Here is a 68,627-nt window from a genome sequence, read left to right on the forward strand (position 1 = left end):
CTGCCTCTTCCACCTCCAGGGAGTTCAATGAGGGATGGATGGTCTAAGCACTCATCCCACATACCACCTCACATGGTTGCATCTTCTACATCTAGATTAATCTCAGCCTGCTAATTACCAGTGACTGCCTCAGTTATCCCTCTCCCATGCTGGAGGGAGAGGTATTTCCTCGTTTCCAAGCAGTCCAAAGCCTCTGTGTTTGTGAGAACACCCCTGAGGATCTGCGTTTTTTGTGGTGAAGTCCACATCTCCTTCTGCTCTGCAGAGGCTCTCAGAGTCAGAGCTGGTGCCATATCCCCAGCACATCTCTGCACACACATTCCTCAGCCATGGCACCCTTGCCACCCTTTACTTTTTTTAAACCACCTCTGTGGTGGGATTCAGTGTTCAGACTGAGTAGCACCAGTTTGGCACTTGAGGGGAAATGTCAAAGTCTTTGCCCAAAAATGCCTTTATTTACTGCTGGGCATGAGTGAAAACTCATTTTTATATCCCTCTGCAAAGGGGGTTGGAAGCTCAGCTCTCCAGGGCACCGAGCCAGCCCATCCACAGGGATGCAGAAAGAAAATCCAGGGGATGGCTGTAACTGTGCCAGTTTTGGAGACAAGTCCCCAAACATGGATCAGGAAAGTGTTTCTGCCACACTGGTCCTTCTTGGCACCAATGCAACCTGCTGCAGCCAACCAAACTGCCACAGAACAAGAGCAAACCCCAAAAGCTTGAATTTCCACGATCTCCACACTGTGGCCAAGTTAGTAACTTGAGCATCTTCTGCATAACAAGGCTGGGATCACCTCTAGACCTGTGGGTCTCTGATGATCCCCCTTGCCAGTCACTGTCACCTTGCCCAGGGATTGACAGGTCAACCAGGACCTTCCCAAGAAATTTGTCCCGGTGGATGGAGTCAGGAGCAGGGTCAAGCAGGAGGCTGTGCAGCCACAAGCTGTGCCAGGTGATCTCAGCTGGAATGTTTCACCGGGCAGTGCAGCTGAGGGCTTTGAGCCCTCTGCTCTCTCGCAGCAGGCTCCCGAGGAGCCTGGGAGCCCCAGGGTCTTCGTGCCATAAGGAACAGCTGAACTTTTCACCGCTCTGCAGGAAAAGTAAAGGAAAAGATGGCAAACCTCTCCCAGTACTGTGCCAGCCTTGCCTACCCTGGGCTCAGCAGGAGCGCCGGAGGGGGCCGATCCGCTGTGGGCAAGGCTGGATAATCCAGCCGCCTTTGGAGGCGGGCACTCTAAAAACACCGGGAGAAACACAGCCGTGATTCCACGCCGGGCGGGGAGGCAGCATCCCGAGGCAACATCCCGGAGCACAGCGGAGCTCTGCACAGCACCCATCCCTCGGGATCGGCCGCGGTAGAGGTAGGTTCGGCATGGGGAAAGGGGTGTGGGTGTTCCTGCAGCCACTGCTGGAATGGTCCCCATTCCCGAGGGATGCTGAGCAGCCCTTTCCTAACGGGAAAGTGAGTTGGTCAAGGGCCGTGGCAAAAAAATCTGGCTTCCCAAGCAGCATCTCTCTGCCCACCGTTCCCTCCAGCTGGCTCCTGGGACAGGCACCTTGCTGCTAGGGACGGGCAGCTTCTCTGTCCCTTCCGGGTTATTCCTGTTCCCTTGGATGATGAGGAGTTAAGTCCGTCGGGGCTCAGCGAGGAGCAGCTCGATGAGGCGCAGCCCGTGTTTGTGCTGTGATTCACCAGAGCCCGGAGCACAGCAACCTCGAACGGGAGCCAGGCTGCAGGATAAAGGACTGAACTAGGGAGGGAGGAGCATGGGGAAGACTGCAGGGACGGAGAACTGGCAGAAGAGAGGAGTGAGTGGCCCAGTGGTGTTTGCATGTCTTGCTGTCCCACACTGGGGACAACCTGAGGATTGCAGCAGACACCCTGGTGCATCATGACTCCAACCCAGCTTTGCTCTGGGATGTACCCCGAGGAGATGGAGGGCTCCTGTGGGAGATGCCTGAGTATGGCCTGTGTGGGGCTGCAGTATCCCAGGCATTGGGGATGCACACACAGCCATGCCTGGGACAAGAAGAGCACTGGCAGGGGGGCAGGAGATGGTTCTGTGGAGAAGGTTGGGTGTGGTGGAACTGTGGAGGTGATTTTTGCTCTGCTGTCTCTCTGGTGTCAATTTCCAGCCCTCCCAGGCAGGAGGATGACACTGTGGAATGGCTCCTACCCCTTCTACCCCGGTGCCAATGCCCGTTTCCCCTTTGACACCACCCGGGCTGTCATCATCACCATCTTCCTCTCCATGTTGGCCACTTTCATCATCATCCTGCCAGGAATCAGAGGCAGGGGGGTAAGTGGAGAAGCACGGGAAGTACAGACCTCTGATCTCTGAACTATATATCCAACATTCCTCCTCCTTCTCAGCCTTGAAAAGAGCTTTGGGGAGCAAACCTGCCCACAGTTCATGGGCAAGGCTCTGGGATTTCTAGCAAGCCAGAGGGGTGAGCACCAGCCCATCCCAGCATGGCCCCCATGCTACAGACACCACTCCACCACCCAAATTTCTGAGGCAGCTAGATTTGAGCTTGGCTTGATTTCTCTATGAGCAAGGCCAAGTGATTTCACAGGAGTAGAAAAGCAGGGTGAGGCTCAAAAATCTCACTCCACCTTCCCTGAAACCTCAATAAAAGAAAGAGGTGTGCACTGGGCATGTCCCAGCACTGCTCACTGGGCTCTGTGTGGCCTACAGACCCCACTGCAATCCACGTGCTTGTTGTGTGCTTGGCTTTACAGTAGGACTGGCTGAGGGTCTTCTGTCCCACAGGGGACACACTACAAATGCCCAATCACTATTTCCTCATCCAGCTGTGGCCAGCTGCCAACACATCCACAAGTGTGGAAATTCCAGCTCAAGACTATTTAAGGGAGTGCCTCCATGCTCCTTCCCAGAAAAGGGATGTCACAGCTTTCCCCAAAGGACTATTTTGACCTTCGTGGCTCTGTCTGGATCTCCCTGCTGCCTCCCCGCCATCACAACAGGGTTGTGGTGGGTGCCACCAGCCACATGTGCCCCACATGCCACCTGCCTACAAAGCACATGATGTGACTCCCCAGGGGAGGGATGGTCCTGTTCCTCACCATCTGGTGTTTCTAAATTACATGCTTGGTGCTGAGGTCCCCATGGCAAAATCTGACTGAGATCTGTCCCCTTGCTCTGCTCACCCCTGGCAGCGACTCTTCTGGCTCCTGCGGCTGGTGACGGGACTCTTCGTGGGAGCAGTGGTCCTCAGTGAGTACTGGGGTTCTGGGGGGGAAGATCAAGGATGCCCAAGGCATGGAGGAGAAAAGTGAGGGAGCATGAACAGAGCAGCCAAGCACCAAGTCTAGCCTGTAGGATGAGTTCATGGGGAAGACCCACACCCATCTTGTGTCTGGGACCTGGCTCCAGCACCTGGGAGAAGGTGCAAGTCTCCTCTCTGAAGGCTGGTGGTCATATCCAAGGCAGTCACCAAAATCTCACCACCAAGTTCCAGGCAGACAAATTGGAAGGTGCTTAGATGAGGACCAGTGCCCAGACAGTGCTGACACATGAGCCTGAAGGGTTAGGGACTGCACTGGGGCTGGGGAGAAACCAACCCAATATGAGTCAGGGTTGATACTGGGGAAGGACACACAGGACTTTTCCTCCTTGTGGCTCACAACCCAGTCCTTGCCCTTGGGATGAGGCAGGTGATGCCCAGGCCATGGTGACCAGGCAGGTGCTTCCAGTACTAGATGTCTTGCTGCCAGGCCATAACTAACCTCTGAAGTCTTCACAGCCACACAGTTCACCAGGGACTGGGAGACTGGCTGCGTGCAGGCAAACACCTCCTACAAGTCCTTCAGCCGTGCCGTGGTGAATGTGGACATTGGGCTGCACATCGGCCTGGAGGGGGTGAACATCACACTCAAGGGTGAGTGCACATCACAGCAGGAGGGGACTGGGGGCAAGTTTGGCAGCCATATACAGAGATACTGGGGCTGTGGGCCCTGCAGCCCCCACAACAGCAAGTCTTGGAGCTGCCTCCAAGGCTTCTTGGTCTTCATCACCTGGCAGGAAACCCAGTGAAGCAGATCAATGAGACCATCAACTACAATGAGTACTTTCCCTGGAGCTTCGATTCAAACTATGACCGCAGCTACAGTAAGGGGCTGGAGAAGGGGCTGCCCAGCCCCATCCTCTACGTGGCAGAGAAGTTCACCTCGCAGAGCCCCTGCGCCGTGCACAGGCAGTACCGCATCTCCGGCCACTACGCCTCGGCCACGCTCTGGTGAGTTAGAGACAGAGAAGTCAGCCCTGTCTCTGCTCTGGAAAGAACCAGGCAGAGCAAAGGGAATCTGATGGAGCCACCCTCTTCCTTGTAAGGCCATGCCAAATCCTTGGCTTTCAGCAGGATCAGGGATGCTCATGCTTCCTGGCCTGCCATAGAATCATAGAACAATAGAATCATAGAATCACAGAAATGTTGGGCTGGAAGGGATCCTAAAGCTCATTTCATTCCACCTCCTGCCATGGACAGGGACACCTTCCACTAGACCAGGTTGCTCCAAGCCTCATCCAACCTGGCCTTCAACACTTCCAGGGACAAGGAAGTCACAGCTTCTCTGGACAATCTCTGCCAGGGCTTCACCACCCTCACATCCAACAATTGCCTCCCAATATCTCATCTAACCCTGCCCTCTGACAGTGGGAAGCCATTCCTACTTGTCCTGTCCCTCCATCCCTTGTCCAAATTCCCTCTCCAGCTCTCTTGGAGCCCCTTTAGACACTGGAAGGGATTCTAAGGTCTCCCTAGAGCCTTGTCTTCTCCAGCTGAATACCCCCATCTCTCCCATCCCGGTTCCAGAGCAGAGGGGCAGCTTTTACCCATCTGTCTGGAGTCCTTCTCTGTGTCCTCTGTCCTGATGTACAAAATTATGGCCAGAGAAAAATTATTCTTCATTTAAGGGAAAACAGATGCAGCTGTGAGGCTTATAGTTCAGGATCCTCTCCCAAGGACTAAGATAAGGAGCCCCAGTAAGACCAGCTGTGAAGGGCTTCCTCTTGCATGCCCAAGAGGGCACGAGACCCACCTGTGGGAAGCAGGAGGGACCATCATGAGGGTGCTCAGAGGCTGTCTTGTGGTGCAAAGCTGAGAGCCCTTGTGTGTTTTGTGATTGTGGAGTCTCGGAGCACCCCCATGTGTCTCAGAGGTGGTGGGAAAGAGTGAGCCTTGCAATTCTCCCTATGGGGAAGGGCTCCAGGTCTCTGTCTTTATTTTCAGGAAGAATAAATATCCCTGCCCAAACATTCCTGTTATTGAGGAGGAGTATTTCAAGGAAGGAATGCTGATGAAAATTTGTTTTTCATTATTATTCTTGGAATAAGAAAAACTGAGCTGTTAGGCTCAGCTCCCCAGTGGGTTAAACCCAAACCTCACACACAGGGCAGAGGTGGCAGCTGGGTTCACTCCAGGTGCTGAATCAGCTGTGGGTATGGCTTAAGGTGCAGTTCTCCAAACAAAGATGTCCTTTGGTGCCACTGTCCCTCTGAACAGGTAAGAACTGCCTGGGGGTGGCCAGTTGTGGATGATCACAAGAATCAGAAAAAAAAGTTAATTTGGAGGGACGTCCAGAGATTTCTGCTCCAGTCCCACACCCAGAGCAGAGCTGATGTCAAAGCCATATCAAGGTGCTTGGGGCTTTGCGAAATTCAACACTGAATGTTCCCAGGTGTAGAGATCCCACTCCACCACTGCTGGACCTGTCCCACAGCTCCACCACTCATGTAGTTACAGAATTGCTTAGGTTGTAAGGGATGTCCTCTGATCAGCCTGTCCAGCCCACCTGCCGAAGCAAGGCCAGCTAGAGCAGGTTGCCCGGGGCTGTGTCCCTCCATTGGGAAGTGGAGACCCTGAGTGGATTCTCCAGACATTTATCCCAGGATGCTTCCTACTTGTTTTTATGGTCCTTTCACAGGTTGGCCTTCTGCACGTGGCTCATTTCCATCTTGCTATTCTCCATGTCCATCCTTCTCCATGGTGGTTACATGCTTTTGCTCACTGCCGCACTGATCCTCTTCTCACTGCTCTTCTTCTTCACTGCGAGGAACACCTGCAAGTGCCCCATCCAGTTTGGCCCAGTTTCCTTGAAAACAGACTATGGTGAATCCTTCTGGCTGACATTAGTGACAGGTGAGTGCTCAGCTTGCTCCAGGGGCTTTTCTTCTCCATCCCTGCAGACATGATGTTCAGTGATGTCTCAACAGGACTTCACCCCTTCTGTCTGCATGGCTGGTCACAGAAAATTACTTTTTTCTTTTTTTTAAGGGCATAAAAGATTTTTTTCCCCCCAAGGTTGGGGGGAAAAAGAGATGAGCAGTCAAGAGATATGAATGGCTGAAGTTATCTGCTGGAGGTGTGCACAGAGGAGAGCGTGACAGTCAGGAATTGCAGAGTCAGGGAAAGACCTGGCCTGGAAGGACCCTCAGGGGTCCCTCTCCCAGAATAGGGATAACCTCAAAGCCACATCAGCCTTATTCAGTCTGGTGGTGGATGTCCCCACAGACAGAGATTCCCTCTGCTTTCAGAACCTGCCCCACAGCAGTCCCACTCATGGGGAACAATTATTTCCTTTCATCAAATCAGAATTTCCCATGTTACAACACCTCCAAGGACAGCTGGCAACTAAGTTCCCCTGGACACTCCTCTTTTTCAGGCTAAACAAGCCCAGCTCCTCCAGGCTTTCCCCAGCTCCAGCCCTAACTCTCTGCCCCAATTCATTGACCCCCCCTTTTTTTACTGGAGAGCCCAAACCGATGTCAGAATCCAGATGTGGAAAGGGAAATAACACCTCTAGACCTACCAGGTGATGCCACATGTCACCATCCTCCATCTGGAGCTGGATGGAGCTGGGACACACTGGGAGGAAGTGTTAATGTGTCCCTGTGCTGTGCATGGCAGGGCTGCTGTGCCTGCTGCTGGGTTTGGGCATCATCATCCTGAACTCCATGGAGCCGGAGAAGCTGAAGCTCATCTTCAACCTCGACAAGAAAAAGGGAGCAGACGAGGTGTGGGACAAGCCCTGCCTGCTGGCCGAGCCCAGCTGCTCCCTGCAGGACGTGTGGATGGTCCCACCAGCCGAGCTCTCCGAGGTGACAGCCACCCAGCTGTGAACCACGGGGGAGGCAGGGCAAGGCCTGAGGACACTGCTCCTGAATTTGCCAAATCCAGCAGGAGCCCACGTGGGAAGAGACACGACAAGTGCCGTGTGATGAGAACGTCCAAATCTGGAAAGATATCTCAAATAGAAGAGTTTGTCCTTTTCTTTTTCTTTTTCTTTTTTTTTTTTCTCTGTTGTTTTACTCAGCAGCAGCTGGAAGAAATTTAGTCATGAGGAGAATCCATGCCCCAACCTTGGCTGTCCAGTTCCAGGCACTGGGCTACTGCTCTTCCCCGTAGTCCATCCAAACAAAGCCTGAGTCCTCCCCAGGGTACAGAGATCAAAACAGAACAAACTGGGGAGAAACCAAGTAACTGCAGACTCACTGATACGAACCAAAGGAGAAGTAGAGCCCCTGCAACAGCACCCCCACCCTGAAGGCCCCCAAGAAACTCCATCTGCCCAGGGATGCTCTTCCCGTCAGCGGTCAGGAAGTACAGGTGGAGCTGTGCTCACCAGGGTGCCTTGTATCCAGCATCTCCTCTTGGGGTGAAGGTCAGGATGGCAAGGAGGACCATGATTTAGCAGGATGCTGGAGGTCCCAGATCAGGTGGGAGGGAGGGAGAGGAGAAGGTGGGAACAGAGGTGCTACAGTGCCTTGGAGATCAGCCGTGACCAACCAGCGACAGGGGAGCAGCACCTCTGGTCTGGGAGGCTTGTGTTCCTGCTGCTCAGCTGTGGAAACACTCACGTCATGGGGCATGAGACACTGGAATTCTGCACACCCAAGGTGGATGCAGCCACCCAGTCCTGGCTGCTGGCACCTTGCCCACACAGTGAGGGAGGGAACACACGGTAGGTTTGCACCCCTTTTCCCCTGTGCGGATTTTACAACTTCTTTTTTTTCTCTTTTGTGCTCACTTATTTTCCCTGTATCTCAATAAAATAAGTTGGACCTGGCCTTTCAATTGTCTGTTGATAGAGGTGGCCCTCTGAAGGCTGAAGGCAGCCACAGGGAGGGGAGAAGGAAAAGGCAGAGCCCTTTAGTGGTCCTGTATGGGACATCAGACTACAGACAGTTGGTTCAGGGCAATAAAGTCCAATCAATATGCCCTAAATAGGGTATCAGGACATCCCCAGGCAAACAAGCAGGGGGGATATGGAGGGACTTTAGCTCCTGGAGTGCCCCCAGGCATGTGGAAGATTTGATGGGAGTGATCTCTAGCCCAGCAGAGGAGTTTGCAGAGGTATCATCATGGGACAGGACCTCTGGGGAGGAGGTGCTCAACCATGACACATCCCACTCCGGATGGAAGAGCCTTCAATGAGAACCAAGAGAACTCAAAACTGTTTGGAGTTGAACTCCTTAGGCTTGGGAGACCTCAGGCAGGATGTTCACAATGGTTTCTACCAGGAGATGCTTCAGCCTACGGATGGACTAGATCCAAGGCACAACAAACCCCTTTAATTTATTCAATAGAAATTCAGCCCTCATAGATCTCTCCTCTCATACCCTTGTATGTCTGATACAACAGCACAAACTCTTCCTTCTGGTGAGGATGCTCTTGAGCAGGAATCATGTCCAAAAGCAGGAGATTAAGGTTGGAGAGAGCCAGATGCAGTGGTAGAAAGGATGGGAAACCCCTCAGCCTCCTGTGCTTACAGTCACGGGATCTATCCCACACCAGCCCCAGCAATTTGTGGTTGGCTGTAGCATCTTCCCATCGATGCCTTCATGCTTGACATGTTTGGATGCAAGAAATTCTCAAGAAAGAATCCTCCTTTGTCTAAGGGAGTGTTGTTGGTTTAATCTTTTGGCTTTTGTCCCACCACTCAGCTAGTTAAAATCCTTTTGAGGTTCTCCTACACCTTCACAACATGCTGCTCCTCAGGACAAAGGTTTCTCAGTGGCTTACCTTGAAATGTGCCAGCCAGACTTGTCCTTTCTTTGGGGTATCCTCTCCGTGGGAAGGCTGCTGCTGCTGCTGGGGGCTCTCCAGAAGTCACCTTCAGATGTGCCCCACCACCACGTTTTAAGAAACCAGCCCCCAAATGCCCACAGTGTTTCAAATGAGAGGGTTTTAATAAAGTTTTATTGAAAATAATTCTCGTACATAACAAATCACATTAGTGCAACACAAATATCGTGTGACAGAAATAAGTAACTTAACAGCAAGGGTCTTAACAACCCTCACAGCATCTCCGGGGCCTCCTCTGGCCTGGTTCCAGCAGCTCCATGTTCTTCTGATGTTAGGTTCCAGAGCTGGAGGCAGCTCTGCCAGTGGGGTCTCACCTGAGCGAGGCAGAGGGGCAGAATCTCCCCCTGTCCTGCTGCCCAGACAGCCCAGGTGTGCTCCAGCTGGATAGGGGTAACTTCATTCTTCCCTCTCCCTCCTTTCCTTAGGCATCTTTTTGGCCCACACCTGACTACAAGTCTTGCCTAATAAAGCCCAAGTCTGAAAGTGAAAATAATCCCACCATCACATTTTCCCCAGCAAACTCCATTGTACATTTACTCAGTCATTATTACTGGACCAGTTTTTTTATTCCAGCTCCTGCAACATCCAGCCCGTGGAGCCTGGATCTGGGCCTGGTTTTCCTGGCTTCACCCAAAGTTCTACACTAAATGTCAGTGCTTGGGGAAGAAAGGAGCAAGTTTAATCCCTGGAGTCGTGGGTGTTGTGGGTGCTCCCCATGAGGAATGTCACCTGTCAGCTCAGATTTTCAGTTTCAGTGGAAACCAGCCGTTGCAGATTTCTGCTCCACACTGTGCCAGGGCATGGAGCAGGAAGGGATTTTCTCCCGGCACAGAGACTCCCAGGTGAGTGCAGCTCAAACCTCTAGAGCTGTGAGCTGCTCTGATTACAGCTTGCCAGCAAAGCCTGCCCTTTTCCAGAGGGCACTGTCAGGGAGATAGTCTGTGCAGGTACTTCCCAGCACGGACCTGTCTGAATGTGGACTTCAAAGGCAATTGAACAGGGTAATGCACCTGTGGGGACATCCAGAAGGGTTTGTGTTCTGCCCTTTCGGGCTCACCTTCAGGGAAGAAGTGGGGAAAACTTTCTTCTAGAGGCTGTTGGTTTCGGAGGGCTGAGGAGGAGCCAGTGCCTTGTTCGCAAAATAGGAGTTGACATACACTTCAGCCATTTCCTGGTGCTCCTCAGCTTTGTCCTCGCGGAGATCAAAGAAGGTTTTCAGCATGTCCAAGTTGAGGTGGTGCAGTGCCACAACGGTGATCCCAGCCACAAAACAGAGCAAGCCTGGAAACAAACATGCTCTCTGGGAGTGTCCCTGTACACACCAGCGCAGTTCCCAGCCCACAGCCCTTCTCTGAGGGTCCCCTGCCAGGGGACAATGCCTTTGCTTATGGAAGATGACCTTCCACTGTACGAGGTGGCTTCAGCTACGCTGAGTATCTCAAAACCTAGGCAAGTGATCCCCATCTCTTTGCATCTCAGGAACTAAAGTCCCTTCCCTGCCCTTGAGATGGGGATGGTACTCCCCCTTTTGCCACTCCTGTCCACACCTCTGGCCAGGATCTGCTTGGCCAAGGCACACGCTGGGGCTTCAGGGGACTGCACTTCCCAGCTGGGATGAAAACACTGGGACTCTTTCACACCCAGAGGGACAAGGTGGTGTGCCCTGGGGCACCGTGGTGTCCTTACCAATCACTAGGGTGAGCCAGAAGGATCCCCCATAGACTACATGCAGGGTTGCAGTCCCAATCTGGATCAGGCACATAGGGGAGTTCCTCACAGTGGAGAACGAGAGCAGCGAAAAGGTCATGAAGGCCCCTGTGACCAGAAGCATGTAGCCTCCATAAACAAGGGCAGGCATGGAGAAGAGAATGTTGGAGATAATCCACGTGCAAAAGGCCACCCTGGAGACAAGGGGAGATCAACACATGAGTCGTGTGAGTGCCACAGACTAGAGTGCTCTATGTGAGGATTTCCATGTGGGAAGAGAATCTGGGCTCCAGGGTGTATTGTACAAGGTGGAGAAGCTCTGTGGGCAGGCAGGAGTGATCCCTCATCCCCAGGCTGAGCAAACAGATGTGCAGAGCTCATACTGCTACACCCAGAAGGCAGAAACATGTATTTTCTCTTTGCATTGCTCAGCCCACAGACAGTACCAGCCTGAAGGAGGCTGTGGCAGCCCATTTGGTGTATCTGGACCATCTCAGCTCCCTGCTCTTCCACATGTGGGGCCAGAGAGCCACACAGAGGACTGAGATAAACGCAGAAGCAGGCAAAAGTCATTGGCAGCAGCTCTGCATTTGGCTGAGGAGCTGGGTGACAGGGGAAGTCCTCAGTTATGGGCCAGGAGCTTTTGCTCCATAGCATCACCAGGCCACTTTCTTAGCTTCTGCATCCCTGCTGTCAAACACAGAGCAGGGAGAACAGCACTGCAATGGTCCTTGACCTCCACAAGCCATGGTGGAAGGGACCACATCCTGACAGCTGTGGGCCAGCTTTCCCTCATCCCAAGTGAGCAGTGAGCAGTTGGAAGAGTTCTTGTGTCTGTGGCCCTCTCTGAGCCACTAACTCCATCCATGGACCTCTGCCATAACTACTACAACACAGCAAGGACCTGCACCATGTCCCTCTCTCCTGTGCTGAACCCTGGTGGATTTGGCCAGCAGAGAGAACCAGGACCTCCTCTCTGCTCACTCTAAAGTGCCTACAGGGCAACCAGTTTGACTGCAGGCCTTGCAGGGGCCTCTCCATGCACACAGCATTCCTACTAACAGGATGCAATCCCATCCATCTCAGAGGTCTAGGGAAAAAGCTTCAGAGCCCTTCCTACATCCCTGCATCTCCTGTGCCTGCACCAGCAGAGGAAGGCTCACCAGAGCGTGGCTGAGGCGTAGTGGCCGGAGATGCGGTACTGCCTGTGCACGGCGCAGGGGCTCTGCGAGGTGAACTTCTCTGCCACGTAGAGGATGGGGCTGGGCAGCCCCTTCTCCAGCCCCTTACTGTAGCTGCGGTCATAGTTTGAACTGAAGCTCCAGGAAAAGTACTCGTTGTAGTTGATGGTCTCATTGATCTGCTTCACTGGGTTTCCTGAAGGAGGGAGAAGCCGAGGTCTGCTGTGTGCCAGCACCTGGGCACTGCCAGCCAGGAGCATGGGCACAGCAAGGTCCAGGGAGCCTCGCCACAGACCAAGGGCTCCCACAGGGCAGCTGGGGACTCCTGGTGCCATGGCCACTCCAGAGCTTCAAACGGGGATGTCAGACTCACCCTTCAGTGTGATGTTCACCCCCTCCAGGCCGATGTGCAGCCCGATGTCCGCATTCACCAGGGCACGGCTGAAGGACTTGTAGGAGGTGTTTGCCTGCACCCAGCCAGTCTCCCAGTCCCCTGTGAACTGGACAACTTCCAGGAAAAGTAAAGCTTGGGTTAAAGTGGGGCTGGTCTCAGGCTTTGTCATGCTCAAGGGGAGAATCACGGGTGAGCACCAATGGCAGTGTTCCCACCACGGCACTGGAAGGGAGTGTTAGGAGGGCAGGAGACCTGACTCAGCTACCAGGACGTGCCTCAACCAGCTCCCACACCCTGCTGAGCTCAGGTTCTCCCCTTGCTACACATCAATCCCCTGAATCTGGGAGCAGCAGAGCTCAGATCCCCAGGGATGAACGCCATGACCTGATCCCTCCCTGGACATCCTCTCCAGGGCTTCCCTTCCCCACCACAGCAAGCGCTACAGCACCCAGGGACAGGGCTCAGAGATCAGCCTGGTTATCAGCCACAGGAACAGGGGTGAGTCTCAGTCCACATATTAAGCTCCCTAAACTGCACTATTAGTGAACAGTGAAGGTCACTGTCAAATGGAGGTGACACAGAGGGGTGGGAAGTGCCATAACAGCTTGGACAGTCATTCCAGCTGGGGGAAAAAGAAAAATTTGCAGCATTTCTGGTATATGTTTTTTGGAACAAGGTATCCTTTTCTGAAGCACTTTTACTTTGTGATGGGCTTCATTTTCCAGCAAGGAAATGGGTTGAAAATGAAGCCAATGATTTGACCTCAGGCTGAACAAAAAAACATGCCTGAAAATAAGTTTGGCTGCTGAATCAACCTGTGAGAGCACTGATCCAGTGGCAGCTCCACAGGAATGTTTTCTGGCCGCAGGAGCAAGGGTACCCTGCTGCTGCCAGCAAACTCTGACTCTGGCTCCAGAACAATTCATTCCTCCCGTGTGCCCAAGCAGCACCTCTCTGCATCCTTGTCACGGAGCAGCACTAGACGGCTCTCCAGGGATAAGGCTGTGGAGCCAGCTCTGACCTCTACCCTCCCTCTGCCATTTTCAGCCTATCACCATGTTCCCAGGCATCTCCCAGCAGCTAGACATCTCCAGGGTGGCAACCACATGCCAGGCTGGTCCATGTGTCTGGCAGCTGGTCACAGCCTGGCTACCTGCTTCTCGTGCCTGGTTGAATCAAGGGCTGAGTCTTTTGGGTTGTACTTCATCATCCCTCTCTGAGCAGTCCTGTAATCTACCGTGTCCTTCACAGCAGCAGGATTTCTTTGACTTAGGGTCAGGGCTGGTTGCTCTCGCTACCTGGCATCTTCTATGCTCCCAGTACCTCTTTCCTTACCCATCCTATTGCCCTGTACAAGCTGGAGATCCCACTGCCTGGTTTCCAGCATCAGTTATTACAGAAGATTTCCTGGTTTTTACTAAATCAAATCCACTCCATCTCCTCCCACCTTGCCTCTGGGAAAGTCTTTACCCCACCACCACAGCTGTTACCCTGCTTGTGTTTTATTCCAACCTGCTCCCTCCACGTCACTGCAAGGCTCCTCACACACCTGGCCACAGCCCTGGGCAGCACAGGAAGGCTCACACAGCGGAGGAAAAGAATAGAAAATTGGTGAAGAGGATTGTAACACTCTCAGTCAACTTGCAACTGGAGTGTAGAAAAACCCATAGACCATACTAATCGCTGCCTAGCCTTGTGTGTTGGAGAAGTGGAATATCTGTGTTTAGACAGCTCATAGGCACCTATTGAATGGGCTTGAGATCCTACCCTGCTACGGGAAAGACCAAAGTACATCAGTAAACTACACATGCACAAATCCCTGGAATACTGAGAGTGAGAACAGCAGGTTTGGTGAGCCTCTAGCATGGACTGAGCCACGTCGTACCAGTGTCCCCTCCCTGCCTGTGTGCCACCACCCGGTGCTCTTAGAAGATCCTCCAGTAGAAGAGGTAACGAAAATAAATCTGCTGTTTGCACCTCACCCCTGGTTTTGTGCCTGTTCCTGTGTGTCCTGCTCCTGTCGGGTCACACACATGGTGGGAGGAACACAGGGCTGTGCAGCCCAGTGGAGCTGGGGCTGTTTAAGTCAGCAAAGCTCTCACAAGCACCTCCAAGTGCTCTCAGCCCCTGTGCCAGGGATGGGGAAGCCCTTTTAGAAAGCTGTGTGAGTGCTTTGCAGAGCAGGGGTAAGGTAGGCCCTACAACCAGTCTCAACCAAACCACAGCTGTGACCCCCAGCTCATATTTCTCAGACACAGACCCTGCCCTGGGGTTTAATCCTGCCCCCAAATCCCCCTTCGAGGACTGCACAGCACTTACCAACGATCACCACTCCCACGAAGAGGCTCAGGAGAACACGGAGAGTCCAGTACAACCTCTGCAGGGAGAGAGGTGGGACATCAGGCAGGGAGGAACAGCCCCAGCTCTCCTCCTGCCTCATCCCAAACCACCCGGGAGTGTCCCAACATCCAGAACACAGGGAGCAGCTGCTTATCCCGGGGTCACGCACCGCCCGTCCACGGATGCCCGGGATGATGAGCAGGAAGCTGCAGGCCAATGTGAGGAAGACCACAATCACTATAATGGTGCTGATGTCAAAGCCAGCAGCTTTCCTCTGCTGGGGGTAGAAGGGGTAGATGCCATCAAAGAGAGTCATCCTGCACCTCCGGGAGCCTGTGGGAGAGAGGTGTCACAGCAGGGATCCTGCACTGCCCTGCCCAGCTGCCCCCAGCCCGTGGTGGCCAACCCCAGCTCAATTAACCAGCTGCAGGAGGTCCTCAGAGCTCCCCAGAGGGACAAGGAAATGTGACGCTGCAAGGAAACAGGCGGGCAAAATAATTCCCAGCAGAGAATGCACCACCCAAAAGCCCTCAGTGGAGGAGAGGAGGTGCCTGGGGCAGGGCTCCACCAGCCCAAGGAACAAAAAGCCACCGTTCTGCTGCAGTGTGAGGAGCAGCCCAAGGGCAGGAACCTGCTGAGCAGCTCCTGCCCGGACAGAGCTGGGTCTTTCCTTCCAGCAGGTGCAGCCGGGGCTTTCCCCTTTGTGGTGAGCCCTTAGGGGAGGTCCCCGAGCCAGTGACTACCACAGAGGAGCTATCCTTCAAAATTACAAGGAACCACTGAGAACATAGATTTCAAAGTAGCAAAATTGTCCCCAGTCAGAGGCCACCAGTGCCAAGCAGAACAAAGCCCACTACTCCCATTCCCACCCATCTCCTCCAAGAAGCTTTGGCCCAGGAGCTGCTGATCTGGGGAACTGCACTTGGTCCAGGGGGGCCAGAAGCAACCCCTAGTCCCGGGATATGGGTCCAAGGAGCACACAGACACTGGGAGCACATCTCAAGGCTAAAGGAAAGCGGATTATATATGATGACAAGGTGTGTAATTCCTATAGATGACTTTGAACACCCTCCGACACTCAAGTTCCAGCAACTACACAGCTTCACTCTGTACCTGGGTTAAATCTTTTCTACCAAAACTGATTACATGCTTAGTCCTCTTATTTTGCTTATTTAATAACCTCTCTGCATGTAACTACCCTGGGAAGTCAGCTAAAGTCAGGGAATGCCAGAACTAATCTGACTCATGACCAAACACCATTTCATTCCGTCCCTGTACAGAGCAGTTGATTTTATTCTTATTTTTTTGCCAACAGTATTAATCATATTTTAAGGTAATATCCAACTCAGAGCAGCTCAGCCACAAAAAAGCAAGTCCCAAATCGCTAGAAGTGGGTGGGAATCACAGTAAGTATCATAAAACAGTTTGCCTGAGCAGTTGAATCACTTTTCAATGCATAAAGCAGCATTTGGTTTCAGAATCATTTTCTATCCAGTAACCCAGATAATTACAGCAAAGAGTTTAATGGAGACTGAGGTTTTACAACAGATCTGGACCTGACCTTATCTTGACTCTGCTCCAGACTAACAGAGCTGTCATATGCTCTTACAAATCTTCCTTAGAGTTATTTTGCTGTAATAGCTTTGGGTTATTTCTCTGGAAAGATTAGCCTGGAGAATGATAGCTTTCAATTGCCATGATTACCTGGCAAGCAGGAGCTGTAGCTGATTCCTGATGCTACTGAAGTCCAGCTGTGGGTCCCGAGCCCAGCAAACGTGCCCACAAAACAGCCAGAGCTGCTGCCAGAGAAGAAATAAATGAGCAGTTAAACCTTGGATGAGTTAAATCTTGATGACTTGAATTCCACTGTTTTCCCTGTATCTTTGCCCAAATTTGCTATGAGATGCAACAAAGGAAAGAAAGATTTTCAAGTCTGTATTTACCAAAACTCTTCACAGCTTAAAACAATTAAAACCCAGAATGTAACATGGAAAATGTTGCCTGGTTAAATCTATATTTATCTCTAAATCAACACCAAGGAGTGTTTGCATTTCCTCTTCACTTTGCAACTTCTGGGACTTGTTTTATAGAGATTTTTCCAGGGAAACAACTTTTTTGCTGTCCACGCAATCTTTCTCTCTTGATTACCCTGCATAGAAGACCAGTTCCTTGGCATTTTTTGCAGCTTCCAGTGGAAAAGTGGTGCCTGTAGCTCAGAGCAGGAGAAAGTAAACCTCTAGAGCCTTGGAAAGCATCCTCCGTGCTGAAGCCTGGCTGTGGCACTAGAGACTCCTGTTTTCCTCTGTCACAGTGTACGGAGAGAGGAAAGACAGGAGATATCTTTAAGGAAGAATCAGTAATTCAGCAGAAATGGACTTTTAAAATATTCTGGCCTTGCAGGGGAGAAAGACAAAGGAAGCAGGAAGTTTGCCCAAACCCCAGAAGTTTCTCCTTACGGAAACTCTATTTTCTTGCCCCAGTATGAATTGAGGTAAAAAAAATTTTTGGAAGTGCTCAGCCAAAAACTTCTGCCAGCAGAGCCAGCAGCAATTCGAGCTGGGGTTGCTCAGGGTTGCAGGTCGGCATTTTCCGTAGAAACAAGAGAAATCCTGTCCCCTGGAAACTGAGTGATAAGAGCTGCAATCCACGAGGGGGGAAGCGGGACGAGGGGGACGACTTCCTTGCACTCTCCTGCCCCTGTAAGAGGGTCAAACCGGGATAGGAGAAACCGAGGGTTAATTCCAGGAGGGAAGCATCCCTGTGAGTCCGGACCCCCGGAGTTGGGCGGGCAGTGCCGGGGGCCCCTCGCGGGGCCGCGGCGGGAGAGGGGCGGCCACCCTTTCCCCCCACCTACCTCCTGCTGCTGCTGCTGGTGCCGAGGGCGGCGGGCGCGGGCGGCTCCGTCCCGCACGGCGCTCTTATAGGCGGCGGCGGCGGGCGCGGGCCGTATGTAACCGGGGGCACGGCCCGCCCCGCAGCACTGCCCGCACGGCGCCCGCAGGTGAGCGCCGCGACACGCGTGTCACCGCCTGCGCGGGGACAGGGGCACTGGGGATGGGGGGCACGCGAGTCACCACCTGTGGGGGGACGGGGGGCGTGGGGGATCGGGGACACGCGTGTCACCGCCTGCGAGGGGATCGGTGACGCGCGTCACCCCCTATGGGGAACAGGAGTACCGGGTGTTAGGGACGCCCGTGTCACCGCCTGCGGAGGCGGGACAGGGGTCTTGGGGGATCAGGACACGCATGTCACCTCCTGCGTGAGGACGAGGGTCCTGAGGCATCGGGGACACCCGTGACCCCGCTGGCGAGGGGATTGGGACACGGGTGGCTCCGATTGGACAAGGGAAAAGGGATTGGTGGACACGGGAAAAGGGGTCCTGGGGGATGGGGGTCACTCGTGTCACCCCTGCGGGGGGGGGAGGTCGGGACATGTGTGTCGCCGCCTGCGTGGGGAAAGGGGTCCTGGGGAATTGGGCACGCGGGTGTCCCCTCTTGCTTGGGGTAACTGGGGGATGGGGGACGTGTGTTATCACTTGCATAGAGGTTGGGGATTCAGTGTCGCGCGTGTTCCCACTTGGGGTGAGGGGTCTGAGAGACCAGGACCACGCGTGTCCCTGCCTGCGTGGGTGGGGTGGGTCCTCGGCATCAGAGCCACGTGTGTTCCCACTTGCGTGGAAGTGGGGGGTCGGGACCGCGCGTGTCTCCCCTGCCCCCGCGCGGGGACCCGGTAGCCGATGCCACGCACGCTGCTGCCTGCGGGGGATTCTGTCTACGCGCGTTGTCACTCGTGGGGGAGACAGGGGCGAGTGCTACTCCCCTTTTCTCCTGCTGGGCGGAGATGTTGGGATGGGGCCGTATAGAAGAGGTCGGGCCACACACCCATGTCCCGAGGACGGGGGGCTCTGGGTGCTGTGTGAGGACGAGTGGGATGGGGCCATGCGTGTCCTCACCTGCAGGGTGCGATGGAGCCACGCAAGTCCCTGCGGCGAGGGAGCGGGGCACGGGACTCGGCGATTTGGGGCGGTGCGTGTCCCTGCGTGGGCACAGGACACCGCGGGGACAGGCAGGGACCCCTTATGTTCCACCGGGGGATGGAGTCCCTGCTGTACTCTGGTGGCACTGAGGCAGCTGGTCCCAGGGGTGTCCCCATGTGGGAAAGCTGGGGAAACCACTGGCTCCTGTGTGCAGGCTGGCATATTCTGGATGAGATCCAAAGCTGGGGAGATAGAGACTGTTCTGAAACCCAGTTGGCTGGTGTGGGAAGGTGGCAGCTCCCCAGTCTGTCCCACCAGCACTGGGGAGATACAGAAATTAGCTGTGACTAACAAGGACTGTAGGGATCAGGCTCCAGGATCCTGGAATGACTTGGATCTGCTCTCCTCTACCAGTATGACCACACTAAGTTCTGCAGCAGTGCTGCTGCTCTATTTTCTTTAGGTTTTAATTAAAATAATGAAAAAAAGTATAAATATCACTTTGGCTTGTAATAGAGCAGTGTAGGAAAAGCTGAAACCTGTGCATTGCTGCATCTCTTGGCAGCACAGCTCCTCTGAAATGGTGGTGGTCTTTGGATACACACCCACAGTGCTGGAACAGAGATAAAGAGCCATATTTAGTGGAAAACCATCTTGGAGTTAAATTCAGATTTGGAATTCCTGTGCATGGAAAGCCAGCGGTAGTAGCATTGTTTCGTTTGTAACTGTAAATCACTTTACTGATCAGGGCTGGGAATCCCTCTCTTCTGTCAGCTGTTGGTCAGAGTTTTAAAGGTTCAGGTCCCGCTGATGAAATCTGCTCTGGATCCAGGGGTTTTGTGGAAAAAGAGATGGCAAAGCATCATGAGAGAGGCTGGTCATGAGGGAGGGCTGTTGGGTTAGCTCAGAGGGGATCAAGAGGTCCTGTATGCAGTACTCGCACACTTTGGGATGCCTGACTGTGAGCTGAGGCTCTTCCATCATGTTTACAGCTGGATTTTGCTTGGATGGGTCAATACCAGAGAAATTCCCAGCTGAAATGTGCTTATTTTTGTAACAAAGAGTGTGTTTCTGTAACAGAGCTGGCACAGCTGAATGTGGATGATATGAGAGCCTATAGCTGGGGTACTCCAAGGGCCATTGGTCCTGCTTCAGCAGAAAGGTCTTCTCAGGCCAGCTGACACATCCTGAAAGAACTTCCCCAAGGGGATGGGGTCTCACATGCCCCCTGCCAACTTCCCACAGCTGGGAGATGCTGCTGCTGATGGCAGCGGAGTTTTACCAAGCAGTAGAAATCATAAGGAGCTGAGATTTTGGCCTGTGCGTGTTCCCAGCTTCTGGGAGCAGCCCAGCTCCAGCTCCTTCCATCTCCTCTCCCATTGCAGGTCCCTCCTTCCAACGACCCAGTGGTCAATGCAACGTGCAGAGATGATGTTGAGTTTGACTGTGGTTCTGCTGGGGACGTGGACCTTGGGGAGTAAGTACAGTTTCAGAGAAGGGGACCAAAAGGGAGATGCTGGATAGCTGATGCCCCTCAGGGGAGTTTCCTCTATCCCTTGGGGCATCATATCAGAGTAACCTGGTCCAGTGGAAGGTGTCCCTGCCCATGTCAGGGCAAATGGAACTAGATGATGTTTGTGGTCCCTCCCAACCCAAACCATCCTGGTAATCTATGTTTTTATGATGCAGTTTGTGAGGAGATAAGAAGAAATGGATCAAAATGCAGGTTGGGAGACTCCCCTACTGCAGTTTAGATATATAAATAGTAGTGGCACCTCCTTGATAGTACTACAGTAAAAGCAAAAAAAATTAACATAAAAGTTAACTGATCCTGAAACACAAGCATAACTCCATTGTCAAGGTCTTTCCTTGACTCACACAGACATTGTGGGAGTCAGAAATAAGGAGAGACTTCTTCTGGTCCAGTGAGAGAGGAGGAGAGGACGGTCCTTTGGGAATAGACTTGTGGTGGCCACAAATTGATCTGGGGACATCAGGACCACAGGCATGAATTTCTAGTTTTAGATATTATCCCTCAAAAGGAGTGAAAAACTTGTCTAAAAAACTGTTTGTATGGAAAATCTCAGAAAGAATATGGGAAAATATCATGATACAAATATGATTCTTTAGTGTAGTTCATTTCACACTTCCTTTTTCACTGCTCACTGAGTACATCCGATCTCTTCCAGGAGCCCAGAACATCACCTGGGAGGTCCAGCGCTACGACGGCTGGTACAACAACCTTCTGCACCACAGCCGTGGCTCTGTGGGTGAGTGCCAGGCCTGGGGAGGGGACAGTGGGACAGGGTGAGGGGAGCTGGCACATTGGCATCTGAGTTGCTTTATGGCTGAGAAAAGAAACCCTTTCTGACTTCAGCCTGAACCAGGCAGGTGAGCAGGCAATGCCACTTCCTGTGGCCCTGAGGTCCCTTGATGCACCTGAGAGCCCTGTTAGAGCAGCCTGGAGGGGACAGACAGCGCAGTTTGTCTCAAATGTCCTGTCATTGCCACTTTTAGCTGCTGCCCAGGCACCATCTGCAGGTTGGATCAGTCCCATGGAAAAGCTGTGCCTTTATGAGGCTGCTCAAAATGTCCAAGGCAGGGAGGATGCAACTCTTCCCAGCAGGTGTTTCAGTGATAGTCAGGGAGCCCAGAGCTGCAAAAAGCCATCTTTAGCCAAAATGGGCATGGAGTTTAAGCAGGATTCAACAGAAGGGTAGAGGCAGAAGAGTTCATGGGCCGGGATCCTGGACCTACTAATTTTCTGCCCTGCACAGGGCAGATACCATCTATTGGTCTGTACTAGGTGAGGCATTAGAGATTTCCCTCTGGCAGTGGTGAACTGCTTCCTCATGCCAGGGTCTCAACTCTAGGAAATGACCCTGAGCCAGTGACCAGGGCAGATCAAGCAGGATCTTATCTAAAATATTCAAGATTCTGAATTATCTTTAATGCAGCCCAGATTAGTTACTGATCTGGTGATAAGATGATACAATTGCACAGCTTCCTTTGAGTCCAAATGGCTTTATAACATGATATGTTATAAACCAATCCTCTGGTTACACCAAAGCCTGACAGAGAAAACCAGCAGGTCCCTGGCAGAGCAGATCTCCCTCTTCCAGAGCAGACAGATCAGACTTTAACTTTTCAAAACCAACCTATGGGAACTAAGCCCCAAACTAAGGCAGGAATTCAGGATTTCCTCAGTTCTGGGGAACTCCAGCAAATGAAACCCACCATACTGGTGAGGAGCCGTTCAAAATTAACTCATTCTTCAGTGAGAAACAACCTCTTGCCTCTGGGCTTTTCAATTTTGGGACTGGCAGTGGGTGCAAAGTTTCTCTCTTAACTTCTCATCTGTCTTACTGCTTCTCTGGCTGTTCCCTCTCCTATTCCTTACGGTGCTGGCAAAACCCACACTTGTGTAGGGTTGCATAATCAACATGGGGCAGCTCAACATCACTCCAGTTGCCCACTGGAGCACCACTCCAGACCTCCAGGAGGCAACAGGCATGCACATGGACAAGCGAAGGACAGCTGGAAGAGAGGGAGATGGAGATCTCCCTGGTTTTAAGAGTACTGACCCCAGTGTTGCAAGAAGTTTTGGGTGGGGGCACCAAAGCTTGCATGTCCTTTGCCTCTATGAGCATCTATGCCAGCCTCTGCTCTCTCCTGGGATTCTTGCAGGTGTCCTCTTGCTGTGCCTCCTGTTGGGTACCACCTGGGCCCATTCCATGTTGTTTTGGTGCTGCAGGTGCTCGGCTGCTGCGTCTCCTGCCGGCCAACTTCGCCGACGGCGTCTACCAGGCGCTGCAGGAGCCCCGTGTGCCCAACGCTCGCCAGCTCAGCACCGCAGTGGCACGAGGCCCCTCCGGGCTGCCCTCACTCAGGAACACGACCGTGCTGGCTGTCTTCTTTGGTAAGACCTGGGGCCTGGTACCAGCTGGAAAAATGCTGGTTTGCATGGAAAAATGTTGGTTTCTCACACACCCAAGGTCACACGTTGGAGCGCTCCTCACACACCCCTCCAGAGCAGGCCTACACGGGAAAGACAAAGCATTGGGTCCATCGTCCCAAAGTAGTGTCCAGTCAGAAGACAGTGGCTTTTCGATGGCCTCTGGCAGTTGACCCAAGTACTGATATTTGTTGTTTGAGAACTTCCTCTTTTGTTTTAGTGGGGGAGTTGCCCCATTGCAAAATGCCTGATGGATGTGATAAGGCTGTGCTGGGAGTGATTGTTGGCCTGAACTGCAAGTCAGAGCAGTGGGGTCTTGGGTCTCCAAGCCCAGGGACGCCTGTCTCTGGAAAATCGCAGAATCCCAGAATGATTTGAGTTGTAAGAGACCTTAAAGGTCATCTTGTTCCACTAAACCAGGTTGCTCCAAGCCCTGTCCAACCTGGCCTTGAACACTCTTGCTGCACATGGTAGTCCCCTCAGCCCACCTACAACTCAGCTGCCCACCCTCATGTCCTGCTCCAGGTGCTGGTGGCAGCTGTCCTGGCTGCTGACCATGCCTGTGTCTCTGTCAGGTTTCCATGTGCTCCTGGACATCCTGGAGACAGAGAAACCCGGCTGCCCTGCTGAGTTTCTCAACATCTACATCCCCCCCGGAGACCCAGTGTTTGACCCTGCTGGCACTGGAGATGTGGTCCTGCCCTTCCAGCGCATCCGCTGGGCTGTGGAGACAGGGCAGAGCCCCAACAGCCCCCGGGAACAGGTAAGTGTGGTTTTCTTTGCCCTTCGCCCAACATCGGGGGGTGCAGCAGCCAAGGGAGTTTGCAAAACTCAGATGAGAGCACCACTGTTTCCTTAAAAATATACATCTCTCAAGTGTTTGAACCAATGAAATGAAACCAAAGTCACGAAGTCCAAGATTCACATTGAGTGACACTGGTGGTTGCCTGAGGTCAAAGTTTTCCTTGGAAAAGGAAAACATAATTAGGTCAGTTAATCATGCAAGATTGTTTTAAGCATGAACTCTTATCTTTAATAACATATCACAAAGCTGAGCCGGCACTGCATATAAAGTTGTAAAGCTTCCCTGAATTTCAGTAATTTTGGAAAAAAATCCAGGTTTTCCCCCAATTTCTCTGAATTTTGCTGTGCTGTTTGTGTTCCCAAGATTTCTTTCATGCTGGAAAGCTTCCCAGCCAAAATCACTGGAGCGAAATACCCTCCTGAACCTTTCACGTGACAAACCATGATGAGACCAGTTTAGCAAGTCATGTTTTTAGCAGCACTTAAAACCCTAGAAAAATGAAAACTCCAGCGTATTTTCAGAATAAAAAGGATGGTTTTATGCAAACGTTTGGCAGAGGAGATACTCAACATGCTGCCAGGACAGCCAGACTCCCTGCTGCGAGGACAGAGGAGACAGCTCTTTTGCTCCCGGTTTCCCCAGAGATGGGTTTAGTCCTCTTCCAGCACACACAGGGATTCACGGATGTTTGCTTCTGGTATAGCAAAAATAACTGGGGAAAAAAACCCCAAAATGTACTTATGAAAAGTCTGGACCTTGTCTTTTCTGGTACCTTGCACTAATTCCTGAAGTGTGCAGAGAGATTGTTGTGTTTGCATCCTGAGAGCTCTTGTTAAAACAGGGGATGGGGCGGCTGCTTTGCAAGAACAAAAAAGCCAGGCTGGGGCTTTTCACACCTCTTTTTTGCACCTTTCTGCTGAAACCCCGGCACCTGTTAACGCCTGTTCCCTCTGCCTGCCCTAGACCAACGGGGTGACGGGCTGGCTGGACGGCAGCTCCATCTACGGCCCCTCGCATTCCTGGAGCGACGCCCTGAGGAGCTTCTCGGGGGGACAGTTGGCGTCGGGGCCTGTCAGACACCTCCCGAGGCAGACAGACGGGAGGGTCCCCATGTGGAAGGCGATCGATCCATCCACGGGACAGGGTGGTCTCGAAGGCATCTATGGTAATGGTGGTATTCCCAATGTTTTTTCACCTGTTTTATCCATCCCTGACTGTGAGCAGGAGGTCCCTGGAGCTGAGCCCAGAGTGAAAGGGCGGGGGGTACAGCGGGAGAGGACATGTGGGTCAGGAGGGCTGTGGGAGAGCAGGCGGCTTCCCAGCCCAAGGGGAAGAAGGTGTGTGCCCCAGTGAAGACATCCCAGCAAGGACACCCCATAAACTCCAGATGCCACATGCCCAGGAGGCAACAGGTCAGAAACTAGCAGGTGCGGGTCACTCTGATCCCAGGAGATCTCCTCTGGGGAAAGGGGTTGCCGCTGATACAAACCTGCTCAGCTTGCTTTGAGTTCCTCACCTGCCCAACCTTTGACCCATGCTGGGGGGCCAGTCCTGCTACTCACTCGCTCAGGCTCCTGGTCTCCCTGGGGAGGGAGGAAGGGTGAGGAGATGAGGGGACACTGGGCTGCAGCCACAGAGTTGGGAGTGCTTCTTCAGCCATGGGCAAAGCTAGACCCAGTGGTGACATCCCCCACTGAAGGTCCTGGTGGCTCTTGCAGACCTGGGAAGCGCCTGGGGAAATGAGAACCCCTTCCTGCAGGCTGAGAGCATCGCCTGGTTTCGGTACCACAACCACCTGGCCACAGCGCTGGCCCAGCAGCACCCCACCTGGTCTGATGAGGATCTCTTCCAGCACACTCGCAAGAGGGTCATTGCCACTTTCCAGGTGAGGGGTGGGACCCCCCCCCCAGCTCTGCTGGGACCCCCAACATCCTCCCTGGTGTTGGCCCTGACCCAGCCCCTCTGTTCCCTAGAGCATCGTTCTGTACGAGTGGCTGCCGACCCTGCTGGGGTCAGACATCCCAGAGTACAAAGGTGAGGAGTACGACAGGAAATAGAGTGTGAGAAGGAGGGGGGGGGGGACCGGGGAGGTGGGGGATGAGGTGGGAGAGGGAGCTTGGCCCCTTTCTCCTCCAGTCTGGCTGCTGCCTCCCAGGTTACCAGCAGCACCTGGACCCCAGCCTCTCGCCAGAGTTCGTGGCAGCTGCGGCGCAATTCCTGGCCACCATGGTGCCACCGGGCATTTATAAGAGGTAGGAGCAGCCTGGCAGGGCTGTGGGAATGCAGTGCCCCTGCCAGGGAAGGGGATGCCCAAGCTGGGGTGGTAGCTGGCGATGGTGCCTGCCCCTTCCCATGTCCTGCTCTTGGCTTGGACAGGCAACCCCTGTCAGCCCTGGGCAGCTGTGGCTAGGGCTGTAGGTCCAGCCCTTCTCTGCTCTTCCAGAGACAGCGAATGCCGGTTCCAGAACGTGTCTGGCCCTAGTGGCTCATTCCCAGCAGTGCGGCTCTGCAACAGCTACTGGAGCAGAGAGGTACAGGAAAGGGATTGCAGGATTCCTGAGGATGTGGGAGGCTGGCTGGGAAGGGGCTCTATTTTATGGAGGACGCCACAAAGGAAATTAGGTGCAGAGCATGACAGTCAGCCCAGGGTGTGAGATCCTCCCCATCCAGCATCCCCAGATGCCTCCTTCAGCTGCGTCAGGCTCAGACCTCAAGGTTGAGCTGACGTAGAGGAAATGAGCCTGGAAGAATTCCCTGATCCCCCTACATCCAGGATCTGCACCCCTGTGGGGTGTATGGGGCTACCTGCCATCCTTGATCATTTAAGGAATCACCTGTTCTTCTCATCTCCCCTCAGAGGCCAGGGCTGCAGCAGGCAGAGGATGTGGACAACCTCCTGCTGGGGATGAGCTCACAGATTGCAGAGAGGGAGGACAACATTGTCGTGGAAGATCTCCAAGGTCTGTACTGCAGCTGCTCATCAATGGGGGACCCTCACTCCTGAGGCTGTGCAGGGAGTGAGTCCCATTGTCATCATCAGCAGCACCCAACCAAACAATGCTTCAGCTTCAGCCTTGTTAATGGAGGTGCAGAGAAGCCACAGGATGTGTTAAGCATGTCCATGGGACCATTTTGGCAAGGGTGTGGAGATGATATCTGTGTTCAGCACAGCCCAAGGCAGAGGCACAAGGCCAGCCCAGCAGCTATAGCTCCTCTGGTTCGGCCTTACCATCACCATGGCTTCAAATCCACACACAGATTACTGGTATGGGCCCCTGAAGTACTCCCGCACTGACTATGTGGCCAGCTGGATCCAGCGTGGGCGAGACCTTGGCCTGCCAACCTATAACCAAGCCCAGGAGCGATTTGGGTTGAAACCTCTCCAGAACTGGTCAAACCTTGCACCACACCTGGAGCCACAGGTAACAGGGAGGTGGCCTGGGCACCGAATGTATGTGGGTCAGAGAATGTTGGGACATTCCAGGCAGGAACTGAATTCTGCAGCATAATAGGAAGAGGAAATGCATGCTCTGCCCTATCTGACTTCCATGCCTGTAGAGTTGTTGCATTGGGATAACTGTGTAATTACATGGCATGAATAAATCATCCTGCCCTGGTGCTAAGCTCCTGTGCCACTGGGCACCATGCTCCTCCCAGAGCTGAGATGCCCTGGAAGTGATGCTTAGTTATTCAAGTCCAAGCCATGAGCTCCAGGCTGTGTGGGGCTCAGCACCTTCCCAGCCCACAGATGTGTGATGCCTGGGAAATGCACATCCCTTGCTTCTCCTGAGGCCTGCCAAGACTTTCTGGTGCCCTGGCAGAATTCCCGATGCTCACACGTGTGCGGTGGGTGTTTCTCACCAGGTCCTGCAAAAGGTCGCTGCCCTGTATGCCAATGACATGGCTGGGCTGGAGCTGCTCCCTGGAGGCATGTTGGAGGCTGATGGCTCCCTCTTCAGCACCATCATCCTGGAGCAGTTTGTACGCCTGCGTGACAGTGACAGGTTTTGGTTCGAAAACACCAAGAATGGGTAAAGGCCTCTTCCCTATCTGGCTGCTGCCCACTGCTCTGCAAGCCCCAGTAGTGCAGGGAAACTGGAGCTGAAGGAAAAAGCATCCTCCAGCTTTCTCAGTTCCCTCCTGTTGCTGGGCAGTAACACCCAGGGCCACCCCTTGTCCCCATGTCCTTTTCCACAGGCTCTTCACAGAGGAGGAAATCAAGGAAATCCGTAACACTACCTTTCACGACGTCCTGGCTGCTGTCACCTACGCCAACTCCACAGACATCCAGACTCACGTGTTCACCTGGAGAAAGGGTGAGTGCAGGAGCAAATGGCTCCAGCAAGGCAGTGAGGGAAGCAGAGCCATCCTGGTGACAGAGCCAGTGAGTGACTCAGTGACACTGGGAACACATTGGGGTTGTTGCCTGATGTGACCCTAAGCCAGCAAAATGGGTACAAAATGCAAGGGTTGCTTGTGAGCAAGACATTGATGCAGTGATGCAGATGTGAAAGAGGACTGAAGTCCAGGCATGACCCCAAGGTGAAAAGGCATAGAATCATAGAATCAAGTGGGTTGGAAAAGACCTCTGAGATCATCAAGTCCAACCCTTGATCCAACACCACCATGGTTACTAGACCATGGCATGGTACTCTGTTTGGCAATATGCCTTTTCCTCTCGGAGTCTTGCCACACCCCTCCCATTTACTGTAAGCATTTCATCTGGGTCGTGTTCCAGCCCTTGTAAGGTGTTTTTGTTTCCTTGGTATGCACTCCATGTAATTGCACCAGGAGAACTCCCTGGATTTGCACTGTCTGGATGAGCAGAGGCTCTGAGCCCAAATTTTCCATGGTCCAGGGTGCTTCTTGCTCAGACCATCCCGTTGGGGGAGTGATGGTGCTGAACTCACAGAGCTCTTGAGTCCAGTTCTGCACTTGGTTTGTTGTGGCAGGCAAAGGTTCAACCCAAAACCAAAGGCTCTACCCAGTGTCTGGAGTTTAACTCAAGCATCCCAATTTTGAAGGGCTCCCTGGGTGACTCAGCCATGAGCCCCATTCACACTTTAGCACAGAGGTTCCTGGGGGTGATGGAGGTGAGATGGGTAAAAGGTTGGTGACACTCACAGGCTGTCTCCCCCTTGCAGGGGACCAGTGCCCCCAGCCCCAGCAGCTGACAGCTCAACACTTGGCCAACTGCACTCCCATGGTGGTGCTGGACTACTTTGCAGGCAGCGGTGCAGGCTTTGGGATCATCATCGTTGTCCTCTGCTGTCTGCCTTTGGGTTTGTCTCCATTTCCTTATCCTTATTCTCTTCCACCTCTCCACCAGAGAAAAGGGCTGAGTGCCCATGGACCAAGCACCTCCCAGCAGGAGCTGCTGAGTCCTGGTCGCTCCCTTGGTCCTTGAGCTGGCAGGGTCCTTGGGCACCAGGAGGGAGCCAAAAGTGGGAAGGAGCTTTGTGATATCTCACATCTCCTTCTCCTGTGTGTCCCCAGTGACTCTCTTTGTTGCCTGGATCGTTGCTGCTTTCCGCAAGAGAGATTTCAAGAAGCTGCAGAAGCAGCAGAGCACCAGAGTGCGCGCGAAGGTGACCGGCGAGGCCACACACGGTGAGGTGGCACTGCCAACCCTGTGACAGTGTCTGGTGATGCTGCTGGAGTCAGGGCACACAATGAGGCAGGGCTGGGCTGGGGCTTATATCCAGATGGGATGTAAGGAGGAACTGTTTCCCTAGGATGGTCAAGCAGTGGAGCAGGGAGCCCAGAGGGCTTGGTAGCCCATCCTATCCAAGACCTGACCAGATAAATCCTTGAGCAGACTGACCTGTGGCTGGTCCTACTTTGGGCAGGAGATTGGGCAAGGGACCCTTCCAACCCGAGTCCCCTCCAACCTGAGTCATCATATGACCCTCTAACACCTTGCCTGAAGGAAACCCATGTAAAGCAATTGCACCAGTAGCTCCAGGACAGGGACTGTATCTCCTTGCTCTGGGTACTGGAAAAATCCTGCCTCCCTGCTCTGTAGTTTGTACTCCTCCTGTGGCCGTGTGCTTGAGCTGTGCAGTTGGGAGATCATCATTATTCCTTTAAGATGTGCCTGGTGGTGAAATCTCTCCCAAACTGCATTTGGGTGAAGGAGGTGCTGGCATGAGTAGGAGCCTGGGTGCCCCTTTCCAGCTGAGTCCTGTGCTCTCTCCCATCAGCCATGGAGTGGCACGGCCCCAAGACAGACAGCTGTCCTGTCTACATCCAGCTCCAAGCTGACAAAGTGCTCAAAGTGCTGGATGGAAGAGGGTCTCTGATGCGGAGCATCAACCTGAAAGCCTACCAAAGGGTGGAGGTGATCCTCTCCAACAACAAAGGGAACAAAGCTCTGCTCCTGAAGAGCCCCAAGGAGTATGACCTGGTGAGTACCATGGTGCCTGGGGTATTTCACCTTTCTCTAGACCCTCCACAGTCCTCTGCACCACTCGGTCAGGGCACTGGGAACAGTGTACGTCCTTGAAGGATGGCTGTGGCCTCCTGAAAACCACCAGGTCCAGCTCATACCATGAGCTGAGCCTCTGATGATCATAGCCAATCGGTGGGGTCCTTTGCAGGTGCTGCTCTTCTGCGAGGAGGCCGAGAGGAGCAGCTTTGTTGAAAAGCTACAAAACTACTTGAATGAGAACGGGCTCTACCTGCATCTGTCTGAGACGAAGGAGCAGAACCTTATGAAATGGGCAGTCACTCAGGAGCAGAGAAAACAAATTCTGGAGATTTTCTTCAGGCACCTGTTTGCTCAGGTGTGTAGAGGTGTGGCAGGCTCTGGTGCCTGGAAGAAGGTATTTCTGTACTGATTAAGCAATGAATGCTGGTGCTGTTGCTCTCCATAAGAGCTGGTAAGCCACATACAAGGAAGCTGCTAACACTTCCAGGACCAAGGGACATTTTCCTTTACGGAAGACAAAGGAGATCTGCTGCAGTGATATAAGCGTCTAAAGTTGCAAAGAGGCTTTTGGATGATGTAACTGAATGGTCAGGGGTATGCAGTGTGAAAGTCACATTGTGTAGGAGAGATACGGGACTTTCCCCATGGTATTTGTCATGAGTTTTGTGCCAGGGAAGCCACCAGTCTCTGTGCAATAGGTCAGGAAGTAAACAAGAACCGGTACTCACAGTATTTCTTTTGTGGGACACAACCTGCAGGTGCTGGAAATTGACAGGTCCGATGCAGGAGAGCTCAACTTCAAATCTTCACAGAAGGCAAGGGAGTCTCTGACGTGTGAGCTGAGCAGGGCTGAGTTTGCCGAGGCCCTGGGGCTCAAGGCCCACTCCATGTTTGTGGACTCCATGTTCTCCCTGGCTGACAAAGATGGCAACGGCTACATCTCCTTCCGGGAGTTCCTGGACATCTTGGTGGTCTTCATGAAAGGTGGGAGCTGGGGCTGGTTGGTGACTCCATCTGTTATCCTTAGTCCCATCTCTAAGCTCTGACAGAGTGAAGGACAAGGTCCATCCAGCAGGTCAGTCTGCAGACACTGCTACAGATTAAAATTCCCTTCACTTAGGACAAGCTCAACTTGAGTTATGAGGCAGTGACCATGTAATTGTGTTTTCTGGAAGACTGTTAATGAGGGGAGATACTTTCCACCACCACAGACACATTTGCCCTGTCTCCTGAAGGGACCACACATCCCGTCCTTGAGAGATCATAGTAACTATATTTGACACCTGAATCTCCCTAAATGACCACCAGAAAGCTGGATTCATAGATGGAGGCGTTAAATGTCAGATTCAATCAAAACATCTTCCAGAAAATCATTGCTGTGTAAAAGCACATTTTGACTTCTCAAAATAATGCCCAAGAACGTATATCTACCCAATGATTCACCTTGCACTTGAGAAAGTCAGTGGAAGGGTGAGACTTCACTGCTGCAGGTCCATGTGCTCAAAGACAGTGTTTGAAAGCATCTTTGTTAATGAAAATGTGATCTTTTTCTTACTTCACCTCTCTCTCTCCCCACTAGGGTCCCCAGAGGAGAAATCCCAGGTGATGTTCAGGATGTATGACATCGATGAGAATGGGTTCCTCTCCAAGGAGGAGTTTCTGAGGATGGTCAGGTACTTCTCCTCTCTTGATATGTTTTCACAATATCAATAGACACACACGTCTTCAAAAGCAGGTCCCAGTTTCTGTGATTCAGTCCCTAAGAAGCTCATGGGCTCAACACTCACAACCACTCCCACATAACTCTGCCATGTTATTTGAACTGATTAACTGATGTTCCCGTCTCCCCTACTTGCTCCAGGTCCTTCATTGAGATCTCCAACAACTGCCTGTCAAGAGAACAGGCAGAGCAGGTGACTGAGTCCATGTTTCGGGCCTCAGGGTTTCAGGACAGGGATGAGCTGACGTGGGAGAATTTCCACTACATGCTGCGGGACCACAACAGCGAGCTTCGTCTCACCCACCTCTGTGTGAAAGGTCAGTGGGCACGAGCACTGGGTCACCCCAGGCCCCCTCAGGGCGGGAGGAAATGGGCAGCACCCACTGGAACTCCCAAATCCTGTCCCATCAATCCCTCCAACCCAACTGCAGTAATGGGGCACCAGCTGTTGCTTCATGTGCAACGTTTGGGTCAGCTCAGAGCTTCTGCCTGCCCATGGGAGAATCCTAATCCTTGTCTTTCATACTCTGAATGGCTGCTTGTCCTTTTGCTCCTCAAAGGTGTCCCTGAGGTGTTCAAGCAAAACCTGCACAACTGTGTCTCCTTCATAAAGAAAGAGCCAAAAGGGTAAGCCCCCCTCCTTGGTCTTGTTTCTGCTATTCCTCCTCTTTCTGCCCCAATGCATATCCCCAGTCCTTCCAACAAATGCTCCCACCAGGTGTTGGCACTTCCAGTGCTGGGGAAGGGGTTTGACCCTGGTGGGAGGTGCACACCAGGCACCGGGGTGGGGCTGCTGCCCTCCTCCCTGGGTACAGCCAAAGGGGAGGAACTGCCCCCTGCAGAGTCCCTGTTGCATCCCCTACATGGGGGTGGGAGTCCTGCCTTGCTTTTCAGAGGGAAGGGTTATGTTGAAGCAAATCCAGCCCACGTGCAATTAAAGTTAACAAACAGATTTATGGGAAAGAGCTGGACACCTTCCCAGCTGAGCCTGAGGTGGGAAGCAGGGAAAAGGGGATAATTTTGCCAAGCCTTTCCTGCAAATAGGGCTTTGGGCTAGACATAGCTCTATTTCCAACAGAACCATCTCAGAGGAGGAGAGAGACCCGAATCTGGACACCGTGAGTCACTACGTGGAACGAGAAGGGCAAGAGCTGAGGAAGAGACCAGGTAGAAAGTGAGTACAGCCTCTCTATGGTGGTGCTTCTGGGGTTCAGGTTCAGCCTGTTTGCTGTTTCTCACGTGCCCTAGTCAGACTGGGCAGCCCTCCAGTCAAATGGCACTGCTGCAAGGAGGCTCCCGCTGGCCAAGGAGCTACAGGAACAGCCCCAACTTGGCAGGGACAGTGTCATAGCTGGGTCTGCGTGATGTGCCTCTACAAAAAAAAAAAAAAATGAAGTGGCCAACTCCAAAGCCTGGGATAGTGGTTTTTAGAGAGGGGTCTTGTCTGACAGTTCCTACCTGTGCTCCTCCATCCCTTGGGATGCTGCTGGGTCACCTGGGCTCTCTGCAAGAGCTGCAGGAGAGACTCTGGTCCTTGCTGCTGTGGCAGCAGCAAGTATTTCTGCAAGAAATCAGTTCAGTTGTTTTTACTGCTGGCAACAATATCTTGGTTTGCCATAATTGCTCCAATTAAGGAAATTGGTCCTCTGCAGAATCATTTGGACAGTTGATTATTACTATGAAAATTATCTCTGGCAGTTCTTATCTATGGTTTTATTTATGAGTCACTGTTTACACATTTGTTATCAGGTTTTACAACCATTAAGGCTTGTAAGGCTGACCTGAGATCACCCTCTGACTTGCGCTCTGCAGGTCACCCCATCACTGATGTGCAGAGGTGGCCACAGCACTTTGGGGAGGCAGCCCCAAATCTGGGCAGCGTGGCCCTGAGCTGGGGAAACCCCGCAGTGACACCAGCCCTCCTGTCTTTGCCAGGGGGAACCAGTACCAGCTGCGCCTGTACACTGAGGCGCAGCGGAAGAGGTACAAGCGGAGCCGAGTTCAGCAGAAGATCCAGGAGTTCAAACGCTTCATTGAGAATTACCGGCGCCACATCGTCTGCGTCATCCTCTTCTCTGCCATCACCGCCGGCGTGTTCATGGAGAGAGCCTACTGTGAGTGCCCACCCAGCCCCGCTGCCCCCCACACAGACTTGGTGCCTCAAAGCTGCTGGTTGTGCTGGGTGTGGTGGGGCATTGCCTGGCACAGCTTTGGGCAACAGTGTCACTCCTCCCCTGGAATAACCAAAGGGTCACTGAGGTTGGAAGGAACCTCTGGAGCGGTCTGGTCCAATGCCCTGCTTAGAGCAAGGCCATTTCCAAAGCTGAATCAGGCTGCTGAAGGCCTTGTCTAAAGAAGGTGCAAAGAGCTCCAAGGCTGGTGATCCCACCACCTCACTGGGCCTGTAGTAGTTTTTGACCATCCTCCCTGTGAAGAGTTTTTATTTTACATCAAACCTGAGCTTTTTCCTGTGAAACTCGTGCTGTTGCCTCACATCCTTCCACTGTGCATCTCTCAGAACAACTTTGGCTCTCCCACCTCTGTACACCCGTGAAGTGGTTGCAGACAGCCACCAGGTCTTCCCTGACCCATCTCCTCCAACCTGAACAAACCCATTTCCCTCAGCCTTTCCCCTAAAATGACATCCTTCAGCCTTCACCCATCCTAGTGGCCTCCACTGGACTCTATTTCAGTTTGTGGAGACCTCTTATATTGGATTCCCCAACTGAGGCCACAGTTTCCAAAGTGCAGTTTCCCAGTGCCCACTAGAGGAGGACAATCCCCTCCCTGGATCTCCAAGGATACCCTTTCACTCAGCAGTTCTGGGGGGTCATGCCCCTTTTCCCACACAGACTTATCCCTGGGAATCTCTTTTTGGTGAAGCCACAAAGGTGGTCGCCCCCTTGTTGCAAGAAAGGTCGTGGCTGGGGACACTGACTACCTCTGCTCTCTCTCCCTAGACTATGCCTTTGCATCCCCCAGCACTGGAATTGCACAGACCACCTTTGTGGGGATCATCATCTCCCGGGGAGCAGCTGCCTCCATCTCCTTCCTGTACTCCTACATCCTGCTTACCATGTGCCGCAACCTCATCACCATCCTGCGGGAGACCTTCCTCAACCACTACATCCCCTTCGATGCCGCTGTCGATTTCCACCGCTGGATTGCCATGGCAGCCCTGATTTTCTCAGGTGAGTGGGCTGCTGGGGGATGTGCCGCCCACAAACCACAGCTAAAGGGCCAGCCCATCACACCATGGCAGGACCAGGCAGAAGCTTGAAGACCCTGTGGAGACGTAGATGCCTTGCACTAGAGACAAGGAGGAATCTCCGGGTCTCTGGGGACATCAACAGGGTCTGACACATCTCCATCCACATCAAGTGATGCTTCTTTCTCCCTATTTTTGTCTCTCACAGTGCTCCACACTGCAGGTCATGTAGTGAATGTCTATATCTTCTCAGTCACACCTCTCAGCGTGCTGTCCTGTCTCTTCTCCAATGTCTTCACAAATGATGGGTAGGTGGGATTTAGAGCAGAGGCCAGACAGAGTGTCCTGGGCACAGATAGGAATGAAAATGGAAACCAAGAGTTCATTCTGGTCACTCCATCGTGCAATCTCTTGTCTCTCTCCAGGTCACAGCTCCCACAGAAGTATTACTGGTGGTTCTTCCAGACTGTTCCAGGTGAGAACACCTAGCAGATAGACCTGCACACCTTTGTGTGGATGGGCAGCTCTCTGTTCAGCCCAGGGAGAGCCCCTATGGAACTGCTTTGTTCCCCCTAGGACCTTCCAACCTTTCTTCTCACAGGTATGACAGGAGTGTTGCTGCTTGTGGTCCTTGCTGTGATGTATGTGTTCGCCACCTACCACTTCCGACGCGTCAGCTTCCAGGGCTTCTGGATCACCCACCACCTCTATGTGCTGCTCTATGTCCTGGTAAAGGATTTGGGCTGGGAGGGAGGGGTGGTGCCAGTGCACTGCAAGCTTGTGGCTTGAGTCAGTGCAGCTGATGAGATCGAATAGATGGGACGGTTGCAAGGGAGCTGGTGGTCCCACTCCTGCTTCCCTGCTGCTGCTGAGCTGCCACTAGATTAGCCCTGGGGCAATGGCTTGCCCTGTTAATGGGTTCTGCTCCCTGCCCAGGTCATCATCCACGGCAGCTACGCGCTGATCCAGCAGCCTCGTTTCTACATCTACTTCATCGTCCCAGCTCTCATCTACAGCGCGGACAAGCTGCTCAGCCTGAGCAGGAAGAAGGTGGAGATCAGCGTGGTGAAAGCCGAACTCCTGCCCTCAGGTACCACGACATCCCTGGCCACAGGGCACCAGCCCACCCCAGGCTCTTTGCAAGAGCATCAGGGGTTGCAGCGATGCAGGAGCCTCCACCTCTCAACATCTCCACCTTACCAGAGCCACCATCCCCATCTCCCCACAGGTGTCACCCACCTCCAGTTCCAGCGGCCCCAGGATTTTGACTACAAGTCCGGGCAGTGGGTGCGCATCGCCTGCGTGGCCCTGGGCACCACAGAGTACCACCCCTTCACCCTCACCTCGGCACCACACGAGGACACGCTGAGCCTGCACATCCGTGCCGTGGGGCCCTGGACCACTCGCCTGCGGGAGCTCTACTCCCCAGAGAGCCTGGCCCTCATCGGCAAGCTGCCCAAGGTGAGCCCTGCACAGGGACATCTGAGCCCAAGAGCATCTCAGCAAGGGGTTGTGCCAAGCCTGAGGTGCTTCTCCAGCCCTGAGGACAACCAAGACCTGGGCAAGCAGAGATGGGAGATGCTCTGCTAATGGCTGACTCCCTTCCAGCTCTACCTGGACGGGCCCTTCGGAGAGGGCCACCAGGAGTGGAACAAATTTGAGGTGTCAGTGCTGGTGGGAGGAGGCATTGGGGTGACACCCTTCGCATCCATCCTCAAGGACCTGGTCTTTAAGTCATCCATAAACTCCAAGCTGCTGTGTAAGAAGGTAAGAGGAAGCATCTGAAAGACAAGCCCTCCCAAGATGCTTCCTGCTGCTTCTGGCCTCTTTGGAGGTAAAATCCTCCAGGGAGCCCACGGACTTGCATAAGGGTGCTGGCCCCACTCTGAACCTCATCCTCATGGGCCACAGATCTACTTCATCTGGGTGACACGCACGCAGCGGCAGTTTGAGTGGCTGACAGACATCATCCGGGAGGTGGAAGAGTCAGACAGGAACAACTTGGTCTCTGTGCACATCTACATCACGCAGCTGGCCGAGAAGTTCGATCTGCGCACCACCATGCTGGTGAGCCTTGCCCCCCCACTGGAGAGGCTGCTGTGCCGTGCCAGGCCATGCCAGGCCGTGCAGGGCCATCTGACATGCACCGATCTTTCTTCCAGTACATCTGTGAGCGGCACTTCCAGAAGGTGCTGAACAAGAGCCTGTTCACGGGGCTGCGCTCCATCACCCACTTTGGGCGCCCTCCCTTTGTACCCTTCTTCAACTCACTGCAGGAGGTGCACCCTGAGGTCAGTGTCTGGCTGGGGACAGGGCACAGGAGGAGGTGCATGCACTGGCCAGTGGAGGACTTGTCCCAGCTTGTCCCCAAGGTCCTGGAGAGCTTGGTGGGATCTGCACCAAGGACAGGGCAGAAGGGGCATGGATCCTGCTTTCCCTCTGGAGCCAGGTTGAGCTGCAAGAGTCAGCAGTTTCCCCATGCTAGCCAAACACCCCCTGCTATTGCAGGACCCGGGCTGCAAACAGGTCTTGGGGCTCCCATCCTTCCTCCACTGCCCTCACAGCCTCCACAGCCACCAGATTTAACAGTCCTCACAGAAATGACAGTCTCCCCAAAAGCCTCCAGAGGCTGGGACAGAGAGCACAGCCATGGTCCATGCCCAAAGCTGTTAGAGGGCAAGGGATCGAGGGGGGCTGGACTGCAGGGAGAGCTGGTGTTCCTGGGTCTGACCCCTTTGGCTTCCCCCCTCCCAGGTGCAGAAGATTGGGGTGTTCAGCTGTGGCCCACCCGGGATGACAAAGAGTGTGGAACAGGCTTGTCGGCAGATGAACAAGAAGGACCAGACCTACTTCGCACATCACTATGAGAATTTCTGACCCTACCCCATGCTTTTCACCCTGGGCTGCAGTCTGGTCCATCCCAGCACCTGGGCAGCAATGCAGTGGGTGGCCATGGTCCTGGGCTCCCACTCACCATCACGCCCCAGAGAAAGCCATCCATGGCAGAGGACACTGAGACCTGCAGAGCTGAGACTGGTGTGCCAGTAAAGCATTGCCATCCCATCATCACCCCACACAGCCCCAGTGTGAACCCCTGAGCCCAGGGCATACTAATACTGTCCACACACTGCTGCAGCCCCATACCCAGGCTTGGGCTGGCATGTCCCAGTCAAAAAACCACAGTGTTTGAGTTAAGCCCAGTTCTGCTACATTAATCCCACAACACAGAGCTTGTGCTCTGCTGTGGGACTCAGGGAATGTCTCTGCCCAGCTTTGGGGAACACCTTGGTGCCTGCACAACCTGAATCCACAGCACTTTGCCCCAAGACCAATGTGGAGCACACATGGGGTGAGGAGCCAAAGAGCTTCCCACCATCTCTCTCCTTGAAAAAGGCTCAGCTTTCCTAATACACTTGTGGGTGCCTGCTTGTTAACTCTCTGAGCCTTTTCTGGGTTTGCAAAGGGCCTTAGTTGTGTTTGCATCGGCTTCTTTCAGCAGCGTCCCTTCGATCAGGGATCACTTGTGCTTTTTTAAGTAATGCCTGGCTTTGCATCGCTGCCTCTCTTGCAGGCTGTGGTTGAGCTTAAATAAAGCTGTTCAAAGTACTAAAACACTTTCTTGCCTCTTGTAGTTGGTTCTTGGTCCCCTGGAGGTTTGCCATACTCATGGCATAGTGCTGGCCTTGCTCCCGGCACAGAGCATTAACTCCAGCTCACTGGGAAATGGGTTAAACTGGAGCGAGTGTCCCCTGCACCCGTGACGTACGTGGGGTCAGAGGTGGGGGATACAGACACAGCCCCCCAGACTGTGCCTCCCCAGACCCATCACACCCCACAATACCCCTGCAGTGGCCATGACCCCAGCAAGACCAGGCATGGGAGCCAATTAGCCAAGGAGTCCAAACAGGCTGAGCCGTGGGAATAGCTCCAGCCCTCCAGATGTTAAACAGTCTCCCAAGAGCACAGGGAGCAAGCTTCCATTTCCCAGTAATAACAGGGTGTTGTGATGGCCACTTGTCCCCCAGGCTGACTATGGGGCTCCCTCCAGCATGGGAGTCAGGATGGCCAGTGGTCCCCCAGCCATGTCAGTGGGGATCTCCCCAGCACTGGAATGTGCTGAGCACATACTTTGGCCACTTCTCCTTCTGGTTACAGAAAGTTCCCCTGGATTATGTATCATCCCTGTAAAACTCAGCATGGAGTTGGGGGCTTCCACTTCTGCCAGGATTAACTTGGCCACCTCTGGAATAAACATAAGCTTTGATTTGCAAGTTTTTGGGTCATTTGAGGTCTCACAGTCTTGCCAACACCAAGCTCAACCTGCAGCCTGGCAAGGCCCAGGTCTGCACAGTCACCAAGGCCCGAAGTCAGAAACTCCTCCAACACTGTCACCCCACACTTTAAGGGACACACTAGGTAGGTCTCAGGTAGGTAGAATTTATTGAGGAAAGTTCAGTACCGGCCCAAGGAAGGAACTGATCTCTCAGTAGTAAAATTAACATGACTGTAATCAAAGATTAGATTTTATCTGCAACCTGCTACCTCATTAGTGCCTCGTTCATGGCTCACAAACTCAGCAGGAAGGCTCAATATTCCCAAAAAATTATGATTTGTTCACAGTGGTAAAACCTTTGAATGATGCTGTCCCCTTACAGCTCCCCTGTGCTTCCCTCCATGCTAAAAGCAGCTGTATCCTCCAACAGCAGCCCCTCCCTGGGAACCACATAAGGACAAGGCCCTCAGCAGTCCCAGTTTCCCAGCCTGAAGTGGTCCCACAAGGAGCTGCTGTGGGGTGACACAGCAGATGTGGTCCCAGCTGGCCTCTAGACCAGCTTCACAAAAACCCTGGGCTCTGAGCTTTGGGATATTTGCAAAGAGCATGGAGAGAATGACCTGAATGTGCTGATGCTTCCCATGGAGGGGGGATGGCCAGGCTTTGTTCCACAGGCTGTACAATCCCTGAGCATCCCTGAGGGAAGGTGCAAGTGGAAGGGGGAATATTCACACAGGGCTATCTCACATCCAGGGATTGTCATGCAGGAAGGGCTGCACTCAGGGCAGTGCAGGGTGGGAAGGTGGAGTGCCAGCACCTCCCCCAGCACAGAGGCATCAGACCAGGCTCTGCTGAGGGGCTACTGGAAAAGAGCCAACTGTGAAAACCCTCATTTCTAACCCAACATTTTGATTCAAACTACTGATTGTCCATTCATAGCTACCTGTTAGTGCTCTAATGGTGAATCCCAGTGCCACCCACCCTCATCACCGTTTGATTTTCTAGGTACAAGAAGCAGCTGTGCAAGGTGACTGCAAACACACGGCAGCCCCACATCAGCCTCCTTCCTACAGCCTCATCCTGCACGTCCCAGGCAGGCTGGTGCAGTGGGGTGAGGGCTGGGCACTGCAGAAGCTCAGGGACTCTGGTCAGTGGGGTCACACTTCAGCATGACTTTGACCCCCTCACCCCTCTTGGTGGTCTCAAACGCCTCCAGAGCCTTCTCCAGGGGGAAGCGGTGCGTAACCAAGGGCTTGATGTTGATCCGCTTGGATGCGAGCAGAGCGATGGCCACGGGCCACCTGCAAGGGAAACAGCAGGGGATGAGAGCAAGCACTGCTTTGGAGCCCAAGGAAAGAGCAGGGAGGAGCCTGATTCATTGCAGCTATTTCCTTAGCCCAGGCAGCCAAGGGGACTTTTGCCTGCAAAGGATCTTCTGGAGAGTGAATCTCAAGCACCCAGCATGGGAGATAGGACAAGCCAACTGAGCTGGGCTGTTGAGTACTGAGGAGGCAGGCTCTGCTTCCTAGACAGTTGGCTGAGTAGGAAGCAAGTGAAAATCAATTAAACAACTTCTATGGAAGCATCAAATGAAAACCAAACTTTCATGCTCCGCTCTCCCCTCACCTGGCCTCTTTGCCTGCACACTGACCACTGTGGAGCTCAAACTCATGGACTCAGTGCAGGAGAGGAAAGGAAAAGCCTCATTCAGCTTCCAGCCTCTTCAATTGGATTGCATTGCTGCTCCACTTAGAATCATAAAATCATTGAGGTTGGAAAAGACCTCCAAAGATCATCAAGTCCAACCACAGTCATGGAGTCCAACTAGGAATGGGCCAAGTTAGAGCAATAGGGATACAAAGGGGTGCAGTACCTAATCTAATTCCCAAATTACCTACTTAAAGACATTTCTCATTTTAAGATGGAGCTTGACAACATCCCATAAGTCCTTCACGGAGAGCTACAGATCAAGCAAAGATTCTTGCTCCACTGGTAAGAAACTATAGCTCTGAATAATTCTAAAGATGGGCTTGGAGACACATGAGCCCTCCCCTGCATGAGACTCACGTGTTGCAGTAGCGGAATATCCCCCGGATATCCACCTCCCGCACGGCAGCATTCACAATGGGCACCGTCACCATCTCAGGCCCCAGCCCCACCAGCACCAAGGTCCCACCAGAACGAGTGGCCTGGAGAGCAAAAACACAAACACATTACACTTTGCAGAATGCAGCTGCTGGAGCCTGTGCAGGGTCTGTCAAAAATAAAGGCACACTTTGCGGCTGCAGTGAATGATGGGGAAGCCAGGGGACAGGCAAGATGCTGTCAGGAGCCTGTAAGAGTGAAACACACAGTACTCAAGGTTAAAAATGCAATCTTTTGAAAATCTCCAAAGGATTCTGGTATCTAAATCTCATTCTGAAAAATGGCTGGCATTTAGGACTACAAAGAGTGCTTTGGGATTTCAATAGGAAAGATTTAAAACTAAGCCTGGTGCTTCACTGGAATTTCTCTTTTTGCCACTTGTCCCATTCCCCTCCTTGTTTTTCCCTGTGAAACTCCCCACTACCTTCACCCCATCCTCTTCTTAATATGTTCATGGCAGCAAAATATCACTTCCTTAACTACTTCCTTCACCTTCTGGAATTAATTTTCTTGATTATTCTCCTTATTTGGATGTAACTTCAACTTAACAGAAGGTGATGTCCTGCTCGTACCAGCTGCCTGACACTGCTGCACAGCCATGTTGGGTATTGGGGTCTTATTGAGGTCTCTTTGGGAAGTGGTTTAGCACCTGAGCATCAAATTAATTATCAATTATCCCCATGCCAACATCAACTCTTTAATTGCTTCTCTTCTTTTGCTGTCTAATGAGCACCTTCTCTCCCCACACCAAGCCCAGTGAAATCAAGCACACTGAGAGTGAAATAACTCATTCACTGCAGCATCTCAGACAAAACCAGACCAGTGCCATCCCTGCTCTGCTTTGGGGACAAGTGGTACTCACATAAATGCCAGCCTGGATGCAGGCCTGCACCCCTGTGCACTCCACGGTGATGTCGGGCATGCACCCAAGCACACCTTCCACTTTGGAGGCCACCTCCTGAGGGGTCTCGTTCTTCACCTGAATGGTAAAATCTGCCCCCACCTCCTTGGCCTTTTGCAGGCGAGAGGCAGATAAATCTGGGGAAAAGCAAAACAAGTCAAGAGCTGGAGTACTGTATGAAACAGAAGGGGAGGAGCAACCTGAGTCTGGAAACTGCTTCCTACATGTGTGCACAGGGCAGCATAACCAAGAGAGGGAAGGGTCTGTGTTCACTCCTTCTGAGCAGGCAGAGAAGGATCATGAAATCACAGACTAGTTTGGGTTGGAAGGGACTTTAAAGCAAATCCAGTTCCCTCCTGTGTCATGGGCAGGGACACCTTCCACTAGACCAGGTTGCTCCAAGCCCCATCCAACCTGGCCTTCAACACTTCCAGGGATGGGGCAGCCACAGCTTCTCTGGACAACTTGTGCCAGGGTCTCCCCACCCTCACAGGGAAGAATTCTTTCCCAGTATACCATCTAACCCTCCCTCTGGCAATGGGAAGCCATTGCCCCTTGTCCTGTCACTTTGGACCCTTGTTCAAAGTCCCTCTCCAGCTCTCTTGGAGCTCCTTTAGCACTGGAAGAAGCTCTAAGGTCTCCCCAGAGCCTTCTCTTCTCCAGGTCGAACAGCATGAGCTCTTCCAGCCTGTCTACAGAGCAGAAGGGCTCCAGCCCTCCCAGTTGACCATCTTCACACCCCTCCTTTCCTCTAACAGGTCCACATCTTTCTCGTGCTGGGCGGCCCAAGATGATGAGGATGATGAAGGATGAGCAGTGAGGACAACTTTAAGACATGGGAGATGCCAAAGGCTCTCCAGCTGCAGAAGAGGGTGTGCTTCAAAGAGACTAAAGCACAAACCCACAGACGAAACTCACACCATGCAGAGCAATGTCTGAGTGAAGGAACAGATGCCACCACTAGACTGGAGGAGTGACTTCTAAAATGATCATTTTGTAGTTGTCCCAGTTTCTCTTTGGTACTGCATGAACACCAATAGTGCCAAGACAAACTAGAAGGCCAAGCTTAACTCCCAAGGGCATGGGCAGAGATACCACAAGAAGGAACCAGAGCAGGAGCAGCCATGGCTGAGTTGTCATGGTTGCCATGGTTGCTGTCCCAACACTGCAGAGCAGAGTAACCTCAGTGCAGGCAAAGGCAAAAGGCAGTAGGAGGCCAGGACAGACAGGGCACTCGCTCCAGAGCAGGCTGTGACCTACCTAAACCTGCCTCTGGCTCTGGCTGCACTGCTCAGTGTCTCTCTGGCAATGACTGACGAAGCAGCTTCACTAGTTCAGGCAGGACCTTTATCCACTAGTGAAATGGACTATAAGAAACCCTGTTACACACCTACTCAGTGAGTTAGCCCAGGGAAGAGTACACAATGAGCCAAAAAAACACCACTCTTGCATTTTCCTTCCCTGGCTCTTCACATTATTTACTCCCACCCTCAAGGACGCTTCCCAAGGGGCATGAACCAGGGGCAAGGTTGCTTTGACCTTGCTCCTTGATGGCCCAGAAATCACCTGGGTATGGACAGCATAGCACCAAGAAGCCTTTTCACAGGAGACTTTGGGCTCAGAGGATCATTAATGTGGCACCAGATGAGAGCAGACCATGAGGCTTCCTCAGTGAACCCTCAGCTGGTGCTTTTGGCTGAGTGAACTGCAGAAAGCATCAGTTGTCAACACTACATGTCCCTGCTGCCACAGACATCTCCCACTCCTTTACCCTTCTGATAACAGCACTGGAGACTGCTGAGCATCTCTCAGACAGCTTCTGTCATAGGTGAACGAACAGACAAGCCCATAAAATGAAAAGGGAGTGGATCTGGTAATAGGGTGGATTTCGGACACCCCATTAAGACAGAGCAACAAAGCTGGTGATGATAAACATCTGTGAGTGCGTGGCTCAATTCCTGTGCTCTGTCTGGAGGGTTCTTGACAGCACTGTAAATACCTTCTGAAGATCCACAGGATGGTTTGTACCATGGAGCAAGCTGCCCTGTTGGGTAGCCACACTATCTCTGCTCTTCCACATCCCATGGAAAGAAGCCACCCACCCCTCTGCAGGCACCTCTGGAGATAAGGAGGACATCTCTGGAGATAAGAAGGTGAACAGCTAAGGAGAAGAGTGGCATTTCCCAGGTCAACAACCTTTCTGCCCTGCACTAAAGCAGTAGTCTACAGGGGTCTGCAGGCTGGTACTGGAAAAGATGGCTGAATCAAGAGCTTTAACAGCCAAGACTTCCTAGACCCAAAACTGAGGGGTGAACAGTGTCTCCTCCCAGGGGTCCTGAACTTGAAGACTCAGAAAACGATGCCTTTGCCACAGGCTCACTCCTCTCAAGGACACACAGCAAGGAGCAAAACACCCCTCTCACCAGGGCACAGTCTTCAGAGAAGTCAGAGATGGGATGGGGTGAAAATATCAAGGGAAAAGGGAAGGAGGATGAGGCCAGTGCTCTGACATGAGCCCCTTTGACTCAGCCACGTGCTGGGAGGGAGCTGGGCCAGAGGCTCTGCCTGCCCATCACACAGGGAACAGGATGGGACTCACTGCCAGGGCAGGTGATGGACAAGACCCTACGGGCAGTGGGAGGGCTTGGGATGCCACACCCACTGAGATGAGCACCCAGAAGAGCTGAGGAGGGAGTTTCAAGAAGGGATAACAAAGGGTAATGAAATGTAGATGAAAGAGGAAAAGCTAAGGCTGAAAAGTAAGGGCAGCATCACCCTGGAAGCCTCAATGTGGGCTCTCATTCCTGTGGCTGCAGGAGGATTAGTCAGGTCTGTCCCTCCCAAGCTCTGGGCATTGGGCTCCAGGCCATGTGTATGGTCATGCTTGACCCCAGCTGAGCTGCACTCAGAGACCTCCTGTGCTCCAAGAGCATGGGCAGGGACTTTTGGAGGCACCTGAAGTGATAAGAAACACTTCTGCCCAGCATAGTTGTTGTATCCCAAATCTGTGTATGCCAAGGAGACCACAAGGCTCAACAGGACCAAGGCTCAATGGACCCAACTCCTCATGAAGTTTGGTCTCACACCAGCTCACAGCAGACACAGCTGGACTCAGCCATTTTTAGTATCTGCCCCGTGACTAAGGTATTTTAAACTGTCTCTCTGGCAGAAATAATCCAGAGACTTTGTCCTGGAGAGACAGGACAGCCAGTGTGTTTCAAAGTGGCCAAAAAAATCACTCTCGGGCAACAAAAAAAGCCCCCCTGTCCCCAGTGTTGCTGTAGTTGGCCTCTGGTTTGCTGATCTGCTCAGGAAGGAAGTCCTGGCTCAGAGAGGCACATGGGACATGGCAGCAAATACCGTCAGCCCTGCTCAGGGCTGCAATAATATCTCTGGCCTAAGTGAATCAGCATGAAGCACTTCCTGAAGCAGACAGATCTGCAGGTTACTGGTTTGTTCGGAGCTCCAGACACTTGTGAGTCTTGGGAGGGATCAAGTCATTTGAATTTCAAACCTTACTTAGGCCAAACCCCACACAAGTCTTGCGAAAATGGTCCATTATACAATTACAGGGTTGCATCTTGCCTCTAGTCAGAAATCTGTTTTCACTTCCTGGCCACTGGAGCTAATTAAAGTTTTGGCCGCCAGAACAAGAGTAGTCCTGTGTCTCTGCTTCCAAATAAGTTATCAAATTACCTTTAAGCTTCTCATGATGGTTTATGAGCCAATTTGACAGGTAAATATTCTTGAAGCTCTCACACTTTCTGTGTTGATCTTCTTTCTCAAAGGAGCTGAGCTCTGGACAGTTATTCATCCTCCCTGACCTTGACTTCCAGGGTTTCTGGAGGCACCAACACCCAGAACTTAGGATTCAGATAGCACAAGAGGAATAATTTCCCTTACATAGGAATTACTAAATGCAACTTCAGTGACAGATAGATAGAGCAAGGCAAGAGAGCCCAACACTGCCATACAAACACCTAAACTGTCCGTTCACTTGATGAGGAGTAAGGCTGAACTTCTATGTGTTTCTAAGGAGAAAAGCAGCTTTTCAGAGCAGCAGCAAGGCAGAAGGACAGGAGAAGGTTGTACATAAATATCAATCACACCCACTCAGCAGTGGAGTGGAGAAAGACACGGACCTTTGTGAAGAGTAGATGAGGACCCAGGAAACAAATTGATCTTCTCACCCACCTGGAGCCTGCTAAATACATCAATCACTCCAGGTGAGCCAGACAGAAGCTATAGGAGATGAGTTCTCCCCAGGCGAGGAAAAAGCTTTTCTAAATATTTCTAAATATTTCTGTATTTGTGAGCAGCTTGTCAAAACAAACACAAACATTTAAAGCCTTAAGTGCTGCACAGACAAAGCTCTTCACAGACAAAGACATCATAAAAATTCCAGGCAATGAATTCAAAGAATCTGATCGCAAAGTACAAGAGGTCCTTTGTGGGCAGACAGGCATCTCACAGGTGTTGGCTCCTAAAGCCGACACAAAAAGCAAGGGCAGCAAAATCCCAAGGGGCAATGAGCCAAACCAAACCCACTCCTCAGCTCATGTCACACACAAATAATTGACTAGGGACAGCACCTCCATGGGTGTCTCTCAACATCTCAGCCAAACCCCTCTTGTGTGGGAGATGTCTACGAGTCACAATCAATATCTAGGCCAGCACACAGAGATAAGGGGTAATTCCATGTATCCAAGACTACTGACCCTACAAACCAGGCACCAGGAACTTCCTGGGGCCACTTGGAGTCCTGTGGCACATGATATCCAGAGCAGCTCACCCAGGGCCCCCAGCAGCAGCCTATGGGCAGAGGTAGCAGCAGCTCCCAGAGTTACAGGGAAGATACACTCAGGCAGGAGTGGGAATGGGGTGACAGGCTGAGCCAGCTGCCTGAGCCCCACCAACCCCTGCCAGCTCACCAAGCCCTTCCCCACCCAGGAACGGGGTCACCCCCAGCCCCTGCACCAGCCCAGCTGGGCAGTAAAGTTCCTCGTGTGTGATTCAGGAGCAGAGCTGTTTTTCCTGCTACAGCAAACACCATCCACTAATGACAACACTTCACAAAATCTGAGGCGTGGACTGATCCTGTCCATCAAGCACACACACCTTCAGGGTGAGGCCAGCAGAACTAAAAATGCCCTGGACTTGGCAGCAAGAGGATTAAGGGAGGAGAAGGCAATAATCTGCCTTGGTTTTTGACCTGAGCTACTACTGAAGGATGTTTCTGCAAAGGCAAGAGGGTGGGACCTGAATTTTATCTCTCAACCCAAAGATGGAAACACAGTAGTCGAGAGGTCAATTATACACCTGGCCCTAAGAACGGGAGGTCAGTAGCAGTCTTCTGACAGGTCTAGGTTGGGGCTTCGACCCAAAAGCACTGCAGCAACCCTTGCTCATTGTCCAATGGCACCTGTAACTGCTCCTCCTGGCCATCACCACTCAGAAAGATCAGAGAGTCTCAGTGAGAGCTGGAGACACCACTTCCAGGCCCTGTTCAAACCCCAGGTGGAGATTTCAACCAGTGAACATCCTGAGGTTTCTCCAGTTCTCCCTTCTTTTGGGCAAGCTACAGAGAGAGAGACTGAACCCTGGAGGAGAGGTGGAGGCAGCTGGGCTGGCTTAGCATGGGATAAAAAGGGGAGATGGAACAGCTCTGCAACAACCTGAAGGGCAGCTACAAAGGTGATGAAAACTCGTTTCAGCTCTTGCAGCCAAGGGTAAATTCCCACAAATGACAGTTTGTGAGTGGACCCCAGAAAAAGCTTCTTCGTTAAGAGGTGGTGCAAACTTTGAGTAGGTACCTTGAAAGGTGGCATCTCCTTCCTCAGAGGTTTTCCAGATGCAGATTGCTGTAAGCAGCAGCTGGACCAGAAACCTCAGTTGTGCAAGGAAGGCCCATTTCTGAAATGCAGACACTCTGAAAAGGCCATTTCAGTCTATGTGGATAACCAGTGGAAAATGAAACCCCCAACAGGAGCAGAAAGAAGGGCAGAGAAAGACAAGTGAGAAGCACAGTGTGGCTGCACAGAGAAAAAACTCAGAGCTGACATATAGATGCATTGACTCTTCTGAAATACCAGCTCAAAGTCTGAAGAAGGTTTCTAGGCCTGATCCATGGACCATTGATTACCTCTTTATCCTGGATTGTTCTCCTTGAGGCTACTCCACCCACACAACTTGTCCATGCTGGGAATCAGGAGTTATGACCCTGGTCCTCTAACCCAGCAGAGGAGTTGCAAACTGCATCTTCTTGGAGATCCCAGTTAGGGCAGAGATCAAAGTCTTGTCCCGGGAAACAAGATGTTTAGCAGGATTCCCTCCAGACAGGCACATGCTACTACTCCAGTCACAAACAGATTTGCCTGGGCTGCCTTCCCCAGCAGTAAACTTGAAGGAATAATTTTGAGTTAGTCAAAGTGCTAGAGCATATCCAGAGAAGGGAACAGAGCTGGGGAAGGGTCTGGAGCACCAGGAGCAGCTGAGGCAGCTGGGAGGCTCAGCCTGGAGGAAAGAGGCTCGGGAGGGACTTTCTCACTCTCTACAACTCCCCAGCCAGGTGGGGGTCGGGCTCTGCTCCCAGGGAACAAGGGACAGGATGAGAGGAAAGGGCCTCAAGTTGTGCCAGGGGAGGTTTAGGTTGTATATTAGGGAAAAATGTCTTCCCTGGAAGGGTGGTCAGGCACTGGAACAGGCTGCCCAGGGAAGTGGTGGGATCACCATCCCTGGAACTGTTCAGAAAACACATGGATGTGGCACTTATGCACATGGTTGGGTTTGATGATCTAAGAGGTCTTTTCCAACCTTAATGATTCTGTGATAGCGTTGTATCATGGGAAATAGGCACACAAGGGATACAAGGACTTACCTGTTACCACCACAGCAGCTGCACCCATCATCTTAGCAACAATCACGTTAACGAGGCCAATTGGTCCTGGGTACAAGGGGGTGAAAGAGAACATGTACCACTGCCAGGCAGCACCAGCCACAGGCTGTGAACACTGAACCCAGAACCCTGCGTGTTCCTGGGTTAAAGGAGGCTCTGGCAGCCTCAAGGTCCCCCTTGGCACCCCTGGAGCTGTGCCATGACCCCCACTGACAGCAGAGCCCAGGAGCTCAACCTGAGCCCTGCTCATCCCCTCCCAGCAGACAGGGAACCAAAGGACTGAATGTGTTCACCATACCAGAGCCAGACACGAAGACTTTGCTTCCCAGAGTGACTCCTGCTCTTTTACAGGCATGGATTCCCACTGACAGGGGCTCGATAAGGGCTCCTTCTTCAAAGGTGACGTTATCTGGAAGCCTGCAAGAATGGGACACAAGCAACAGTCACCAAAGAGGTTTATGAGGGTGATAAGGAAAGCCATGACACTTAAAGACCAAACATGGGTGTAAATCACAGTGGCAAAATCCACTCTCACCCTTGGTGAGAGAAATGCCAGGCTGGAATGTGTTTCAAGAAGTTCTATTGTCTGTTTTTCTCCTCTGAAGCAGCATCAAGTGCACCTAAACCAGTGAGGTTTCCCCAAGCACCAAACACAGGGACCCACAAACTTCCCCACATCAACTCTCCAGTACTTGATGAGTGAACCCAAGGACTCCTTTGACACTCATTCCCTTTGGAATAAACACCCCAGTTGCATATGCACCACCCCAAGGGCTGCCCTATGGCTGGGACCCACCAGTGAGATCTCAGACCTCTCACCTGGGTTGGATCACTCAGCTCCACACTTTTAGAAAACATCTGGTTGCCAAAGGTGATGCCACCAGGAAAGGCAGCCAGGTCCAGGTCTCCCCATAACACCTGGGACCTGCTCCCCTGATGCACCAAGTGTTTTAAACCAGTGGACTGGTCCCAGCACACACCCTCACAGCAGTCATTAGACAGAAAGAACCCCGTCACGCAGCCAGTGTGAGTGATGGAAAAAAGCAGAGGGGGGTGAAACCCTTCTGAAGTGCTGACAGAATAAATCTCAGCCCCACAATGCTGCCCACCAGGGAGCCACCAGCATGGGCTCCCTCATAGAGGGTGCTGGGAGCTGTACCTGCCAGGAGGGTTTTTCTGAAAGCCCTGGGAAGCTCAAGGTCAGATCTCAGCTAGGACAACATGAAGCCAAAGAAATGGAAATTATGGTTGTGGGAAGACAGCTGTAAGATATCTGCATGTCTCTTATCTCCAGGAGGCTTTAAAGGTCTGACTGCAAGAGTTCATCTGTCACAGAGTTTGGCATCACGTTTGCTCTGGCTGGATCTGGGCACTGCCCTGCCAATGGGGAGGGCAGGTTCACAGTATGATCCCACCTCCATCAAGTTACTTGGAGCATCCAACAGAGAGTTTGCTCACCAGCAGGACAGACAATAACTGGCCAAAAGTGCAAGAGCCCACTGAGCTCAGCCATCAGCTGTTCCCAGGAAACCTGTGCTGGCAGAGCAGCTTCATGCCAGGGAATCTACTTGGCATCAGCCAGCCACACTCTGCAGATCTGAAACCAGGAGCACCAAGTCCAGGCTTTGCATTTCACAGCTCAAAAATAAAGTAAGATAGCCAAAGTTATATTTACTCAAATTGGAGGAAAAAAAAGCAAAACCCTGGAAGAAGCCAGCCACAAACCAGCCATGTCCTCCCACGCAAAATCTTGTGATGTTGTCAGAAAATGTTATTTTAATACACAGGAAATCAGTGACAGTGGGTCTGGACAGTGAGATGTTATTCCCATCCAGAGCAGCACCTCAGCCTGACAGCAGCTGCTTGGGATCTGCTTTGAAAGCTTCCTGCCTTAGGACTCTCAGGAGAAGAGCAGTCAAGTGCCTCCTTCCGACTGCTGCAATCCTGAATGCTCCCTGTGCAGACACCAAGGATCAATCCCAAGGACCTTCCTGCTCATGGAAGAACGAGCTCTGACTGAGAAAGAACATGCTGGACAGGTAGAGCAGTCTCAGGGGGGCATTATTTTTAACTGGGCTGTTTTTAACTCCTTGTTAAAGGCACTTATGTGGGTATAACATTGGAGAGGCCTTTTCAGGTTTCCAGAGTGTATGAGGCCCTGGCACAGGTTGCCCAGGGAAGCTATGGCTGCCCTATCATCCCTGGAAGTGTTCAAGGTCAGGCTGGATGGAGCTCTGAGCAACCTGAATAAGTGGAAGGTGTGCCTGCCCATGGCAGGGGGATGGAACAAGATGAGCTTTAAGGTCCCTTTCAACCCAAATCATTCTGGGATTCTATGATTTGCTGGAGTGTTTAAGCACAGATTTGCTTCTAAGCAAATGTGTCAGTCCTGCCACAACTAATAACATATTCAGGTTTGCTGAACTGGATATGAAAACAGATGTGTAACGCTGGCAGCTTAGTGGGGACACTCAGAGTCACACAAGACAAACAGCTCAGCAGGGCCACTGCTTACTGTTCCTGCTCTGCTCTGAGTGGGATGACTTTGTTTCAAATGACAGAGCAAGGTGTCAGCAGTCACCATGGCGTTTCCTGAAAAGCAGCAGCAAAGCTCAGCTCAAAGAACTAGACGAAAACCTTCAGGCACCAGCCTAAGAAGGCAAGGATATAAAAAGACAGCAGAAAACAAACTACGAGCAGGGAGCAAATGGGAAAAGGAAAATAATTAAAGGGTAAAGTAGAAGTGACATCCCAGAAGACATGCAAGAAATGTTTATGTCTGGCACCGGAGGGGATAAACTACGCCTGCCTGACAAATCCTTTGCAAAGTGGCTGCCATCCAAGCTTAGACATGTTATTTATGGATCAGAAGGCAACAAAACCTGTTGGGATCATGTAAAGAGTACTCAGAAGGGCCAAGAGGTGATTGCTTCCCCCAGGGAGTGTGTATTTCCCTGCAGAGCAAGCACGGACTAACTTGTAGCAGTAGCTGGCACTGTGCTTGTAGTAGCGGCACAAGTTCCCATCGTCGGGGGGGGTTGCACAGAAGAAGATGGTTGGGGACAGGTTGTAGCGGCCAGTTTTGCAGAACTCATCCATTTCCCTCGGGACGCCCGGTTCGATGGCCACACGGTCACCTGCCAGGGAAAGGCTGTGTCAGTCAGGGAGAGGGTGGCACACAGGTATGAGTAGCACCAAAAAACACAGGAACCCTGGAACAAGAGAGGCATGAGGGACCAGGGCAACCTGGTCTAGTGAAAGGTGTCCCTGCCCATGGCAAAGGGGTGGAATGAGATGAGCTTTAAGGTCCCTTCTGACCCAGGCCAGTCTATGATTCCATGATTATCTAATTGCAATCACGAGGCAATTAAGTTTTCTCCATACTAGAGGGAAGAATGTGACCACAGTACAACTTGCTAGTACACAAGGGACACAAACCAGCCCATTTATTTGGAAAAGGAAGCCAGTTGGAGCCAAATCTCTAAGTGAAGCTCCAGCAAAGGCTATCAGCCAGACATGGTGACAAGCAGGAGAATGGACAGAAGCAAAGAGCCATCTAGGCCACAGCATCGCCTTTGAGATAGCCTTGGGGGATGTCTGGGGGTGAGAGGAGCAGGACACACACATTCTGAATGCTCTCCCAGCCTCCCAAGCTGTATGTGGTTTGTCTGTATTTAGTAACACTGAACGATTTCTCCTCCTCTTTCCACTGTGTAAACTACCTGGTCTGCTACATCTCAGTGGATGCTGTACATGGTACTGACTGTCCCTTGCTCTTGTACTGGAGGAACCAGAGAACAAGAAAGCTTTACGTGGCCTCTCCCTGCCCTCCATGAGTCCTCAGACATGTGCCACACATCCTTGAGTTGTCTCTCCAGCTCCCAGCTAAAGTTCCTTACTTAGACATGTGTCACAGAAATGCTGCTCCACGTCCCATCATCTCCTTGTCCTCCTCTGTCCTCACTTCTTTTACATCCCTTGGGAAAGAAGGAGACTGGAACTGCACACAGAATCCAGATGGGCACTGATGTCCTCTGACTGAGTCTCTGTACCTTTCCTAACAGTGATTTGCATTTTTCACCATTGCTGTGGCAACACACCCATGCTCAGTGGCAGAGCAAAGGTCTCACCCCTCAGCAGTGGGCATTTTAGCTACAAAGCTGTTTTTGTTTCTTCTGCTGTGGGCATCACTTTACGTTTACCTGCATGGAATCTCACCTGGATCTTAATGGTACCTCTCGGGTGTCCCTGTAACTCTTGCTGGCTCTCCTGCATCCTCTCCACCCTGCCTAAGTTGCTCTCATCAGCAAACTTTGCAAAATTCCCTGCTCAGCCCATTTTCTAGGACATTCAGGAGTGCAACGAGCAGTGGAGGTCACATCACAAGGCCTGGAGCAGTTGCTCCAGTGACCTCTCTGCACTGCAGGAGGCCTTTTGCTACTTCAAGAACACACACACAGAAGAAACATTAACAGCAGGTTGCTGGCAAGAGCAACGTACTTTGTTTCTGAAGCTTTATCAAGCTTCCTTAAAAGGCACCTTGTACTAGCATATGCTCTGCTCTGCATCAAAATACAGACAGGCAAGCTCAAGATATCCCAGGATAAAGCTACCTAAGGAATATCATACACCACAGTGGCCAAGCTGGGTGATTAATAGCAGCACAGTGACACTTTGTGAAGGAGAACATCACGCTGTGACCTCAGAACCCCAGATAAATTTATGTGACCCAAAGAAGCCCAGCCTGCTATGGAAACATTTCTGGGAACTAATTAGTAGGAAAACCAGTTTTGGTTGCAAATACCTGGTTTCAGATGAGTCACCCCTGAGCCCACTTTGATGACAGTCCCGGCAGCTTCGTGCCCCAACACCATGGGGTCCTTGACGACAAAATCCCCGATCCGGCCGTGCTGCCAGTAGTGGACGTCGGACCCGCAGATCCCGACGGAATGCATGCGCAGGAGGACCTCTGCCAGAACAGCAGGGAAAGCTCCTTGTAGAAAACTCACCTTCTCAGGCACTGGGAGAGCAGCACGTTGGCTGGCCCTGGGCCCCACAGCAAAGGCCAAGCCAGTATTGACACATCCAAATTTACTGGCGTTAAATAAATACACCAGAACGGCACATTCACACATTCATGAGCCATGAAATACCAAACTACGCATGTACCCACAAATCAGGAAGGCTTAAAATATGGTAAGACAAAAGCTAATGTCAACAAAAAATATGGTCCACAAAAAAATACAATTTAAGAGGGGTGTGACTATTGCTGGAGCAGGAATAAAAGAGCAAGTCCATTTAATTTTTCTTTCTCCCTAAGCTGTGGGTTTAGCCCTGGAGAGTTAGTGAATCAAATTTCTATCAGCCCATATGCCCACCCTATTAATGTTTAGTCCTGCAATAAGATCATCTGACATGTCTCAAGAGCCATTTAATGTGACATACATGAACTGATGGAACAGGAAGCAGAAAAAGCCAGATAAAGGGATGTATCTGTGACTGCTCCAGCTCCTCTTTTCAGCTGGAAAAGCAGTATTATCTGTTTCAGCCACACAATCTTTTTCAGATTATTTTATACTTCCTCTGAAATATTTTATCCATATATAAATTTATAATATCAAGGAGTAACAAAAGAGAATGAGAAAACCAAGAGATCAGTAAAGAAAGCAGACAGAAGCATCATCTGTAGACCTACCATTGGGACCCGGTTCTGGGACTGGACGGGTTTCCTATGGAGAAAAGAAAAAAAAAACCATTTAGCTGTGTGCCTACATAGCCCTGGGAATACCTTGTGGAAAACCAGCCCAGGTTAGCTCACGTAAATCCAGAAGCAGATGAGGGGTTTGGTCCTGTCTGCTCAGTAAGACCCTGCTGTGCAATGAGGAGTTTCCTCTTAAGTGCAGCTCGTTTTCCAGACTCAGGGGAGGATTATGGGATCTGTTCTGAGTGAGCAACTGCCAGCTTGGAAATCCACTCTCCAAACTATTTTGCAGTACATTTCCCTTCCCTGCCCAAACAAGAGCCACATACTAAACTTCTCTGCCCCGGAGCAGCCTCAAGTTTCAGTTTAATCCTTCATCCTTGAAGGCTGACAAAAAAAATCACCTTCTGTGACCGGGAAGATTCTGAACCACCTCTTTCTGTAAAGCCTTAATATTGTGGTGATTATGTTATTATTATAAATAATAGGAAATATTTTTAGTACATAATCAAAGAATCACAGAATTATTTGGGTTAGCAGGGACCATAAACATCATCAAGTTCCACCCCCTGCCATGGGCAGGGACACCTTCCACTAGACCAGGTTGCTCCAAGCCCCGTCCAACCTGACCTTCAACACTTCCAGGGATGGGGCAGCTACAGCTTCTCTGGTCAGCCTGGGCCAGGGCCTCCCCACCCTGTTCCAGTGATACATAATTTATACATAATATTTATGTATAACAATGTGTACTTAATAATTGCATAGTGATTTATACATAACAATGTATAAATCATCTTTAAACTTTACTGTAAATCCCATTTCAGGTCGTGTCCTCTTGTAATTGCCACGGCACCTCTTTATGGGATGAAAAAAGTTAGAGTTACAAGAGTTAGAGAATGATCACTTGGCCTCAAGTCACCCTTCAATCCAAAAGGTCTGCAGGCATTTTGCCTTCACTGAGCTCCCTCAGCTGCATCAAAACCCAAAAGGAATCATCTTATTGGGTTTTACCAAGACACTACAATACCCACTGAGCATCCACATCAACAATCATGTCTCTAAGAAAACCCCCCCCCAAAGTAGTGCCAACAATGAACCTTCAGAATCCATTTGCTGCTCAAATTTTGAAGAGCACTGTTCTGCATTTTCACTAATTAAATACGTTCTCAATCCCAGCATATTCCTCAACTCCTGCTTTGTACGTTGCCATTCTAAACATCATTCTAAATATCAGAAAGAGAAACACTGAAAACACATTGAATTATTCTCATACAATACAACCAACTGAAATTTTCCATGTTCAGACTTCCTATTCTCCTCCCCTTAGTTTCCCTGTAAAGAATTTTTGTGTTTGCCTGGGAGGTTTTGTCACCCTCAACAGGGTCCCTCTGAAGCTTCTTCCACATCCCAAGGTCACAATGCTATTTCTGACCAACTAGATCAAAATGTTTTCTCCCAGACTGACAAAGGAAACTGTCTAAGATCAACAAGCACCTCTGACAAAGTTAGAAAAAGAAATCAACTAATTAAATTAAATTAATTAAATCAAATCAGTTAAAAAAACAATACTAACTGTAATAACAGCACCTCAACCATAAAGCCATCATCCTGTGACAACCTTATCTCACCTTTGAGTCAAAGGGATCTTGAATGTTAGGGCTGTGTAAGAGAGTTATCTATCATCGGACCTAGATTAGGATGAAGTTCAGTAATCCTATGGAAGAGCTCCAAGTGGGGCCAATTAGATTCTGAAATAATAAACCAACTGCCCAGGCAGCTGGGTGAGGGCAGGAGAAGGCCCTGGGAGCCTTTGTGCAAATGTACAAGTTTTTGCATCATTGTTGTGTTCTGGGTTCAGACCTGTATCTGCAATTTTAATATGTGGGGGGTTTGTTTTGTCCCACTGAGGAACACAGCCCAGAGCATTATTTTTAAAAGAGGTCTTTCTCTTACACAGAAAATGCAATAAGCACTCTCGATCTGGTGACACACCAGAGGTACAGACCACAGACTGAACAAAATAGTCCACGGTAAGAGATAAAGCCAACTTCCAGCTGAAGATGGGGGTGTGTAAAAAAAAAGAATACTTTTTTTTTTTTTTTCAGTTACAGCTGTGCCCAAAAAAACCCAGACACCTTGGTGAGAAGTGAATCCTCCAACCTGATTTGTAGAAAATAGGAGTGACCAAACCAGAGAACATCAAAGACAGGAGTTCTACTATTGTTTGGTGTTCACTGAGAAGTTCAGAAATGGTGACTGGTAAAGGAAATGCAGCAAATGTTTTCTGTGAAAGGAGACAGGGAAAGACAGGTCATGGTACAAGCATAAAACCAATAAATCCTCAGCAGGCACCAAACAGGAGCCTGTGGCAACCACCCAAGGACAAGAGGAGAGTCAATAAAAACAAAGTCAATGCATTTTCACATAGTGCAGGGGTCACGGTGACTCTCCCATGGGAAACATGTCCAAGAATCAAGAAAAGTGTGGGAATTGCGGGAAAATGGTCTCACCCAGCTTTAGGTATCAATAACAGATAACAAGTTCAGAGCTCACTGCTGAGACTCCTTCGGTGTTCAGTGGGTCAATACAGTCAGCACTGTCCACATTGTGGCAAAGAAACTTTAGGGAAGCCCAGGAGGATGACACCAAGGGGCTGCCAGTGAGGCAGGGGGGCACTGGTGACCAGCTTCAATGTCAAACATCCCAAGGAAAACTCACACATGTGGGTGTAATCCAGTTTAGAGACCAGCAAAACAGATATGATGGAGTCAGTGTCCACCTCACGAGTGTCACAAATCACAGGAGTTTGAAAACGTTTCTTGAAGTAGAGGGACCACCTCAATCCTCAACCCATTTTATTTCTTTTGGTAGTCAGGCTCCAGGCCCAGGCTCTACGTGCTTGTAGTGAAAGTGCAGCTGTGTCAAAGGTGCCTGGGAGCCACACAGGAACCATCCCCACAGACACCACTCAGACTCTGGCACATGCAGCTTGACTGGGTGGGAACGGTGAAAAATCCCTGATAACCATCCTCCAAATGAGGCACTGTGGGTATCCAAAGTCTGTGTGCTCCCAAGAGCCTTCCTGCCAGGACTGTGTGTCCTGCCAATGTTTGCCCATGGAAATCTTCCTTCCCCCATTTGGCACTCGTCAAACTGGCAAACACGGATCCCCAAGCAGCGCTGTGATGATTCAGCAGCCAGGAAGAGCCAAGTGTTCACAGTGACAGAAGCAGAATGAGCCTGAAGTACTTTAAAAGTACAAAATAACCCCCCTACACACACACACTCTGAGCAAGGGGGTTCTGCAGCACCTGCTCCCTCTGAGACCTCTGTTCTGCTGCTCACCTGGGCTCCGATAGCCCAAAGCAGCTACAACCACCCTCCATTCCTGCTTCCTGGGAGCACTTGTCTCAGCTGTGAGAATGGCTTGTTGGGGGAAAATGGAGATTTCAGGGATTCTGGCTTTCAGGGCTACGAGGTTTTGCACTCAAATGGAACTGACAAAGATCTCGAGAAGATTATCCCCTCCAGTGTCCCCTAAAAGCATTCTGCAACTGAAAGCTTCCCAAGCTTGGAAAACCAACAGAATTTGTCATGCAAAGTTGCCAGAACCATCTGAAAGCAGACCGTGCTTCTAACAATATTGCGCCCTCCTGCTTGCATGAATGGGTGTTATCCACGAATTTATTTCTCTGGCAAGAATGTTTCACCTTCGAGGCACACGAGGGCAGGTGCGTTTTCCTTTCCCTGTACCGCTGTGGGGAGCCCGAAGCTGCCATACAGAGAGCGGGGCTGGGGGCGCCCCAACCACGGGGCACCCCAGAATTCGGGCGCCTGCGCCCCCCAGGTCACCCCCACCCCCAGGAGTGTGGAAGCCGCTGCCTTTCCCCGCTCGCAGCCCGGCACCGGGGGGGAACCAGAGGGGGAGAACGGGAGGGACCGGGTTGTCCGGACACCCCCGAGTGCGGGGGCTCAGCCCCGAGACCCGCGGGAGCTGCCGCCGGGCCCCCCCCGCCCCGCGGCCCCCCGAGCGCGGCCCCGCTCCCGCCCGGCCCCGCCGCCCCGGCCGTACCAGCCGCAGGTCCCCGGCTCGGTGCACGACCACGGCGATGTTCTGCCCCGCCGCCGCCGCCATGGCTCGGGCTCTGCGCGGCACCGGGTCCAAGGGCCGCCGCCGGGGGGGCCGCCCCTGCCCCGGCCCCCGCCCCCCCCCCTGCCGGGGCCGGCACCGCCCCCCGGGCACCGAGCGGGTACGGACGGGACGGCGACACGGACCAGGGACCGACCCCGGCTCCAGGCCCAGCCACAGCCCCAACCCCGGCTCCAGGCCTCAGCTCCAGCCCCTGCTCCAGGCCCTGGCTCCAACACTGAGCTCCAGCCCCAGCTCCAGGCCCCAACTCCAGCTCCAGGCCCCAACCCCAGCTCCTGCAGCTCCAGCCCCAGCTCCAGGCCCCAACCCCAGCTCCTGCAGCCCCAGCTCCTGCAGCCCCAGCTCCAGGCCCCAGCCCCAGCTCCTCCAGCTCCAGCCCCAGCTCCAGGCCCCAGCCCCAGCTCCAGGCCCCAGCCCCCGCCCCCCCAACCCCAGGTCCTGGCCCCAACCCCAGCTCCAGGCCCCAGCCCCAGCTCCTCCAGCTCCAGCCCCAGCTCCAGGACCATTCCCAGCTCCAGGGCCATTCCCAGCTCCAGGCCCAGCCCCAGCCCCTGCTCCAGCTCCAGGTCCAGGCCCTGCCCTCAGCTCCAGCCCCTGCTCTAGGCTCTGGCTCCAACCCTGAGCTCCAGCCCCAACCCTGCCTGCAGACCCAGCTCCAGGATCCAACCCCAGTTCCTCCACCTCCGGCCCCAGCTCCAGGGTCATTCCCACCTCCAGCTCCAACTCCAGCCCCAGCCCCTGCTCCAGGTCCAGACCCAGCTCCAGGACCAGTTCCAAGCCCAGCTCCAGCTCCAGCCCCTGCTCCAGCCCTGGCTCCAGGCCCTGGCCCCTGCTCCAGCCCCACATCCAGATCCAGCCCCAGCCCGAGCTTCAGGCCATGCTGGTGGCAACACCGCACCTTGCACTTTGACTAAAATCCAATAAAATGCTGATCTGTGGTCTTGCCTGGACATGGCATCATAGGAATGTGGTTATCTCAGCTGCAAAAATGTCTTATTGGGGAAAAAAAGTGCAATTTTCAGGGGTTCTGGTTTTGGGGAATGAGAGGTTTTCCACTCAAAAGGAGTTGGTAAAGATCTCAAAAAGATTATCCCCTCCAGTGTCATACAATCATGGAATATCCTGAGTTGGAAGGGACCCACAGGGATCAACAAGTCCAGCTCCTGTCCCTGCACAGGACACCCCAACAATCCCACCCTGTGCCTGAGAGTGTTGTCCAACTTCTTGAGCTCTGGCAGCCTTGGGGCCGTGACCACTGCCCTGGGGAGCCTGTTCAGTGCCCAACCACCCTCTGGGGGAAGAACCATTTCCCAGTATCCAGCCCTCCCCTGACAGAGCTCCTGCCTTTCCCTCAGGTCCTGTCTCTGGTCATCAGAGAGAAGAGCGTTCTAAGAACATTCTGCAGCTGAAAGCTTTCCAAGTTTGACTTCCTTGAAAAAACAGAAAACAAACAGGATTTTTCATGCAAAGTTGCCAGAACCAGCTAAAAATAGCCTGTGTTTCTACTATTATTTCTTCCTCTTCCTTGCATGAATGGGTGTATCTATGAATTTAGTTTCCCTGTAACAATGTTTCACCTCCCAGTCACATGAGGACTGGATGCTTTTTTTTTTCCCCTTTCAGCATAATTCCCTGGAAGACTTATCAGGGTCAGTCAGCATCAAATCAGTGCCTGTGAGCCGCTCCTGTGGTTACTCTGAGGGCAGAGGAGGTGTGTGTGTGAGAGGGAAGCTGTGACAAAACACCTTACTCAGTGTTTACACAACAATGCAATTCCCGCCACATCCATTGAAGCGGCAATATTTGTCTTTTATGGAATAGCCATCTTTTCTTGGATATGGTTGTTTTCTCAAGGCACCAGCTTGTGCCTCTCCTTTTTAGAATGTGTTTGCCTCCAGACTTGAATTGCCACACCAATTATCCATGTGAGATTCACCATGAAATCCTGCACACAGCACCACACAGCTGGACACTGTGGGCTGTTGGGCTCCCTAAATCTGAAGAAACACTGGAGATATGGACTGGGAGCTCCACTGGGAACTTGAGGCTCTTGCTATGATCCAAGTCCTTCAGGTTCTTGTGTCACTTTTGCTCCCCAAGTGCATTGCAGGGTGTCAAGGTCTCCACTGGGAGCTGTCACAGGAATCATCTTCTGCACCACTAAGTCCTGCTTTCCTCACGGACTCTCTTCCACAATATTGCTGATCTACAGATAAAACCCTGAATAAGCAGACTTCCCTAGAATTAATCATGACTGGGGATGCATGGGAAGCTGGTCATACCCATGCAGCCTTTTTCCTCCTTTCTCAAGGGAGATTTCTCACAGGCTCAGTATTTGCTCTGGATAATTTCTCTCCCTTTGAACTCCCTACATTTCCTGGAGCCCAGTTGCAGGCTGCATTGCCAAAACCATGCTGGTTCCTTGCATGCAGCCAGGATTTCCTCTGTGGTCATCACTCAGACCAGGCTGGTGGTAGGTGTGTTGGGTAGCCCCAAAAAATATGTGTTTCAACCACCCCGTGGTCTGTCTTGCTGTGAAAATGACTTCTGTACACGCCAGGGGATGCTCTGGAGAACCAGCCTGGGCTGCTGGTGTCCCCAGGGAGTCACTTGACAGGGCAGGGGGACAGGTTTGAAGTGCTGTGGTTCTGTCTTCTCCCTTCTGGCTCTTCTCAAGGTACAGTGATGCCAACACGGTCCTGTGTCTGCAGCCTCTGCTCCTGCCCTGCAACAAGAAGGAGAGGAAGAAGGTTCCTTGCCTGCCTTTGGGCAACAAGTGGCTTTTTGCTGGGGCAGGGGAACTGGTTCCTTCAGCTCTTCTGCTCCTCCCTGCCATGACTGTCAGCATTTTGCCTCCAGTTGCCTCCCCTTCTCTTTCCCGCTTCCCTTCTGAATCAGATCCACATCACATTTCCCATCTGTGTTTTCCCTGCCGGCATTTCCTGCCTGGCAGCTATCTCCAGTGTGCTGACTGGGCCTGCTCTTGCTTCAGGATCACAAGGACTTCACCAGCTGCTACAAGTCTTCTGAGATCTTCATTTCAAAGATGTTTGGAAGCACTTGCCATGGTCCATTTCTCTTTGTTTGCCTTCAGGTCTGTCTGACAGGCCCTTAGGACTTAGTCCTAATTCATTTCTCTTTCATTTATGTGTGTGGGCATCCAGCTCTTCCTGACCACAGAGGCCATCCATGTTCCATCAGGCACAGAATAGCAGTGCTGTGGGGATTATGTCATAGCCACAGGTTACCTCGCACAGAACCCTTCCATTTTGCATTAACTCAACCAAAAAAAAATGTTTGCCTGTTCAGTTAATGATCAAGGTTGTTGTGGCATCGCTGGATAAGGAGATAGGTTCTTTGTTGACTTGAAAATAACTCAGTTCACTCGCAACAGTCAAATTCAACAGGTATTTTCCTTGTTTGCGAGTTATGAAACACCTCTCAGAACTAACTCAGGGAGGAGAGGTTTGGCAGGACCTCAGGCTGATGCATCTCCATGTTTTGGTGGATGAACTCCCCCAAAATAAACAGCAGCATTGGAGGTCACCTGCCCACCGGTTTCCCACAGAGGGTGAGGACAGTGGTTTGGACTCCGGGATCCTTGTGGTGATCCTTCAGCATTCCCATGTGCTGGGGCAGCCTCAGGTTTAGTGTTGGCTTGGGGGCCCTGTGTGGAGCAGCCAAATATCTCCTGTAAGTTCAGATGTTGGTGCAAGCCTCTGTCTGGTCCTAAATGCAACCAAAGGGCTAAATTCTCTGTAGCCTGGGCCAAATCTCTTCACCTCCATGAGCTCTCCATCTCCATGCAGGACTTACATTGGAGGCAACTACTGCTATTCTTCTCCTCTTAGTTCCCCTGTAAAGAATTTTCACGTTTGCCTGGGAGGTGTTTTCACCCTCAACAGGGTCCCTCTGAAGCTTCTTCCACATCCCAAGGTCACAATTCTATTTCTGACCAACTAGATCGAAATGTTTTCTCCCAAACTGACAAAGGAAATTCTAAGGCTCCTGTCTAAGATCAGCAAGAACCTTTGACAAAGCTAGAAAAAGAAATCAATTAATTATTACAGTACTAATCTTAATAACAGCACCTCAACCATAAAGCCATCATCCTGTGACAGCCTTATCTCACCTCTGAGTCAAAGGGACCTTGAGTGTTAAGGCTGTGTAAGATATCATCGGATCTAGATTAGGATGAAGTTCAGTAATCCTATGGAAGAGCTCCAAGTGGGGCCAATTAGATTCTGAAATAATAAGCCAACTGCCCAGGTAGCTGGGTGAGGGCAGGAGAAGGCCCTGGGAGCCTTTGTGACTGCTGGTTATAAGTTTTTTCATCATTATTGTGTTCTGCATCAAGACTTTCATCCATCCCTGCACATACGTACCACCCCTCCCTCCACCTCTTCTGTAGAAGCCATTATTTCATCAGTCAGGTATTTACTACACAAGGAGTTATCTGAACACTCAGATTTATAGTTTCCACAGGAGCCATCCTCAGTCCTGACTTCCTTGTCTACACCTGCTGACAGCTCTACCTGCTGCTAAGTCATGACACCTCTTATCATCCCATCAACTAATATTTTACGTGTTTGTCCCCATAGAGAGGCACCACTCAGGAAATCATTTGAAATGTCCTTCTGGGACAAAGGTTTAGGGACCACATGATAGATTTTTAAGAGTGTGAAGGCTAGTATGTTCCCCCTTCCTGGGAGAGTGGCTGTTCCCTTCATGTCAACCATTATGGCAACCACTCTGTCTCCAAGCCCGAGGCAGGACAGGAGTCCAGTGGCTGACAGTCCCTTGGCACCATGTGTTTACCCTCAGAAATATGGAGCTCACAACCAAATTTTTTTTGCAAAGGAACTTTATCTGAACGACAGCAGTGGATCTGGGACGTGTGTTGTGTGGCTGACACTGGGACAGGTGTCCACCTATTTTGTTGGTGTACTTTCCTGGAATATCCTGTAGCAGAGTGAGTCACCTGGAGCCTGGCAGGCTATGCCAGCGCAGGGTGCACACTGCCAGAGTCATCCAGAGGAGTTTGGTGGAGTTTGGGGGTTTGAGGTCAGGGTGACAACCCAGGGAATTTCTGCTTTGCTTTGTGAGTAACTCCTGCTCTACATGCCCTCAAACACCCCTTCTCCATTCTTCCAGATATCCGTGGTTAATATAACAGGTTTACAAGCAGTAAGATCTTCTTGTTAATCTATTTTGATGCCTTCCATACCTCTTCTTTCTTGTTCCAATGTTGCCACCCCAAGAGCAGGTTAACAGAAAAAGATTCTTCACCAGAGTGTGGCTGGGCACTGGAACAGGCTCTCCAGGGCTGTGGCCACAGCACCAAGGCTGCCAGAGCTCAAGGAGCATTGGGATGATGCTCTCAAGCACAGGGTGTGACTCTTGGGGATGGTCCTGTGCACAGCTAAGAGTTGGACTTGATGATCTTTGTGTCCTTCCAACTCACCATATTCTGTGATTCTCCCATATCCATGTACCAGCACTGTTCTGTTAGTGGTGTTGCTGTGCCCCCACCTGCCTCCTCTAATCTCCTTCTCTTTAAAGTAAAATTTTATTGACTTTGCAGCCATTTTTCACCCAGGAGACTAAGTTTACTTTGGCAGCTTTCTCTCCAGCCTTACTATCCTCTGTGGGAGCCAAACACTGTCTCAGTTCCCCAGGCTGCTCATGATGCACATTGGTGGAATACAACCAGAAGCGTTTGGATGACACTCTCAGGCACAGAATGGGATTCTTGCAGTTGTCTTGTGCAGGGCCAGAAGTTGGACTTGATGATCCTTGGTCCCTTCAAACACAGGATATTCCATGATTCCATGATTCTCTGATCTACTTTTTGGTTCAAACCAGCAGAACATGGCATTCAGCCCAAGCTTTGCTCCTAACACAATCTCAGTCACATAGGCGTCAGTGCTGGTATAAAGTCTGTATTTGCTCTTCCCTAGAAGAACATTTTCAAAATTATCTGAAGCAGCTGACCAGTTTTCCCCACAAAGAATTAATGCATCTTTTCATAGTGACCAGAAATATCCACAGTAGCAGGACATCCTAGAAAATGAATAAAAGAGGGGGATGCAAGTGACAGAGAGAAGGGATGTGTAAATCAGTCCAGAATCCATGGGAAGAGGAGGTAGAGGAAAGTGTTCATAAGAGCACTCTAAGGTGCTGGATGTGAATGTGCCTGTCTCTCTAGCCCCAGAAAATCCACAGGGCAGGTTGGTTTTGCCCATGTTTACTCTGAGTCTTTGCTTTGAGCAGCAGTGGGATCTTTGTAGGCAAGTCAGGGCACCCCAAGGTACACCTCTCTAAGTATGAAACAAAGACTGTCAAATGCTTTCTTGACACCAGTGGCATTTCTGAGGAATGAGATCTCTTGCTGGATATGACTCAGGCCAGGTATGGCTTGCTGGGCTGACATGGAGCTGGTTTCCCTCCGTCAGGTCCTCTGTTCTTTCTGGGATGGTTTTGAGACCAGCTTGTCCAAGGAAAGGCATGTGTCCCTGCTCCATTACCTCAGGAAGGAGATGTCCTCTCTCTTAGCAGCTGTCCATCATCACAGGCTCTGGAGATGCTGTTCCTCATTAGCACTCTACCACTTGGGTTTTCTTCTGGGACTGTCCCAAAATGCTGCCTTACATCCTGCCCCATCTATGCAAGGCTATGCTGGGAGGAAGAGATATGAATTTAAATGGAAGTAGTTATAAAAATGCTATTTTCCACAGTCCATTGCAAAAAGCCTTTGATGTGGTGGGTCAGTGATAGTTTTACCCTGAACAGCTCAGCCCAACTCTTCCCTTTCTTTTCTTGGCTTTGGCTTTGGTCAGTCCCTCTCTGTCCTTGGGGCTGCAGGATCTGACATTCGTGCCCGTAACTTTGCCCAGAAAGGACAAGTCCAGAGTTCTGGCTATTCCCACTGAGTAAAACATGAGAAAACCTTTTGTTTTCCAGTGTTCACCCAAAATCACCTTCTGTGAGTGTCACCAGTGTTTCCTTCTATTTTCTAACTCAGGGACTTTCCGTGCATGGCAGCTTTACTCTGATCTGATCCACAAATACCCTGCTGGGAGATCGATTTTCTCTTAACTACAAGATATTTCCTTTAGAAACCAAATATTTGCTTACTGGCTTGGGATTTGTGCGTCTGTTTGTAGTGATCTTTTTTAAGAATACAAACAGATTAAAAAGAAGTTACTACCTTTCAGTTTTCTTTTATATAATGCTTTTTTTTTTTTTCTAAGGGCAGTTGTGATGAGAAGTGAACACCAAGACGTGCCCAAACACTTCAAAGTGTTTGGTTTAAACCCTTTGGTTTAAACCTTTTTAAACCAAAAGGTTTAAACCCTTTGGAAAACACTGGCTGCATTCAATATCATGTATTTAATCCCGAAACAATAGGTATTTTTTATTCTGAGCTAGAAACTTAATTTTTTAAGCAAAAAACCCAATAATCTCTTCATCCACATGTATTAAGTGATAAATAACCTCTGAGTGTGGCCAGAGAGACCTGCTTAGCCAGAGCTATACCTCTCCCATGCAATATCCCCTAAATCGTGAGGACTGGGGGAAAGTTTGAGGATGGAGGGAGTTTTGGAGGTCTCCAGGGATGAAGATCCCCCTCATCACATCTCTATTCTCTACCCAACCCCTCCACTGCTCTTAATGTGAATTTTTCCCTTGGAAAAAATTCCTCCCCCTTCCCAACAAGGTTGCTTCCCAGCCACAGGTCCTCTCTGCCAGAAACTGTTAAATGCTAAGAAAGGAACTTTAGCTAATTATTTAAATTTTAGGCAGTTTAGTTAAATGCTAACATTGTTTTTAAGTTTCCACCACCATTATTTTTTTTACATATATTGGACATAAAATTTCTGTGTCTGTTCCATAAAACCAAGTCCATCATGGGAACTCAGCCCCATCCCCCCTTGGATTTGTGACACAAGTAAATGTTTTAGAACTTACTTGTTTTTGTTTTTGTTTCTGTTTTTGTTTTTGGAGAAAAGAAACCAAGACAACAGACACAATGGTCCTTGGGATTTCCAGGGAAGCCTTTTTTGGTAAATAATAATGAGACAGGTCCAAGTCAAAGTTCAAACCAAGAAAGGGTGATTTTAAGATGCATCTATTGAAATCCACTCATTGCATTTCAGGAAGATCCTCACACAGCCAGGCTGATCCACAAGAGAAATACTTCAATTTCCCCAAACTGCCACCAAAGAGGCAGGGGGCAATACATCAGTATTTCCTTACTGATTCTCAGCTCACATCTGAGTGCTACACCCAAGGAGTAACCCAAAAATAGGGGATTTATTTTACTTTAATCAAATTTTACCCTGTTTGGTCCTTGTCAACATTTTCATGTGCTCAGGGCACATGGGCAAGGGCTGGTTCAGAAACAGGATCATAGAATTCTGGAATTATTTACTCTGGGAAAGGCTCTGAGGTCATCAAGTCCAACCGTTCCCCCAGCACTGCCGTGGTCACCACTAACTCATGTTCCCAAGTACCACAACTGCACTTTTTGAACACAACAGGGATAGTGACTCTACTACTTCCCTGGGCAGCCTGTTCCTGTGTCTGACCAACCTTTCAATGGATATTTAAAAATATCCAAATAAGCCTCCCCTGGCACAGCCCGAGGCCATTTCCTCTCATCCTGTCCCTTGTTCCCTGGGAGCAGAGCCCGACCTCCCCCCAGCTCCACCCTCCTGTTAGGGAGTTGCAAAGAGTGAGAAGGTCCCCCTTGAGCCTCCTTTTCTCCAGGCTGAGCTCCCTCAAGCTCCCTCAGCTTCTCCTCATCAGACTTGTGCTCCAGTCTCTTCCCCATATGCCCTCATTACAACCAGGTCTGGGATTGGGAAGCAGAAGCTGCAGGTGTCTGGCAGGAGGGCAGGAGAAGGCACATGTTTTTTTGTGACACAGGGACGTGTTGTCAGGCTGTTTCCCACCCCACCAGGGGCTCTGTGGATGCAAGCATGCGGAAGCTGTGCCGAAGGCTGTTGACTTTGGCCAACAATGGCATCCGTGGCTCAGACTGTTGGCATTAGCAGAACCTGTTCCCAAGGCAAGGTGCTGGAATGGATTGATTGGCATCCACCTGCACCAGCAGGCACCTTGTGAAATGCCACATGTGGTCACCCACCCGCACAAAGACCTCCTGGGGGCATTGGCAGAGATGAACCAACTCCTGGCAGGGAGGTGGCAGATGTTTGGTCTTCCTGGAGCTGGGCAGCCATGATGCTTCTTGCTGAGGGAAGCAGGGCATAATCCAGTTCAGGCTGAAACCACCGACACTGTAGACAGAGTGGAACCAACAGCCTTTCCCAGACATTTCCAAGATTCATGGTTTTCTGCCAAAACCTTGGTAGTGAGCCCCCCCAGCCCCTGTCCCTAATGTTGGCAGGTCCCATGGGAGCCTCTCAGATGGGGCCAGCAGATCTCTGGGCAAACCTGAGCACATCTTGTGTGAGTCTGACTGGGGGTGGACAGGTCTTGATGTCTTTGCTACCAGAGAGAGTAAAAGCACCTGTTGAGGACAGCAGGTACCCACCTCACCAAGACAGCACGAGGTCATGCTGTCACCCACAGACCCCTGAGCAACCAACCCAGCCCTCAGCACGACCCCAAGGATAGAGGACAAAGGGCAGATGGAACCACAACAATTGTGGGACCAGCCTGCCCTGGAAGCCAGTAGTTGCTGCACCAGCCATTGGATTTGACAAGCTGGCA

At 51.6% G+C, this 68,627-nt stretch overlaps 4 protein-coding genes and 1 long non-coding RNA gene across 5 annotated transcripts; 3 read left to right on the forward strand and 2 right to left on the reverse strand.

Annotated features, from left to right (window-relative positions):
- Positions 1–2,153: 2,153 nt before the first annotated feature.
- On the forward strand, positions 2,154–7,142 carry LOC113953883 (dual oxidase maturation factor 1-like). Its single transcript, XM_027657551.1, has 6 exons — positions 2,154–2,300; positions 3,182–3,239; positions 3,769–3,903; positions 4,047–4,260; positions 5,948–6,162; positions 6,931–7,142. The coding sequence occupies exons 1-6, from the start codon at positions 2,154–2,156 to the stop codon at positions 7,140–7,142; spliced, it is 981 nt and encodes a 326-aa protein (XP_027513352.1).
- Positions 7,143–10,044: 2,902 nt separating this feature from the next.
- Positions 10,045–15,046, reverse strand: LOC113953991 (dual oxidase maturation factor 2-like). The gene is made up of 6 exons (XM_027657811.1): positions 14,900–15,046; positions 14,710–14,767; positions 12,370–12,504; positions 11,979–12,192; positions 10,795–11,009; positions 10,045–10,389 (listed from the first exon to the last, which is right to left on the reverse strand). Exons 1-6 carry the CDS (start codon positions 15,044–15,046, stop codon positions 10,196–10,198), a joined length of 963 nt encoding a protein of 320 aa, XP_027513612.1. The 3' UTR covers positions 10,045–10,195.
- Positions 15,047–20,119: 5,073 nt separating this feature from the next.
- LOC113953963 (dual oxidase 2-like) lies at positions 20,120–38,332 on the forward strand. Its single transcript, XM_027657732.1, has 33 exons — positions 20,120–20,183; positions 20,896–20,976; positions 22,461–22,625; positions 23,237–23,424; positions 24,430–24,631; positions 25,185–25,351; positions 25,440–25,500; positions 25,622–25,718; positions 25,910–25,997; positions 26,324–26,426; positions 26,725–26,888; positions 27,331–27,497; positions 27,664–27,782; positions 28,611–28,748; positions 28,963–29,076; positions 29,670–29,872; positions 30,066–30,251; positions 30,655–30,880; positions 31,476–31,569; positions 31,758–31,933; positions 32,177–32,243; positions 32,695–32,790; positions 33,552–33,730; positions 34,577–34,807; positions 35,033–35,132; positions 35,250–35,299; positions 35,426–35,553; positions 35,761–35,914; positions 36,053–36,285; positions 36,433–36,591; positions 36,736–36,891; positions 36,987–37,115; positions 37,579–38,332. The coding sequence occupies exons 1-33, from the start codon at positions 20,120–20,122 to the stop codon at positions 37,699–37,701; spliced, it is 4,608 nt and encodes a 1,535-aa protein (XP_027513533.1). The 3' UTR covers positions 37,702–38,332.
- Positions 38,333–39,241: 909 nt separating this feature from the next.
- On the reverse strand, positions 39,242–58,920 carry SORD (sorbitol dehydrogenase). The gene is made up of 9 exons (XM_027657807.1): positions 58,812–58,920; positions 54,734–54,767; positions 53,843–54,007; positions 52,016–52,175; positions 49,337–49,455; positions 49,021–49,086; positions 42,105–42,280; positions 41,165–41,286; positions 39,242–40,398 (listed from the first exon to the last, which is right to left on the reverse strand). Exons 1-9 carry the CDS (start codon positions 58,872–58,874, stop codon positions 40,233–40,235), a joined length of 1,071 nt encoding a protein of 356 aa, XP_027513608.1. The 5' UTR covers positions 58,875–58,920; the 3' UTR covers positions 39,242–40,232.
- Positions 58,921–62,183: 3,263 nt separating this feature from the next.
- On the forward strand, positions 62,184–66,299 carry LOC113954020. Its single transcript, XR_003530083.1, has 3 exons — positions 62,184–62,296; positions 66,143–66,193; positions 66,237–66,299. It is a non-coding gene; the product is annotated as an uncharacterized LOC113954020 (long non-coding RNA).
- Positions 66,300–68,627: the final 2,328 nt, after the last annotated feature.

This window comes from Corapipo altera, unplaced genomic scaffold (assembly GCF_003945725.1).
Source record: "Corapipo altera isolate COAL_440 unplaced genomic scaffold, ASM394572v1 308, whole genome shotgun sequence".
Lineage (NCBI taxonomy): Eukaryota > Metazoa > Chordata > Aves > Passeriformes > Pipridae > Corapipo > Corapipo altera.

Excerpts from the sequence above, each read along its gene's own strand:
- LOC113953963 (XM_027657732.1), top strand. The coding sequence starts at position 20,120 with ATGCAACGTGCAGAGATGATGTTGAGTTTGACTGTGGTTCTGCTGGGG. Across the intron at positions 35,300-35,425 it reads GTTCTTCCAGACTGTTCCAG|GTATGACAGGAGTGTTGCTG; the intron begins GTGAGAACACCT and ends TTCTTCTCACAG. Across the intron at positions 37,116-37,578 it reads TGCAGGAGGTGCACCCTGAG|GTGCAGAAGATTGGGGTGTT; the intron begins GTCAGTGTCTGG and ends CCCCCCTCCCAG.
- SORD (XM_027657807.1), bottom strand. The coding sequence starts at position 58,874 with ATGGCGGCGGCGGCGGGGCAGAACATCGCCGTGGTCGTGCACCGAGCC. Across the intron at positions 49,456-52,015 it reads AGTGCCAGCTACTGCTACAA|GCTTCCAGATAACGTCACCT; the intron begins GTTAGTCCGTGC and ends CCATTCTTGCAG. Across the intron at positions 40,399-41,164 it reads ATATTCCGCTACTGCAACAC|GTGGCCCGTGGCCATCGCTC; the intron begins GTGAGTCTCATG and ends TTTCCCTTGCAG.
- LOC113953883 (XM_027657551.1), top strand. The coding sequence starts at position 2,154 with ATGACACTGTGGAATGGCTCCTACCCCTTCTACCCCGGTGCCAATGCC. Across the intron at positions 2,301-3,181 it reads CAGGAATCAGAGGCAGGGGG|CGACTCTTCTGGCTCCTGCG; the intron begins GTAAGTGGAGAA and ends CACCCCTGGCAG. Across the intron at positions 4,261-5,947 it reads TACGCCTCGGCCACGCTCTG|GTTGGCCTTCTGCACGTGGC; the intron begins GTGAGTTAGAGA and ends GTCCTTTCACAG.
- LOC113953991 (XM_027657811.1), bottom strand. The coding sequence starts at position 15,046 with ATGACTCTCTTTGATGGCATCTACCCCTTCTACCCCCAGCAGAGGAAA. Across the intron at positions 12,505-14,709 it reads CGTGGGAGTGGTGATCGTTG|TTGTCCAGTTCACAGGGGAC; the intron begins GTAAGTGCTGTG and ends TTTTCCTGGAAG. Across the intron at positions 10,390-10,794 it reads CTGGCTCACCCTAGTGATTG|GCTTGCTCTGTTTTGTGGCT; the intron begins GTAAGGACACCA and ends GTTTGTTTCCAG.